General features: G+C 42.1%; 1 protein-coding gene across 1 annotated transcript; it reads right to left on the bottom strand.

Annotated features, from left to right (window-relative positions):
• Positions 1–17,699: 17,699 nt before the first annotated feature.
• Positions 17,700–43,699, bottom strand: drd3 (dopamine receptor D3). Its single transcript, XM_060900870.1, has 7 exons — positions 43,412–43,699; positions 39,576–39,688; positions 34,114–34,250; positions 26,566–26,759; positions 21,785–21,856; positions 20,588–20,942; positions 17,700–17,896 (listed from the first exon to the last, which is right to left on the bottom strand). The coding sequence occupies exons 1-7, from the start codon at positions 43,697–43,699 to the stop codon at positions 17,700–17,702; spliced, it is 1,356 nt and encodes a 451-aa protein (XP_060756853.1).
• Positions 43,700–51,765: the final 8,066 nt, after the last annotated feature.

Raw genomic sequence — 51,765 nt, 5'->3', positions numbered from 1 at the left:
GTAAAGGAACGAAGACTGAAACTTACCCTAGGGAAGAAAGTTCAGCCAAGGATTATTTATTTCTCATATGTCAGAGTAGACTGTTTACTGCAGATTTCTTAGCTTAGAAGAGCTACCCAGGGTGGATGTCGAGGAGTTCCCACCCCAAACAACCATTCGCACACACGTTCACACCTATGGACATTTAGAGTAGCCAGTTAACCCTTGTGTAGTGTTCGTATTTTTGTTATTCAGCCAGTGTTGGTGGGTCTGGTGGACCCGCTGCACTTTGATACTTTAAATTCAACACAATCAAACAATTTTACATTAAATACTTAACAGATGTTTACTTCACCTCAGTTACAAGCAACATAAACAGCATATATGGTTAATATTTGCCCTTTACCTTTGTTAGATTACATTTATTTAAAAAAAAGTGCTACTCGTTTTTTGTTTGTTTTTTAATAAAATATAATTTTAGATTAGATTAGATTCACTTTATTCATCCCACATTGGGGAAATTCACATGTTACAGTAGCAAGAAAATGTCATACAGATAACAAATAAAACTGAAATAAAAATTAGACAAATGAAAAATTAAATACAGAGGGCTATTTGCGTTATCTACCGTGAAAAAGCATAGAAATATTGCCTTATTGAGAGGCTCAGAAAAATTGCACATTACAGGTACAACCCCGATTCCAAAAAAGTTGGGACAAAGTACAAATTGTAAATAAAAACGGAATGCAATAATTTACAAATCTCAAAAACTGATATTGTATTCACAATAAAACATAGACAACATATCAAACATCGAAAGTGAGACATTTTGAAATTTCATGCCAAATATTGGCTCATTTGAAATTTCATGACAGCAACACATCTCAAAAAAGTTGGGACAGGGGCAATAAGAGGCTGGAAAAGTTAAAGGTACAAAAAAGGAACAGCTGGAGGACCAAATTGCAACTCATTAGGTCAATTGGCAATAGGTCATTAACATGACTGGGTATAAAAAGAGCATCTTGGAGTGGCAGCGGCTCTGAGAAGTAAAGCTGGGAAGAGGATCACCAATCCCCCTAATTCTGCGCCCACAAATAGTGGAGCAATATCAGAAAGGAGTTCGACAGTGTAAAATTGCAAAGAGTTTGAACATATCATCATCTACAGTGCATAATATCATCAAAAGATTCAGAGAATCTGGAAGAATCTCTGTCTGTAAGGGTCAAGGCTGGAAAACCATACTGGGTGCCCGTGATCTTCGGGCCCTTAGACGGCACTGCATCACATACATGCATGCTTTTGTATTGGAAATCACAAAATGGGCTCGGGAATATTTCCAGAGAATATTATCTGTGAACACAATTCACCATGCCATCCGCTGTTGCCAGCTAAAACTCTATAGTTCAAAGAAGAAGCCATATCTAAACATGATCCAGAAGCGCAGACGTCTTCTCTGGGCCAAGGCTCATTTAAAATGGACTGTGGCAAAGTGGAAAACTGTTCTGTGGTCAGACGAATCAAAATTTGAAGTTCTTTATGGAAATCAGGGATGCCGTGTCATTCGGACTAAAGAGGAGAAGGACGACCCAAGTTGTTATCAGCGCTCAGTTCAGAAGCCTGCATCTCTGATGGTATGGGGTTGCATTAGTGCGTGTGGCATGGGCAGCTTACACATCTGGAAAGACACCATCAATGCTGAAAGGTATATCCAGGTTCTAGAGCAACATATGCTCCCATCCAGATGACGTCTCTTTCAGGGAAGACCTTGCATTTTCCAACATGACAATGCCAAACCACATACTGCATCAATTATAGCATCATGGCTGCATAGAAGAAGGGTTCGGGTACTGAACTGGCCAGCCTGCAGTCCAGATCTTTCACCCATAGAAAACATTTGGCGCATCATAAAACGGAAGATATGACAAAAAAGACCTAAGACAGTTGAGCAACTAGAATCCTACATTAGACAAGAATGGGTTAACATTCCTATCCCTAAACTTGAGCAACTTGTCTCCTCAGTCCCCAGACGTTTACAGACTGTTGTAAAGAGAAAAGGGGATGTCTCACAGTGGTAAACATGGCCTTGTCCCAACTTTTTTGAGATGTGTTGTTGTCATGAAATTTAAAATCACCTAATTTTTATCTTTAAATGATACATTTTCTCAGTTTAAACATTTGATGTGCCATCTATGTTCTATTCTGAATAAAATATGGAATTTTGAAACTTCCACATCATTGCATTCTGTTTTTATTTACAATTTGTACTTTGTCCCAACTTTTTTGGAATCGGGGTTGTAGACTCTCTCTATCTCACTCTATAAAGCGGCTAGAGATAATGAGATTTTATTTATATATATATATATATATATATATATATATATATATGCGGACATTCTGTCTCATGTCCCAGACCTGGTGAAATGTAACTGAATTGTCTTGGCCAGCCCTAAGGGTCCCATCTGCATCTGCCTGCACTCGCTCTGATCTATAATTCCAACTGTCTCATTGCTGAGGAGTGTGCACCCATCACCCATTCAAGCATCCAGCCAGAGCAGGTCATGATATTTTTTAACCATATTAACATGCCATTGTTGTGTTTTATGTCTGATGTCAGGACTCTCTGCAAGCCTACCACACAGACTTAATACTTGTTATTTTTAGACATTGACACCTGTTGCCTACACTTATTCAGGTGACATTGGGCATACCTAACAACCTGTGTTTTCTCTCCCTCTCCCCCCTAAATCTGTCCCTCTGAGTTACATGTCGGTCCTGGGATCGAGATGCTGACCTCTTCTGCTCCTCGGACCTGCTTGATCCATCCTGGTGCCCTGTGTCTGGTTGGAGTCTCATTGCATCGCTCCTGTGGAGGATGGCCCCATGAGGACAGTTGAAAGTCATACCTGGAGGACGCTCTGGACACTTACAGTAATGCTTTTATGGCTGAGGACTACAGTTGACTTGCTAACTTTAGGACTGCAGTTGTCATGAACAGTTTTGCACTCAAGTTTCCATCAGTGAAGAGTTTATAACATCAACAAAACTGACTTCATGTTAAAACTGTTAATATTATAGTCATGCTGTCTCTTGTTGCCCAAATGAGGATGGGTTCCCTTTTGAGTCTGATTCCTCTCGAGGTTTCTTCCTCATGTCGTCTGAGGGAGGTTTTCCTTGCCACCGTCGCCACAGGCTTGCTCATTGGGGATAGATGAGGGATAAAATTAGCTCATGTTTTAAGTCGTTCAAATTCTGTAAAGCTGCTTTGCGACAATGTTTATTGTTAAAAGCGCTATACAAATAAACTTGACTCTCTCTCTCTCTCTCTCTCTCTCTATATATATATATATATATATATATATATATATATATATATACTTTAAGGCCTATATTATTGCACATAATAATTACATCGATGAGAGATGGCAGAGGTAGTAGTGGTGAAGTACTGTAGTGTAAATATAATGACAAACAGGTTATTGGTGCTACATTACAAGTTGTGGGTGTTATACAGTCTGACAGCAGCAGATATGAATGACCTGCGGTATCTCTCCTTCTTACACCGTGGGTGTAGCAGTCTACTACTAAAAGAGCTGCTTAAAGCCCCCACAGCCTCATGTAGGGGGTGAGAGGGGTTATCCATGATTGATGTCAGCTTGGCTAACATCCTCCTCTCACCTACCTCCTGAATGGAGTCCAGAGGACAGTCCAAGACTGAGCCAGCCCTTCTGACCAGTTTATTAAGTTTCTTCCTGTCCCTCTCTGAACATCCACAGCCCCAGCAGACCACAGCGTAGAAAATTGCTGATGCCACCACAGAGTCATAAAAAGTCCTAAGCAGTGTCCTGCACACACCAAAAGACCTCAGTCTTCTCAACAGGTGGAGACAACTTTGGCCCTTCTTGTACAGGACATCTGTGTTGTTAGTCCAGTCCAGTTTGTTGTTGAGGTGAACACCCAGGTATTTGTACTCCACCACGATCTCAATATCCAAACCTTGGATGTTCACTGGTGCAATTTGAGGAGCCGTCCTTCTGAAATCGATCACCACCTCCTTTGTCTTGCTGGCGTTGATGCACAGGCGGTTCAGTTCACACCAGGCAACAAAGTTGGTGATGACCTCTCTGTACTCCAGATCGTCCCCCTCTGACGCACGTCCAACGATGGCTGTATCATCTGAGAACTTCTGGAGGTGGCAGCTGTCCGTGTTGTAGCTGAAGTCAGATGTGTAAAGTGTAAAGAGGAAAGGAGAGAGCACTGTACCCTGTGGAGTTCCTGTGCTTCAGACTACCAGATCAGACACACAGTCGCGGAGCCTCACATACTGTGGTCTGTTAATGAGGTAGTCGATGATCCATGCAGCCAGGTGGCAGTCGACACCAGCTCCCTCCAGCTTCCCCCTAAGCAGTGATGGCTGGATTGTGTTGAAAGCACTGGAGAAGTCAAAGAACATGACTCTCACAGTGCTCCCAGTGCCCTCCAGGTGTAAAAGTGACCGGTGTAGCAGGTAAATGACAGCGTCATCCACACCAATGCCCGGTCGATATGCGAACTGCAGGGGGTCCAACTCGCTTTTCACCAGGTGTCAGAGGTGAGCGAGAACAATCCTCTCCATGATCTTCATCAGGTGAGACATTAAAGCTACTGGCCTAAAGTGGTTGAGCTCCCTGGGGTGCGCAGTCTTGGGAACTGGAACCACACATGATGTTTTCCACAGAAGTGGAACTCTCTCCAGACTGAGGCTTAGGTTGAAAATGTACAGAAGTATCCCACAGAGCTGATCTGCACAGTCCTTAAGCAGTCTGGAGTTGATACCATCAGGGCCAGCAGCTTTCCTCATCTTGATCCTCCTCAGCTCCTTCAACACCTGATCAGCTGTTATGGAGAGGCGAGGAGTGTAGCCGAGGTGTGACTCCTGTAGAGTGAGGTCGGGGGTGGAGTGTGTGGATTGGTCTGGCAGGGAGTGGAGGGGGGTGATGTGGTGTGAGGAGGGAGCTGTTGGTGTCAGAGGTATTATGAGGGGAAAGGGGTGGTGGTGGAGTGATATCACAGACAGGTCAGGACTATGGTGAGTGGGGGAGGGTGGGGTGGCACAGTCAAATCTGTTGAAAAAGAGATTCAACTCATTTACCCACTCCTGGCCCCCAGATACAGGGCCCCTCCCACTGTCCTTTGTGTGGCCAGAGATGGTTTTCAGGCCTCTCCATACCTCTCCAGTGTTGCTCCCCTTCAGGCGCTCCTCCAGCTTCCTCCTGTAGCTGTTCTTGCCTCTCCTTATCCCCCTCTTCAGCTCCCTCTGCACTCTCCTCATCTCCTCTTTGTTGCCAGATTTAAAAACCCTCTTCTTCTCGTTTAATAAGGCTTTTAGTTCAGAGGTCACGCAGGGTTTATTGTTGGGAAAACACCGTACCTTCTTGACTGGCACAGTGTTTTCAACATAGAAATTAATGTAACCCATGATGCAGGTTGTCAGGCTATCAATGTCATCCCCATGAGGTTCACACAACACATCCCAGTCCGTGGTGTCAAAGCAGTACCTCAGTACTATACTGGTCTCCTCAGACCAGCTCCTTACATACCTCTTGGTGGGTGGTTGTTTATTCACCATAGGTATGTACTAGTGCATCTCAAAAACTTAGAATATTGTGAAAAAGTTCAATATTTTCCATCAGTTATTTAAGAAAGTGAAAATTTTATATATTATAGACTCATTACACATAAACTAAAATGTTTCAAGCATTTTTCTATTTTAATTTTAATCAGTATGGCATACAGTACAAAAACATAAAAAAAAATCTCAAAATATTAGAATATTTCATTTCAAGTTTGAGTAAAACAGTATGAACACAGTGTATCTCTCAGTCTAGTTCAGTACACACAACCACAATCATGGGGAAGACTGCTGACTTAACTGTTGTCTAGAAGATGATCACTGATGCCCTCCACAAGGAGGGTAAGCCACAAAAGGTCATTGCTGAAAAGGGTGGCTGGAAAAGGTGCACAAGCAACAGGGATGGCCGCAGTCTTGAGAGGATTGTCAAGAAAAGTTGATTCAAGAACTTGGGAGAGCTTCACAAGGAGTGGACTGAGGCTGGTGTCAGTGTATCAAGACCCATCACGAGCAGACATCTTCAAGAAAGGGGATACAACTTTCGCATTCCTAATATCAAGCTACTCCTGAGCCAGAGACGATGTCAGAAGTGTCTTATCTGGGCTAAGGAGAGAAAGAAATGGACTGTTGCTCAGTGGTCCAAAGTCCTCTTTTCAGATGAAAGTACATTTTGCATTTAATTTGGAAATCACGGTTCTAGAGTCTGGAGGAAGTGTGGAGAGGCACAGAATCCAAGGTGTTTGAAGCCCAGTGTGAAGTTTCCACAGTCTGTGATGATTTGGGGTGCCATATCATCTGCTGGTGTTGGTCCACTGTATTTTATCAAGTCCAAAGTCAACACAGCCATCTACCAGGAGATTTTAGAGCACTTCATGCTTCCATCTGCTGACGAGCTTTTTGGAGATGCTGATTTCCTTTTCCAGCAGGACTTAGCACCTACCCACAGTGCCAAAACTACTACCAAATGGTTTGCTGACCATGATATTACTGTGTTTGATTGGCCAGCCAACTTGCCTGACCTGAACCCCATAGAGAATCTATGGGGTATTGTCAAGAGGAAGATGAGAAACACCCGACCCAAAAATACAGATACGCTGAAGGCCACTATCAAAACAACCTGGGCTTCAATAACATGTCAGCAGTGCCACAGACTGATCACCTCCATGCCACACTGCATTGATACAGTAATTCATGGTAAAGGAGCCCCAACCAAGTATTGAGTGTATAAATGAATATACTTTTCAGAAGTTGGACATTTCTGTATTGTAAATCCTTTTTTTGATTGATCTTAGGGAATATTCTAATAATTTGAGTTGCTGGATTTCTGATTTTCATGAGCTATAAGCCATAATCATCAAAATTAAAACAAAAAAGGCTTTAAATATTTCACTTTACATGTAATGAATATAGAATATATGAAAGTTTACCTTTTTGAATTAAATTATGAAAAAAGGAACTTTTTCATGGTATTCTAATTTTTTGAGATGCACTCGTATGTCGGGGACAAGTGAACCAGATTGTGGTCAGAACAGCCCAGCAGGGGGGAGGGGTGATGAACTATATGCGTCCTTGGTGTTCACATACATTAAATCCAAAATTCTATTGTCTCTGGTGTGGCATTTCACATACTGAGTGAAGGTTGGGAGAGTGGAGGACAGGGAAGCATGATTGAAGTCACCGGAGATTAGTAGCAGGGACTGGGGGTGCGATGTCTGAAGCTTTGACACTGTAGTGTGTAAGAGCTCACAGGCTGCAGCAGCATCAGCCGCCGGGGGGGGGGGGGGGGGATGTACACAGTTATCGCAATAACGTGCGAGAATTCCCTTGGGAGGTAATATGGCCGGATGCTAATATGAGTTTACAAAAAAAAAATCTATTACAGTCAAAATATGAGTGGAAAAAAAGATGTTTATCTTCAAATTTACAAATGAAGCAAAGTTTTTCATAACAACTGATTTTTATTTATTTGAATTTCATTAGAAATTTAACCCAATCAGTTCAGTTTACACAACACAAGCTGAACACATACAGTAACCATGTCAGTCTATACAACACATCATCCCCATGCTCGTCTTCGTTTTGGGACTGGCTGATGCTCCAGCTCATCCTCTTCTTCAAAGTCACTGTCAGACTCTGAATTTTCAGAAATGTGATCCTCATATTCTGAAACGTCTTCCTCTACATCATCATCAAAAGCTTCTCTCTCTTCCAAAATCATTTGCAAGTCTATCTGAGCAGAGAATCTTTTGGCCATCTTGATCAGTCGTGATAAGGAGCCACACTGGAAAAGCTATATTTATTGTGTCCCGCCCCCAATTTATGGGAACTTCTGTCTTGGTTCCTGCAAGACGGAGGGTAAAATGTGTAGGAATGTGAGAGCAGACAGGTGTCGGTGCTTGAACGGCAGGGACAGAAACACAAAACTCACACACACACACACACACACACACACACTAACAGCAGGCCCAGACAGGAGGAGGACAGAGTGAAGGTACACACTTTTATTAGCCCCGGGTCCAGTGGACCTGAACATCCTGTATGTAATATAAATGTGTGTGTGTGTGTGTGTGTGTGGGGGGGGGGGGGGGGGGGGGGGGGGTACAGTGTGTGGTCATCGAAAATGCATTCTGATATATGTTCTTCACAGAAAATGAGCCAAGGCCAATGAGTCTGAGTTTGAAAAAATAATGAATCGTATCGTTGTTCCTTTGATAAAAAATGAAAACAGGTCTCACAGACCCCAAAACCATACAAGGGTTAACCTAACTGCATGTCTTTGGGAGAAACCAGAGCACCCAGAGGAAACCCTCACAGAGGCAGGGAGAACATGCAAACTCCACACAGAAAGGCCCCTGTCAGTTGTGAGGTTCAAACCCAGAACCTTCTTGCGGTTAGGTGACAGCACTAACCACTGCACCACCATGACACCCTTCAGCCAAGCAGAAAGGAAAGGAGATAAAGAATAAATTGTTGTGTAATTTATGGTCCATCCATCCATTATCAATAACCGCTTATCCTGTGCAGGGTCGCAGACAAGCTGGAGCCTATCCCAGCTGACAAGAGCCAGGGTACACCCTAGACAAGTTGTCAGGTCATCACAGGGCTGACACATATGCCGCTTTTCCACTACCAACGCGGCTGAGTTGGGCTGAGCCATGCCGTGCTGAGTTGGGCTGAGTCGAGCTGAGTGGGGCTGTTGGAGTTGCATTTCGACTACAACCGTGCTGATCCGTGCTGGCTGGAAGTGGGTGGACACATTGGGTGGAGTTAGCGAAAGTGGGTGGACGTCACGTGATGTCGTTAGGCGGCGCAAACAGTGACATCAGTGACCTTTTAAGCGGTAGTCTCACGACCCGGAGAGTAAACAATAAACATGGAGGACATGGAGTCGTTAGTGTTGCTGGTCTTGGTGCTGTGGCTTGTTGTCACTGACAACGCCAACAGATACTGGCAAGAGCGTATAGATGAGGCGAGGTGCATAAGGCTTCAGAAATTCTCGTAATTCGTAATTCTTCTTCCGGGTTTACAGATCCCAGCGTGCTCGCGGGGCATGTGTGGGCATGTGAGGACACTCCTCCTCACCAATCAGTGCACAGGGGAGTGTCTCCTCACGCCCCTAGCCTCACTCGGCTCGGTTTGGCTCGCTTCAGCCCTACTCCAAAACCGTGCGAGTTTTGGGTGCTGAGTAGGGCTGAAGCGAGCTGAGTCGCGCCGCTCTGAGGTAGTCGAAACGCGAGCCATGTTGGGCTGAAGTGAGCTGAAAAAGGGTAGTGGAAAAGGGCCAATAGAGACAAACAACCATTCACACTCACACCTACAGTTAATTTAGAACCACCAATTAGCCTTACCTGCATGTCTTTGGACTGTGGGGGAAACCGGAGCACCCAGAGGAAACCCACGCAAACAACATGCAAACTCCACACAGAAAGGCCTCCGTTGGCCACTGGGCTCAAACCCAGAACCTTCTTGTGAGGCGACAGTGCTAACCACCATGCCACCACTGTAATTTATGGTGTCATCTACTAATGTTTTCTTTATGTTTCAGTGAATCAAAACAGTAAAAAGAGTGTGTGGACATCTATTCATTTTCCTGCAGCAATGTAGTCAAAGTCCTTCCTGTGCCAACACCTGGTATTCCCAAGGCAGTCTCCCATCCAAGTACTAACCAGGTCCTTAAGACACATCGGGTGGCTCCGATCTCTGGATCAATAGCCCTTGGTCTTTCACTTATTACATAGCTAGGGTTACAGTGGGGGGCTGGTCCTCTAGTAACCGCAATAGTTTGACTCGCTACTCACATCTATATTGTGACATGCTTCGCCAGATGGCAGTAGGTACCATTTTTATAATGGTCTTTGGTATGACCCAACTGCAAGTAGAACTCACAATCTCGCTTGTCAAGAGGTGGACACGCTAATCACTAAGCCATGTCGCGCTTACAGTAATGTCAAAATCGAAGAATTTCTTACAACATGCTATGTGTTACCATTGCAATTACCCACCCCAACAGAGTTAAAAATATTTTCTTTGTTTCAAGTGTAGTATGTTGCACTCAGCCACAGGAACATCTTAGGCCCTGTCCACACGGCAACGGATTCAGGTGACTCCGATACAATTGCTTATCGTTTAGGCCTGGCGTCCACACGGCACCGGCGTTTTGGGTGCCCAAAACGCAATCTTTTTGAGAACGGGTTCCAGAGTGGAAAGATCTGGCAACGTTGCCATTGTGAAGTCGTCTGGATGAGTAGAACGGATTTGTTTATGATGACGTCACAACCACATGACTGTGAGTGCTTCACGCCGGGTAGAAGTGTAACGAACTCGATGCGAGTTGTCAACAAATCCTATAACTTGGTTCATGAAACGCGCTTACAAAATATTTTCACTGTGAATATTTATTGTGTAATGGTGCAAAGTGAGAGAGAGATAGAGACTCTGCCCTTAGGGCAGAGTCAATCCTGCCAGCAAAAATAGGGAAAAAAAAAGGAGCGATCTCACCTCTTCAGATGTGGGTTTAAGTCCTACAATACATTCCTCAAAAAGGGCGTAGAAGAAATTAATCCATCAACGTGTATCATTCAATTTATTCCGGACCATTAAAGACGCCGCCTTCCGCGTAGAATCATACGTCATCCTCGTCACCATATTGGATAGGTCAAAGCGGAGAATAAAGATTCATGTGCTGTGTTTAACTGTACCAACAGGTTTACCGTCCAAACGAGATCATATGGGATTACCTTTCACAGGTGAGAAACAACAAATTAATCCATCAACGTGTATCATTCAATTTATTCCGGACCATTAAAGATGCCGCCTTCCGCGTAGAATCATAGGTCATCCTCGCCGCCATTTTGGAGAGGTCAAAGCGGAGAATAAAGATTAGCTGCGTTTAACTGTACCAACAGGTTTGCCGTCCAAACGAGATCACATGGGATTACCTTTCACAGGTGAGACTGGAAAAATACTTTTCATTGTATTTGGTCATTATAATGTAATTTTATGAACAGATTTTCCTGACTTTGTGGCTAATATGAAGTCTCGCGCATAATAGTTTATGCGCATGCGTCCTTACTTCTTCTATTGTTCTGGTGTCTCCGAAGGGGCAGTCTTACAGCGCCCCTAGAGGTGTGGCATGTGTATTGCATCGTTTTCAGCAAGCGTTGCGTTGCCATATGGACCTGATATTTTACTGATTGTTGCCCATTTGGATGCGATATATTTTTAAATAACATCTCGTTGCCGTTGTCGTGTGGATGTAGCCTTAATCTCACTGTCTGTTCCTTTTAGCAACCACTTCCTTTAGTTTGACATTGAACAGGGGGTCCAAAGAAGCACCAAAACACTTTTTCCCAATTAGCACCTATTCCCATGAGTTATTTTAAATGCATTGTTTTGGATTGTCTGCATGTTAGTCACGCACAGCTTCGACCTGCTGCCCTCAACCCCTTATCACACCAAAGCCAGAAGGTTTAAGCCCAGCAGAGAATTAGGAATTGTGCTGAAGTGAACTTGGCACTTAAAAGGAGGTAGTGGGCAATCAAACTTATGTGAGAAATTTCCATAGGTATCAGCTGCTACACCACATCCATATACTGCTGCAGTCAGTAAGTGCTGATTAATGCCAGACGAGTTTGGAGAATTGACCTGCAGGCGGCAGTTTATAGGATTTAGTGTCTCACAGCTCATCATTAAGCATGTCAGTACAAACATGCACACCTTCAGGGTTTATGCTGAATAATGAAGCCACACACTCATTACAGCAGAATCATGCATTTTGAATGACACATGAAACAAGCAACCATGTGTGGAAGTAGTTGAAGCACATTTACGTTTTGTATGTTACTGTAGTGTATGTAAACAGTAAGCATTAACAAGTTGTCAGTACGCTGATACTCAGCACACAAGTTGTCTTGGGGGTCTGCTGCTCTTGACTACATCAAGCATTCATTAAATTATGCAAGCACAAAGGCACAAAGCGCAATTGATCACTGCAGGAATTCACCCTCACACCTCTCTCTCTCTTTTATGAAGTACACTCCTCCATTCTATTGTAGAGTTAAATAAACCCACTACATAATGACTACAATCACTACTTTCATCTTTCTGTCCTTTCCTGTTTCTTATAACTTTAAATATTTCATACTGAATCTTATTTACTTTATTAATAAAGCATCTCCTGCTGTAAGTTATCACTGACCCTGAATCCTTACGGTCCAATTAAGGCACAGGTTTGGAAAAGCACACTTTCTCATGGATCTCTTTATTTATCCAGACTGTTTTGGAGAAATATATATGCCATAAGGAGGTTCATACATTCAATCACAGAATTTTTCCCAGCTACATATGAATGCATAAGTTAGTACAGTGTCTTGCAAAAGTATTCATCCCCCTTGGTGTTTGTCCTGCTTTGTTGCATTAAAAGCTGGAATTAAAATGGATTTTGAGGGGGTTAGCACCATTTGATTTACACAACATGCCTACCACTTTAAAGGTGATAATTGTTGTTTTATTGTGACACAAACAATAATTAAGATGAAAAAACAGAAATCTGGAGTGTGTATAGGTATTTACCCCCTTTCGTATGAAACCCCTAAATAAGAGCTGGTCCAACCAATTCACTTCATAAGTCACATAATTAGTTGATTAAGATCCACCTGTGTGCAATCAAAGTGTCACATAATCTGTCACATGATGTCTGTATAAATCATCCTGCTCTGGAAGGACCCTGACTCTGCAACACTACTAAGCAAGCAACATGAAAACCAAGGAGCACTCCAAACAGGTCAGAGACAAAGTTGTGGAGAAGTATAGCTCAGGGTTGGGTTATAAAAAATATCCCAAACTTTGAATATCCCACGGAGCACCATTAAATCCATTATAGCAAAATGGAAAGAATATGGCACCACTACAAACCTGACAAGAGAAGGCCACCCACCAAAACTCACAGACCGGGCAAGGAGGGCATTAATCACAGATGGAACAAAGACACCAAAGATAAAACTGAAGGAGCTGCAAAGATCCACAGCGGAGAAGGGAGTAATTGTCCATAGGACCACTTTAAGCTGTATGGGGCTTTATGGAAGAGTGGCCAGAAAAAAAAGTAACTGCTGAAGAAAACACGTTTGGAGTTTGCCCAACAGCATGTGGCAGACTCCCCTAACACATGGAAAGAAGATTCTCTGGTCAAATGAGACAAAAATGGAACTTTTTGGCCATCATGGGGAATGCCATGTGTGGCACAAACCCATCATCCTGAGAACACCATTTCTACGGTGTAGCATGGTGTGGAGATGTTTTTCATCTGCAGAGACAGGAAAGCTGATCAGGATTGAAGAAAAGCTGGATGGCACTAAATACAGGGCAATTCTGAAGGAAAACCTGTTTGAGTCAGCCAGAGGTTTGAGACTGGGACAAAGGGTCATGTTACAGCAGGGCAATGACTCTAAACATACTGCTAAAGCTACACTGGGGTGGTTTAAAGGGAAACATTTAAATGTCTTGGAATGGCCTAATCAAAGCCCAGACCTCAATCCAATTGAGAATCTGTGGCATAACTTGAAGATTGCTGGACACCAACACAACCCGTCTAACTTGAAGGAGTTGGAGCAGTTTTGCCTTGAGGAATGGGCAAAATCCCAGTGGCTAGATGTGCTAAGCTAATAGAGATATACCCCAAGAGACTTGCAGCTGTAATTGCAGCAAAAGGTGGCTCTAAAAGTATTGACTTTGGGGGGTGAATACCTATGCACACTGTTTTTTTTCATCTTAATTATTGTTTGTGTCCCAATAAAACAACAATTTTCACTTTTAAAGTTGTAAGCATGTTGTGTAAATCAAATGGTGCTAACCCCCCAAAATCCATTTTAATTCTAGCTTGTAATGCGACAAAACAGGACAAACACCAAGGGGGATGAATACTTTTGGAAGACACTGTATACCCCCCATGGATCCTGGGAATATTGGGATACTGGGTGTGAGGTGTATTACCCTGGATGGGATGTCAGTCCATCCATCGCAATGTACACACTCTTTTACACTTAGGGGCAATTTACTGTCACCAATCCACCTACCAAATGTCTTTGGGAAGTTGGTGGAAACTGGAGAACCTTGGTGAAACCCACACAGAGAAAATGCACAAAATATACAGACAAACAGTAACTGAAGGTCAGAAATCAGACCCAGGACTCTGAAGCTGTGAGTTATCAATGCTGCCCACTCAGGCATGAAGAGCAATAAGGAAATTTATTTTAATCAGTCGTTAATTCTAGTGAAATGAATAAATAAATTTTCATTTGAGCAATAAGAACAGTGTGTGTTATATTTTTAAAAATAAAAAAAATTGACTTTAAAAGTTTGCATCACCCTTGGCCTTTATAACATTATTTGTATTGTCCAAACTGTTTTTACTATTTCATCACTTGCAATATTGCAAACGTTTGTACTAAATTTTATATAAATTTTAGTCTTTAGACAACTCTGGTACAAATACACTTTTATCAAAGTTTGTTTTTGAAAATACTGTATTAGCATTATTCATAATCACACTTATAACTGGTCGTGCATTGGGAAAATTCCCTTAACCATTAAAAAAGGAATGGGAACACTGTTATTACAATAACTTAAATAGGAGTTACTTTGTTAAAGCAAATGCTAACAGTGCTAACACTCCACTGAGCAGTTGGATGCTGAAAATAAATAGCTGAAAAAAAAACATCTTACACGGTGCTGTTTATAGACCCCTTTCACTGACGTCACCCGAAACTGGAAGTAAACAGACCCTGCGCCATTTTGGAAGACCAACAAACTCGTGATAACGGCAGCGGTATGTGAACCCACGAGAATAAAGTGGAGCGGCAAACGACTTAAACAAACAAATCTGAGCTGTTTTATTTATGATTTATTGGCCCAACAGTAGACTTGAAAGAAACTTGTGTGAGACTTGGCAAAAAACTGTGGATATAATGGATAAGTCTGTGCATGATCTGCGGACACTTTGAGGTAAGCAAACGCAAGAAATTCAGATTTAAAACATGCTAAATTGGCCTCAAGTTGATAACTGTATGAGGAGCAAGCCTCCCAGGCTTCTACAATTTTTAATAATAATAACTATGTGTAGGTTATTCTTAATAACAGCTGTAATATCACGAACCAAGCCACTAACAACATAATTGTAAGCCTGTAGCCCTTTGTAGGCTTTCAAGTCATCAGCAGTGTAGGCACTGGGTGTAAACAACAAATAGTTTACAATGTCTGGGTAGCAAACAGATGGCAGAATTGGTGTCCGGTCCTCCTTATGTATCTGACACGGAGAAATAATATAAATCGTGCTGCCTACCAGATTACAGTCGTCTGTTTTATTGTATCAGTACTAGTATCACTTACTATACTCATCAGTCATAGATTAGTCCAGTACAACATGACCAGCTTGCTTTTTTTCCATTTGACTGTCACAAGTTTTTTCAGGCTGGTACAGTCAAAAATTGAAAAAAGTTTTGGCCTACTAAACTAGTCATCGATTCTACTAGTGTATTAATTGGAGTCGACATGAAAACGTTAGGTAAAAACTTTAAACCAGTACAATCTCTTCTTCAAGGTTTCACCAAATGGTTTTATTTATGCAATTTAAAGCTCATAATACTGTATAACTTTGGTCGAGTAAAAGCACGGAGCAAAAACATGGCTGAATCCTGAATGACTCCTATTTGTTTAAATAGGGGACTACATAGGCGGCAAAATGTAGTTTCTTTTTCCCTGCCATGGAAGCGCACTTGTATACCGAGGAGGAAAGCAATTTGCATTACAGCTGTGAGGCGGCTCGGCTCGGTTTTCCCTTTCGGGCGCTCTCGTTTTCTGTTAGAATTTGGTAAAGAAAAAAAAAATATATTATTTACCAGCTTACCGGGTCCATTAACATAAATCTGACAGCTGACAAGGTCGGGATATAAACGAACTTTTGCGTTAAACTGTGTGCTTGGATTCACATAATTTTTCTGAGTCTTATCATATGGGTCAAACCCATCAATCACAGCCAGTTTCTCCACATACCGTGCCCTTTCTGCAATTGGTAATGTACTCACATAACCCGAATTATCATCCATCATGTCACTTTACTCTCGCTCGTACTTTGTTTTATATTGTGAGTGCATGTACTTGGTCTTCCAATATGGCGCCTAACAAAATCTCGTGGCGCGGTGACGTCATGTGAAAGGGGTCTATACATTTGTGCTGTGTAAAGGCTCATCTGCTTTCAAAGCCACCAGGGAATGGATGTGCACACACACACACACTCTCTCTCTCTCTCTCTCTCTCTCTCTCTCTCCTATAGAGAAATGCTTACAGGAAGTCATAAGCCGCTCTGACAGGACTTCACTGAGTACAAAAGCTTAACAGAAACTAGCATCTGGAGAGGTTAATCTGAAATTCAGATGAAGAACGACACATGGCTGAAGAAGAATCAAAACAAATTCATTAGCTATTTTCATTCATTAGCTGTGAATTGCTAATTAAACAGATATAGAGACAGCTGCCATCACTCACATTGTCATTCCTATGAGAAGTATGTGCATACCGTGTACACCAAGGTTTCTTGAATACATCCACATAAAGCAGGCTTTTAGGGCTAAATACATGTGAGTGTGGTGTCCATTTCCTCTCTCTTTATCTCTCTTCTTCTATCTTCATCCATCTCTGGAGCAGGCTACCAGCTGGTTTCCTCAATAAAGGCCTTTTGAAAATGAACCCACTCTGATTTCATTCTCTTTAATGTACTTCCTCGCTTCCTTCATCTATCCTTCACTTCACGTTTCAGCCTTTTATCCAATGTCCTTACTCATGCTTTGGCTCAAGGTCGTTCTACCTCATTGTTTCTATTCTGGATTCATCTGAACAAAGCTCATGGATTTATTTTATTTATTTAATTTTTGCTTTAATTTACAGTAATATAAACATTTTGCAAATGTAATGGCCTCCAGCATAGTTTTCACAAATCTTAGGTGTCACTCAGACCTTAAAGCATCCATCCCATTTAAAGAAGTGAGTACAAGACATGTTCAATACATGACAATACTTCACTTCCTCAAAACACTGGCTGGATGCTTTCTTGAACATTTCTATCCAAAAGAGCAGAGACAGACTTTAGAGACACATGCAAATACAATACAGATGAAGCACCGGACCGGAAACTGGAAAAACAGCTTCTTTGAACGTTCAAGGAACAGAACCAAGTCTGCTTACATCCATGATCTGTACAGGCTCAGATGCTGATGGAACCCTTGAGATCTTTTGATATGTGAGATCATTTAGGTCATATTACATAGAGTAGATTCTCAAGTGAAATGTAAGTAGGTCCACAAGTTTTTAGTCCTAAAAGTCCTAAAACCACTTGACCTTTAATAGTCCTCAGTTCAAGCATCCAAGGATCAAGAAGGTTGGCACTATCCTTCATTTCATTACTGAATCCCATGGCCTCTTACATGTCCAGTTCACTGAAGCTCTCTATTGGAAGCATGAAGCAATATAGAACAAATTCAGACTACAACCAGCTTTCAAAGGTTTTAAACATTTTGGTACTCAGTGTGCAGCAAGAAAAGTTTGAACAATTGCACAGTTAAGATCAGCAGGTCAGGATTTTGATGAAGGCTCGCCGAAACTCGATGTTGAAAGTGGTGTAAATGACCGGATTGAGGGCGCTGTTGACGTAGCCAAGCCAGGTAAAGGCGCTGTACAGCTCAGGTGGCACGTGGCACTTCCGACAGTGAGTGTTCAAGATGTGAGTCACAAAGAAGGGCAACCAGCAGATGAGAAAGACGCCTGGAGGATAGCATAATAGCACACAGTGGTAAAGAAACTAGGTATGAACTCTTAATTAAATCATCAAACAAACATGGTGTGCTTATAGATTAATGCTGTTAAAGGTTAGACCTCTCACAGCTACTCTTTCTAAGATCCACCAGTGAACTTGAAGCGGTTTTCTGAGAAAATAAATAAATAAAAAGGAGCAGTCAGACTTAGGACTTAGCAAACCATCAAGCTCATTTTATAGATCCTGACTTCATTTGGATGGCTGAATGACACTCATCAGTGTTCCCCAGATGATTTTGCTCCAGGCTGGCAACTAAGACAGCCCGTGCAGAGAATGATGTCCGAACTGTGATCCTGTTGCTTTTAAATTCTGGGGTGTATAAAGGTAACAACGAGATGGGTTAGTGAATCAATAACTATCATCCCTCACCACCTTTTCTTCAAAAAAATTAAACAGGTGGTGAGCCAGAATGACATTCCAATAAAGGTTTATCAGTGAGATACAGTTCATGAGAGCTTTGGTGTCTATCTGGCTTGCAGCCAGATTCCTAGGAGCAGGTGTGCATTATCTTTCTTCAGCAGATGAAGAGTTGGAGCTTGTGCCAGGTGCGCAGCAGGAAAGCGAGATAGCAGGTAAATGACTGCATCAGCTAAGAACTAATCTGCATCGACTGATTTTTTTTTTCCATCAGCAGCTCTTCATTGATTCATGCAAATAAACTTGCTGAAAGTTCTATACCAATGCAGTTATTTTGTCAGGTTCACTAGTTATATACACTCACTGTCCACTTTATTAAGAACACTTGTACATCTACGTATCCATGCAGTTATCTAGTCAGACAATCATGTGGCAGCAGCATAACATCATGCAGATACAGGTGAAGAGCTTCACATAATGCTCACATTACATTAATGGCATTTAGCAGATGCTCTTATCCAGAGGGATGTACAACAAACCCAGAACAACCTGGCAAGCAGTTAGATGCCTTGCTCAAGGGCAGTTCAGCCATTCCTGCTAGTCCAGGGAATCAAAGCAGCAATCTTTTAGCTCCAAAGCTGCTTCTCTAACCATTAAGCCCTGGCTTCCACTTCAAACACATCAAACACCAGAATGGGGAAAAACGTGATCTCTGTGACTTTAACCATGGCTTGGTTGTTGGTACCAGTTTGACTATTTGAGAAAGTGCTGACAAGGTTTTATTTGCCCCATCCTGTGCAAACTCTATAAACTATTCTGTGTGAAATTCCCAAAAGATTAGCAGTTTCTCAAATACAATCTTAGAAAATAAAGTACATTATTGTACCCTTGGGGTACAACAGCTTGTCTCTGGAGCAGTACCTTCTAAAGTACTTATTTGTACCTTTTATGTACTTTTTGGGAACATCTATGTACATTTTTGGCCCTAAAAAGGTACACATAGTTACCTTGAAGTCCAATAATGAGCCTTAGGGGGTACATTAGTGTAGACTGGACCTTGGGGGACAGAAATAGACTCCAACTGTACCCCTATTTCTGACAGTGTCAAATTGGCTTATCTGCTACCAACATCCATGCCACGATTAAAGTCACAGAGATCACACTTTATTCATTCTGATATTTGATGAGAACATTATCTGAAACTATTGACCTGTATCTGCATGATATTTTTGCTTTTTTTTGTTGTTGTTGCAAACTGGATGTAAGTGTACATAGGTATACAATTACTTGTTTTGTATAATTTTGTCAGACACCCTTAATCCCGGGCGGCACGGTGGTGTAGTGGTTAGTGCTGTTGCCTCACAACAAGAAGGTCCGGGTTCGAGCCCCGGGGCCGGCGAGGGCCTTTCTGTGCGGAGTTTGCATGTTCTCCCCGTGTCTGCGTGGGTTTCCTCCGGGTGCTCCGGTTTCCCCCACAGTCCAAAGACATGCAGGTTAGGTTAACTGGTGACTCTAAATTGACCGTGAGTGTGAATGGGTGTCTATGTGTCAGCCCTGTGATGACCTGGCGACTTGTCCAGGGTGTACCCCGCCTTTCGCCCATAGTCAGCTGGGATAGGCTCCAACTTGCCTGCGACCCTGTAGAAGGATAAAGCAGCTAGAGATAATGACATGAGACTCTTAATCCTGGCAATCAATAGAAAGGGATGACCATAGGCCCACCACTGAACAAATATTATTTAAGCGGTGGATCATCAGCACAGAACTGATACTGCACTGGTACCAGTGTAATAACAGGTACAGCAGTGTTGTTAGGCTTCAAATAATTTAGTACACACTCCTGCCTTGTTGGTCTTTTTTTGTTGGCATACAGCTGGAAGCTAAAGTTCTTCTTTTTTTCATGTACAGCATGTGTGAATTTTCCTTTCGGCTTTATCAAGGTTAGTTAGCTGGGACTTAAAGCTTAATCCAACAATGGTGTCAGTGATGTTCCTCCAGGAAAGTGCGATCTTTCCTGGATCTTGTGCATAAATGCACAAGCTCAAAGAGTCACATGATTGGTTAGTGTCACTTTGACTAACAGGAGAAAAAGTAATACCATCCCTCCCACCCAGAGATTATGGCTTTTTTTAGTTTTATTCTCTTGGAGTCTTGGGCACAGATGGTTTCAGCAATATTGGAATTCAAACTGTCCATTATGTGACCACAGGACTGGTGTTGGCGAGAAATATTTGCTTGATGTCAAGGATGTTTGTACAGTTCATGCCTGCAGCAGTACTCACCCAGTACAATAGCCAGCATCTGTGTGGCTTTCTTCTCTCTGGACTGTCGGTTCCTGTAGCGGCTGTGGTTGTTGCTCCGTGAGACTCGAACAGGCTGAACTGTAGTGCGAGGGCGTCCGTTAGATAGCTCCTTCACCTCACTACTCCTTGTAATCGCTTGCTCTTCTTCTTGTCCCGCTTCTTTCTCACGTTTGGGCTCGCGTTCAGTACATGCGAAGGAGGCCTTGCTGATGCTGCAATAGTTTGGCGTGTCCACCGGGGGAAGGAGAGAGTTATCAACAGGGACGGTCTTCGATCGTTTACGCCGTAGACATCCTGAGAGCAGCCTGGGACGAACTACCTTCTCTGTAGTGTCCTGGAAAGATCACAATTCCAATAACAACATATATGAGACTATTTGTCTGAGTCATCCGTTAGATATTACAAATTGTCAGTAGAGAGGATACAGAGCAATACTCAAAACCAGAACAGTATTCCAACAACTTCTAGAAATTAAAGGTGCAGTGTGTAATATATAACAGTGTTTATAACCCTTTAATAAGTATAAAAAACATGATTCACAATACAGTATATTGTTAATTTCTTCATTTCAGAGTTTTTTTCCTCTGAGTCTAAGATTAGTGCCGCCCTTAGTTTAACCGCTATAAGAAATACAACACGGTAATTTTCTTTTATAAATCACCTGCTGGTGATATAGTTTTATTCACTTATCAGTCTAAACTAATGATATCCTATTTGGTAAGAAAGTACTAAATGAATCTATACAGCATATCAAAACAAGACCTCTCTGCATCTCCTGCTTCATTCTCATCTCATTTGGTCTGCAACCTGAGTGTTCTCAGTGCCATATTAACCACCCTGTTCACTGTTAAGGTTATCTGTTGGGATGAAAATTGGTGTGAAAAATTGGTATGACTGTGCAGCATTAAGAGCCTGAGAGAGGAACGGAGCACCCAGTGTGACAGCGTGACATGCTGTAAGAACATCCGCTTCAGGATTGCAAATTTTCAGCTCGCATCTCACCTCCCCAGGGGTAATAATACAGCATGACAAAATGGACTCACTGAGCTAAATAAAGAGCATCCTCGACTGCCATTCATTACAGGCAGGAATCACTGGGCGCGCACACACCTATTTCAGTAGTGTATAAATTTATACCAAGTGTCAAAAGTTTTAACACACACAAGATATACACACATTTACCACGTTGATCCTGATTGGAGACAGGTCGCGTCTGTCTTTTCGAGCGTCCTCTTGCAAACAGGTCTCCTTAGGGAGAGAGTCAGAAAGAAAAGTAGAGGGAATAAGTGTGAGAGGAGGAGAAAGAAAAGACAGAAAAGGCAGAGAAGGTTTAAGAGCAAGCTGGGAAAGAGAGTGGGAAGAGAAAAAAAGGGAAAGAAGAACAATCTTTCACCTATTACACATGACTAGATGACTTGCACACCTATAGTTTATGAAGCTTCGACCTGCTGGCGATATCTCTACTTAATAAAAATAGTGTGTGTCTTTAAAGCTAGACAGCCTTTCAATTTCATAAAATCAGTGAAATTTAGTTCCCTCTGAAATTTAGTCATTGTGATATATGTTTATTTCTGCAATATCTAAAAAAACAGGCCATTCTGTGGCTGGGAAATTATTTAATTTGAGGGGATTCCTGAGCAAATAATATGCATGAAATCACTTTCTTCGTGCAGTCAAGCAGACAGAGGAAGTCCGTGTGCGCATGCGCAGGTTTACCTTCATCTTTTGGGTTTTACAGCAGCTAGCATCCACAGTGTTGCATTACTGCCATCTACAGGTTTACCTTTGACCGTGCACTGACAGTTCCATCATTCTGTCGCTAAACGAACAGCTGATCACACCGAGGTGCTCGCTGACCACCGATATTTATTAGTTTGGTCCTGCGTTTCCTTTCCTTCGCAACATCACATGTTTTCTTCTCACTTTCTATTACTGTAGTCGGTCTTTCATGTTTCATTCACACACTCACATCCTCCATTTTTCTCTCCCGTTTCAAATTTGTATCTCACAATGCCTTGCACGAAAGGGGAAAGCCCACCATGTGATGCATGACATAGTATCTTGAATTGGGTCATGGTGAAGCAGGAAAAAATAGCAGAGAATTTAGGGCCACATGGCCCTAAATTCATTAATTGTTCTATTTTTAAAAAATTAATAAAATTGGAAGTCTGTGATTCGAATTCAGTAGGTTTCGGTCCACTAAACAAAAATAATTGGGTGTTGGGAAAATTCTTTTAATGACCTACACTTGAAAAATCTGAAGGGCAGTCTACCTTTAACATTTAGTAACAAGATCCTAATGCTTAGCCGCAGCTTAGTAAGAAGGCGTCGGAATGGGATAATTAAGTTTTGTGTTAAGTAAGTTGTGTTGTGCCCGTTTACAGATGTGTGTGTGCATGTTTGTGTATACAAACATTTTATGGTAACCATCAGGCGCTCATCTGTTTTAGCTAAGATGAAGAACAGACTAAGTAACGATTAGATTAGATTAGATTAGATTAGATTAGATTAGATTAGATTAGATTAGATTAGATTAGATTAGATTAGATTAGATTAGAACTTTACTGATCCCTTTGGGAGGGTTCCCTCAGAGAAATTAAAATTCCAGCAGCATCATTACAGGATAAACAGAGAATAGAAAATAGAGAAAACTTCTAGATAAATTAAGTATTTACATATACAAATATAAAAAAGAATAAGATATGGGAAAAGAAGAAAGAAAAAGAAGGAAAAAAGTCCAGCAGGAGAGGTATTGAACATTATATTGCACATTATATTGCACATTTATATTGCACATTGTCCAGTATTGCTTTTTGTCAGGCTAGGCTAGGCTACTGCTCCTTCCCGTCCTCTGTCCTCCTGTTACCCTTCTTCCCCCCCAGAGAGTGGGGAGGAGGAAGTGCACATACTGTATACATGCAGCATATAACATTTGCTTTGCATAAGCAATATTTTTTTTATGCAAAAAGTGTACAAAATAAACAAAAAACAAATATCTCACTTTTAAGTAGGGATGTCACCAGCAAGGTTCCATAATCCACCTTTTCATGTGTACACAGATTATTAGGCAATAAATAAATCAGCATCTTTAGAATTTAACACATATTAACTTTAATGTTTTTGAACAGCTGTGAATAAACTTCAACCAACCGACATAAAAAGTCTCATTCACATTTAAGCAAAAGTATATGCCCCCTTTTACTTACAAACACAAATGTGGGCTTACAGTCACAGTTTCAAATCTCCTATTGGCTTCTTTTGAGCTTTTAAATGGCTTATATAAAAGTCATTTATAAAGCTTATAAATATAGTGTATAATTCATAAAAACATCATATAAGCCTTGTTAGAGGACACAAGATTAATTAAAGCCACTGTCCAAAGGGTTTTAAATGTTTCAAAAATTACACTAAAGATCTGTTATGTTATAAGCATTTGTCAGAGGCAGATTTAAGAAATAAATAAAATATATACTTTTTAATTACTGCTACATTTTACAAAAACACGTGAACTATGTGCGTGTGTGTGTGTGTGTGTGAGAGAGAGAGAGAGAGAGAGAGAGAGAGAGAATCAGCAAGATGTGTAAGCAATAGGAGAGCTGGCTGAAAAAAGATTGAGTTTTCATATAAGCCAAAACATTGCATAGTAAAAAAAAAAAAGTATACATCTAGGTGCATGGTGATCGTGACATCTCTACTGCAGCTATCACTGACACTCTACAGTTACTACCAGCCAATTATCCACTACTAGATCTAGACATGTCAATACACTGTTGAAGATGTCTCGTATCTCGTATAGAAGTCACTCTGCTAGCTCCTTTTCCTTTCACAACTTAAAAAAATGCAAATTAAAAATACTCACCATGAACATGCATTCTACATGTATTCTACTGCTATAAACTATTATTCTAAAAATGGGTGCCAAAATAAATAAATAATTGTTAGCTAGAGGCAAATTCTCTCACAGTTGCTCATGGGGAAAAAAGTCTAGTTTATTTGGTGGATTAAAGCAGGTAGATGCTGGAAACATCTAGCTCATTCTGATTCGTACATAGGGTTAGCCAAAATAAAAAGCCTCCAGTTTTACACTAATGGCATTTAGCAGACACTCTTATCCAGAGTGACATACAACATACCCAGAGCAGCTTGGTGAGCAGCTGAGGGTTAGGTGCCTTGCTCAAGGACACTTCAGCCATTCCTGCTGGTCCAGGGAATCAAACCAGCAACCTTTTAGTCCCAAAGCTGCTTCTCTAGCCATTAGGCCATGGCTTCCCATGTGCCAAGGGTTAGTCCCATTCACTTCCAATAAATGTGAATTTTCAGAAAACTGATTTACTACAGCTAATTTAGAAACTAAATTGAAGTGCATTATATAATAAGTTGAAAAAATTCCAGTCAACCTGTGCTGTGGTCAGATCTAATAGCAGTGTAAAAATTCTCCCTGGAGGATGAGGGATAGCAAATAGCACTGAAATGGTCATGTTGGAACAGTTCCAAGGTCTCAGCTCAATTTCAAAGGAACGACAAGGAAACCATGTTGATGTTGAGAAGGGATTTGGTTTAGATTGATCTGCTTCAGTGATAGATGATGCTTTCTGACATGCTTTGCTGGGCAAAACGGGTCTGAAATGGAGAAATATAATACAAATTTGAGATGTGATCCAAAACTGACATGCTATGCTGGAACACAAACACTTTATGCATAAGTGATTCTTCGATTATTATCTTATGGCCTCTTGTACGTTTTCACAATATCTGAACACACTGATATGGTCTGGAATTAATTTCAGGTTGGGGCCATGATCTGTGTGATCTTATTTTAATAACATTGACATAAATTACCTATATAACAGTTCCAAGATGCAAGAATGTTATTTTTCCCCATTTCATCCCTAATTTGGTCAGCTGCCACCCACCATCCAGCTCTCTCCTGTAACTTGACAGCTACCAACCAGGGAGGGTGAAAGCTAAAACATGTTTCCTTCAAGACCTTCGACTTGCTGCTTATGCTGTGCCTCAGGGCAGAGTAACAAACTCAGAGGAAAGTACTATTTAGCCTCTTCCTCATACATGAACTCACAGACACCCGTGTTTGGTTAGAGTTACCATCCCTTCTACCCAGACTCCATGACCAATTTTGATGTCTTGGTTCCCATGGCATCATTGGGATTTGAAATTGTGTTTGAATAGTATGAATACCACTTGGGATCCTGGGAAAGTTGCTTTTAATCTTATAAATCCCTCCTTTTTTCCTTCTCATGCATTAGAGCTCCAGCACTTCACCTATGGTCACTTCAATATCCCTGACCTAAGAGTGTCGCTAGCTGACTAGACGCTTCCTTCACCTTTTATGAACATTAATATAGTGCAGCTACTGAGCAAAATATCTCATCTCATCTCATCTCATCTCATCTCATCTCATTATCTCTAGCCGCTTTATCCTGTTCTACAGGGTCGCAGGCAAGCTGGAGCCTATCCCAGCTGACTACGGGCGAAAGGCGGGGTACACCCTGGACAAGTCGCCAGGTCATCACAGGGCTGACACATAGACACAGACAACCATTCGCACTCACATTCACACCTACGGTCAATTTAGAGTCACCAGTTAACCTAACCTGCATGTCTTTGGACTGTGGGGGAAACCGGAGCACCCGGAGGAAACCCACGCGGACACGGGGAGAACATGCAAACTCCGCACAGAAAGGCCCTCGCCAGCCACGGGGCTCGAACCCGGACCTTCTTGCTGTGCGGCGACAGCGCTAACCACTACACCACCGTGCCACCCTGAGCAAAACATTATTATTATTATTATTATTATTGATTTGAAACATCTAAAATCATCTGCATTGTTTGTGTGTTATGCTAACTCTCCATATTTTTCAAATATTTTAAACCTGAAGTCCCTTTCAAAGACACCCCCCGTCTTGCTACACCTCGGCATGAACGTGTGTTATTCTTACTGCAGATGGCAGCGTGGCTCCGAGCGGAGCTTCACTGCTGGTTTGCCGGAAAGTTATCCTCTTCCTCCTCCTCCTGAGGAAGATGTAGATGCGCACGTAAACGAGCAACGTCACCACAAATGGAAGATAGAACGACACTACAGACGAGTAGATGACAAAATCAGGGTTCGATATGGAGCACACCAGTGGATCGTCTGCAAACACAAATATAAAAATAAAAATACATTTTATAGTACTTGTGGTACCAATAGAAAGTGCATATAAGATCTTAAACTGACTCATCATAACTATGTCATTAGAAGTTGGAGATAAACTAATGGAACCATCCTTATTGTGTCTTTACTATCTACTAGTAATTGACATGATTAGTAATTACAGTACCGTCCACCAAAATGAGCTCATTTTCAGTTGTGCGCTAGACATTAAAGCCATGACGTGATCCCATTTGGGGGTAATGGAGTCAGCTTGGTCTTATCATGTAATTAATACACTGTACAAATCTTTGGACTGCACAGCTGAATGATCTTGTTTCTATGGTGACATAATCAAACATCTAATGCCTAATCAGACAAGACCGAGCAGAGAAGAGGTAATCTATTGTGAACTAATGTGAGAAAGCTGCTGTTTTAATCCTAAAAGGCTTCTTTGTATATCATCCATTTGATCTCAGCCAGAGACTAATTAACTGATCACACCGATTAAGTGACTGCAGTATTTGCTCTGCATATTCCATTGAAAATCCTGTTCTGAATCAGACTGAAAGGTCTCAATGGTATTGGCCATGAAAAAACAGCTCAGCTCTGAATGGTATTTACTGTTGACTTTTGATCTAATATTCAGAGTTACGAAGCAGTGAATCCCAGCTTTGATTCCAGTCAATCAGCACACACTGTCATTCAAGTCTGATTCCATTATCATGAGCTGTTCTCACTTATAGCACAATGCTGTTCAACTGTTGATTCGGACTAGTCAGAAGGTGTTCATTAATTTTTTTTTAAAAATAACAGCAGTTCTGATAATACTGAAGGCTGTAATTTACAGGTTTGTCTCGCAGGTTTATATTAATGTACTTATTCTAATATGTGATCATTTCCATAGTAGTGGGTAATTCATGACGACTTGCATTGTACATAATCGAAGTCTAATACTAAGCAAAGTAAAAAACATGTTTTTACTTAACAAAGAAAATGTAGAATGGTTGATATTGTGTTATTCTGTAAGGAAACATTTATTTAACTTTTATGGAACAAGTCTCAGGTGGCATGGTGGTGTAGTGGTGAGCACTGTTGCCTCACAGCAAGTAGGTCCTGGGGTTGATCCCAGTGGCCAACAAGGACCTTTCTGTGTGGAGTTTGCATGTTCTCCCCATGTCTGTGTGGGTTTCCCCCACAGTCCAAAGACATGCAAGTTAGGCTAATTGGTGGCTCTAAATTGAGTGTGAATGGTTGTCTGTGTCTATGTATCAGCCCTGTGATGACCTGGTGACTTGCCCAGGGTGTACTCTGCCTCTCACCCATAGTCAGCTGGGATAGGCTCCAGCTTGCCTGTGACCCTGTACAGGATAAGTGGCGACAGATAATGGATGGAGTGAGTCTCCAGTGTCATTGTTTTGTAACAGGTTTTTTTAAAGCAACAAACAGCTTTTCTTTGTCTGATTAACTTCAATAGAAAATATGGGAGTAACTCGTTATAGCTGCTATAACATAAGTGCCAGAGTGCAGGTGAGGCACAAACTGCAGCTGAAGCCAAATTGGTTTTTTTTTTTTAGAATTTTTTTGGGCTTTTTTCACCTTTTTATTGGATAGGACAGTGTAGAGACAGGAAATTAGCAGGAGAGAGACAGGGAGGGATCAGGAAATGACCTCAGGTCAGAATCAAACCCAGGTCCCCAGATTTATGGCATGGTGCCTTATCCAACTGAGCCACGATTAGGTTAGGGGACCATGGATAGCAGGTTTGAGATATGAGACGTGGAATGTTAGTGCCATCTTGCTGTGAGGAGAAGCTCGAGCCTGTGCGAGACCTTGTTGATTCTGCGTAATATCTTGAATGAATCTGGCTTGAATCTGCTTTGCAACTTCTTACAGGAGTTGGGTAATCTGAGGTTCTTTGTGGAAACCCATACTTTATCACCTGGGGCATACTTGGGAGTGGCGCTTCTGTGCTTGCCAGAGCAGCATTTGTACTTGACATTGATGTCCTCTTGATGTACCTCCTCCCATATCTGTTGGCTCCTCTGGAACCAATGGCTGGAATATGCATAAGGGTGTCATCCCAAGGAAAAAATGGAGGTTGATATCCGAGTACACACTGGAACGGGGTTAGCTGAGTGGCTGAATGTTTGAGAGAGTTTTGTGCATACTTGGCCCATGGAAGGAATCATGCCCAATCCTTCTGGTTTCTCATGCAATATATATGGAGGAAGCAGCCCACTTCTTGGTTAGCTCATTTTACTTGGCCATTGGGTGATATCCACAGGTGAGACTAACTGATACTCCCAGCTTATCCATGAATTGTGACCATAACCTTGAGATGAACTGGGGGCCCTGGTCACTTACTATGTCTTTGGGGATACCATAGTAATGGAAGATGTGAGTGAATAGCAATTCAGCTGTTTCAAGTGCAGTGGGTCGACCCGGTAGTGGGATGAGTCTGAGTGTCTTTGAGAACCTATCAATGATGACCAGGATGACAGTGTTGCCTTGTGACTGGGGTAGGTCAGTAATGAAATCAAGGGCAATGTGTGACCAGGGCTGCTGGGGTACTGGGAGAGGACATAGTTTGCCAGCAGGAGGAGCTCTGGGAACCTTGGCTTGGGCACAGACGGAGCATGAGGAGACGTAAGGATGAATGTCAGAAATCATGTTCTCCCACCAATACTTGTTTTGGAGGAGCTGGTAGATGTGATGGGTGCTGGGGTGTCCAGTGGCAGGAGAGGAGTGTGCCCAGGTGATGAGTTTGCCTCTATGTCTGGGTGGAACATGCAAAAGTCCTGGTGGGCAATTTTCAGGAGGATTTGTGTGCCAGTCTGATCTCTCTGTCTATATCCCAGGTTATTGCTTGCAGGAAGCATTCAAGAGGCAAGATGGTGGTAGGTTGTGTGTAGGTTCTGATGAGTGTGGTGAGGATGAGTGGATTTGGGAGAGAGCATCAGCCATGGTATTTCGAGAACCGGGATGATAGAAGATGTTAAATTGAAATCATGTAAAGAACAGGGCCCATCTGGCCTGACAGGGGTTCAGATGTTTTGCTGTTTTCAAGTACTCGAGGTTCTTGTGATCTGTCAGGATTGTGAATGGGTGTGCTGTGCGTTCCAACCAGTGCCTCCACTCTTTTAGAGCCAACTTAACTGCCAAGAGCTCTCAATTACGGATGTCGTAGTTTCTTTTGGTGGGGGTGAGCTTCTTTGAGCAGAATGGTATGGGGTGCAATTTGGGTCACTCACCAAGGCACTGGGACAGAACTCCCCCAATCCTATTTCAGACACATTCACCTCCACGATGAAGGGTTTGGAAGGGTCTGGGTGCTGCAGTATGGGAGCTGTGGTGAAAGTGGTCTTTAACTTGTTGAAAGCTTGATTGGCTGAAGGATTCCAGTGGCGGCATCAAGGTCCATTCTTCAGTAGAGTGGTGAGAGGAGCTGCGATGGTGCTGAAACCATGGATGAATTGGCAGTAGAAATTGGCAAACCCCAGAAAGCATTGCAACTCCTTAAATGACATAGGAGTGGACCACGATGTCACGGCAGTGACCTTGGCTTGGTCCATGTTCACCCCCTCCAAACTTATAATGTAGCCCAGGAACAAGACTGGGCGAACATGAAACTCACACTTCTCTGCTTTAATGTATAGGTGGTTCTGGAGCAGGCGAGAAAGCACTGACGTGCTCAGGGTGGGTGTTCTCATCTGGGGAGTAAATCAGAATGTCGATGTAGGTGATAACAAACTTCCCCAACATGTCCCTGAACATGTAATTGATGAGGCACTGAAAGACACTGGGAGCGTGGGTCGTCAGATGGTACTTTTGAACTATCGCAGTGTTTATAAAGTTTCCCTCCGCCCCTGAGTCTATGAAAGCAGAGAGCACATGGGTCGACCCTGGTAGCTTTAATACTACTGGCACTTGGAATGACTGAGTTATAAGATGCGTCAGAACTCACTGGGTTAGTTGAGCTGGCGGTCCTGCTTGGCTGGTGGTCTCGTGGGGGTCAAGTAGGGCACTGGGAGATCAGGTGGCCAGCTTCTCCACAGTAAAAGTAGAGGCCCTCTCACCTTCTCTCTCTTTCGGATCATTTAAGTCGAGTGCGGGAGACTTCCATCGGGGTCACAGAGTTAGTGTTAGGAGGAGTAGGAGGTAGTTGGAGTGAGGATCATTTGTGGAGGAGATGACCCAAATGTATGGCCAGGTCGATAAGCGAGTCAAGAGAAAGATGTTTGTCATAGCATGCCAGTTCGCTGAGTACCTCTGGACGCAAACCTTGGCAAAATGTGGCTTTCAGGGTTGGCTTGTTCCAGCCGCTGCCAGCGGCTAAAGTGTGGAAGTCCAGTGCATACTCTGCTACACTCCTTTCTCCTTGATGGATAGTTAACAGGCTCTCTCTCCAACTTTGATCCCCTCTGGCTCATGGTCGAACACTCTGGTAAAAAGCTCCAGAAAATGTTCATATGATGTGATGTGTTCGCCCCCATGCTTCCACACTGCGCTTGCCCACTGGAGAGCTTTACTGGTGAGAAGACTGATAAACTGGGAGATCTCCTCATCTGTTGCCCCTGGGGAGAGAAGAAAAATACAAGGAACACTGAAAAAGAAATCCTTTACAATGGGACGCTTCCCCAGAAAACTTTTCCAGCAGAAGAATACTTCGGGTCGTGCCGGAAGGAAAGGAGGGGCGTGTGAGGATGGCCTGTGACACCACAGCAGTGAGTTGTGTCATCCTGGTGTTGAGATCACTTATCATCTGCTGGTGCTCTCCTAACAGTTGCCCCTGCGGATGGATTGCAGTCTGCTTAGCCTCCTCTGCTGCATCCATGATGGTGAAGTATCCTATCAGAGTGCAGGCACTTACAGGTGCATGTGCAGGGGAGAGCAGGTGTGGCGCAAACTGCAACTGAAGCCAAATCGTGAGGCAGAAATCGTAGTCAGGACAGGTGGAGGTTGATCGATCAGTAAACAGGGTAATGCGGGAGTGTGGGAGAGACGAGGAAACGAGGTCAAGAAGAAACGAGAACAGTGGTCTTTATCAGGAAGTCAGTCAGGAAACCAAATGTCTCAGTATAGTCAGGTATGGGATACAGAACGATACTTCATGATGTGTGTTTGTGACTGCTGAGCTTATGTAGGGAAGGTGATTGCAGGATAATTGGAGACGGGTGATGTAGTTAGAACTCTGGTGACCGGGGGGGGAGGGGAGGAGTGTAGTTCAGGGAAGTGTAGTTCAGAGCAGCCATGTTTGGAGGTTGCGCCAAACTCAGGTTTTCAGTGCTGTTACCATAAGCGATAACTGGAACTAACTTGTTTTGTGGACATTCCACAATATTAAAATGTACCACTGGTATATGAATGAATTTTTAAAAATATGATGTGTTCTTCAATAAATAAAAATTGTAATTGTTGGCAAACTGCTGTGATGTAAGATAAATAGTAAAGAGGAATAAAGCAATTTGTGACATGCTGTTACAGGAAAATAATCAACTGTGCTAACAGTCCACTTAATAAATTCTGAAAAACTAATACAACTTTGTTTTGTAAAGCAGTAAAATCGAATACTGTATTAGAAAGGTCAGTTTCAGTTAATAATCATTAAAGCATAACAACAGCACTGTGTTAGGAAGGTGCATATTAAGATTAAAATAAATTGTGGTCACACAAATGGGAATCCCAAAGTACAGTGGTGCTTGAAAGTTTGTGAACCCTTTAGAATTTTCTATATTTCTGCATAAATATGACCTAAAACATCATCAGATTTTCACACAAGTCCTAAAAGTAGATAAAGAGAACCCAGTTAAACAAATGAGACAAAAATATGATACTTGGTCATTTATTTATTGAGGAAAATGATCCAATATTACATATCTGTGAGTGGCAAAAGTATGTGACCCTCTAGGATTAGCAGTTAATTTGAAGGTGAAATTAGAATCAGGTGTTTTCAATTAATGGGATGAAAATCAGGTGTGAGTGGGCACCCTGTTTTATTTAAAGAACAGGGATCTATCAAAGCCTGATCTTCACAACACATGTTTGTGGAAGTGTATCATAGCACAAACAAAGGAGATTTCTGAGGACCTCAGAAAAAGCGTTGTTGATGCTCATCAGGCTGGAAAAGGTTACAAAACCATCTCTAAAGAGTTTGGACTCCACCAATTCACAGTCAGACAGATTGTGTACAAATGGAGGAAATTCAAGACCATTGTTACCCTCCCCAGGAGTGGTCGACCAACAAAGATCACTCAAAGAGCAAGGCGTGTAATAGTCGGCAAGGTCACAAAGGACCTCAGGATAACTTTTAAGCAACTGAAGGCCTCTCTCACATTGGCTAATGTTAATGTTCATGAGTCCACCATCAGGAGAACACTGAACAACAATAGTGTGCATAGCAGAGCTGCAAGGAGAAAACCACTGCTCTCCAAAAAGAATATTGCTGCTCGTCTGCAGTTTGCGAAAGATCACGTGGACAAGCCAGAAGGCTATTGGAAAAATGTTTTGTGGATGGATGAGACCAAAATAGAACTTTTCGGTTTAAATGAGAAGCATTATGTTTGAAGAAAGGAAAACACTGCATTCCAGCATAAGAACCTTATCCCATCTGTGAAACGTGGTGGTAGTAGTATCAAGGTTTGGGTCTGTTTTGCTGCATCTGGGCCAGGACAGCTTGCCATCATTGATGGAACAATGAATTCTGACTTATATTGGTGAATTCTAAAGGAAAATGTCAGGACATCTGTCCATGAACTGAATCTCAAGAGAAGGTGGGTCATGCAGTAAGACAACAACCCTAAGCACACAAGTCGTTCTACCAAAGAATGGTTAAAGAAGAATAAAGTTAATGTTTTGGAATGGCCAAGAGTCAAAGTCCTGACCTTAATCCAATCGAAATGTTGTGGAAGGACCTGAAGCGAGCAATTCATGTGAAGAAACCCACCAACATCCCAGAGTTGAAGCTGTTCTGTATGGAGGAATGGGCTAAAATTCCTCCAAGCCAGTGTGCAGGACTGATCAACAGTTACTGGAAATGTTTAGTTGCAGTTATTGCTGCACAAGGGGGTCACACCAGATATTGAAAGCCAAGGTTCACATACTTTTGCCACTCACAGATATGTAATATTGGATCATTTTCCTCAATAAATAAATGAGCAAGTACAATATTTTTGTCTCATTTGTTTAACTGGGTTCTCTTTATCTACTTTTAGGACTTGTGTGAAAATCTGATGATGTTTTAGGTCATATTTATGCAGAAATATGGAAAATTCTAAAGGGTTCACAAACTTTCAAGCACCACTGTATCTTTGGAATTCTATGAGTGATACAGGACTATAAACATCTGCATCTTTACCTGTGGTGTTGAACCCAAATAGTAAAGGGCAGGAGACAGCGAAGGCCAGGATCCACACTGTGGCTATCATAACTGACACTCTTTTACGTGAACTGTCAGTTGTGTTGTAGAGTACAGGCATCACCACGGCTGTGTACCTGCATAGAAACAGACAGACTGTTCAGAAAGGTGATAAAGGAAAACAAAGGAAAACATTAGGTATTTTAAGGAATGGATATATACCAACGTTAAATGCCATCCTCACAGAAATTGAACAATCAAATATATGTCAATCAATTAAAAAAATGTATATAGTAGTATGATTATAATAAAGGTGTGTTGAGAGCAGCAGTCAAAAAAGAATGCAAAGCAAAACTTAATATGGCAGCTGAGTACTACCACTTCTCAAATATAAATGTTAATATTTTAATACAAAATGTCCCTGTCAAAAAAAAAATAAAATAAATAAATAAATATATATATATATATATATATATATATATATACTGTATGTCTCATCTCATTATCTCTAGCCACTTTATCCTGTTCTACAGGGTCGCAGGCAAGCTGGAGCCTATCCCAGCTGACTACGGGCGAAAGGCGGGGTACACCCTGGACAAGTCGCCAGGTCATCACAGGTCTGACACATAGACACAGACAACCATTCACACTCACATTCACACCTACGGTCAATTTAGAGTCACCAGTTAACCTAACCTGCATGTCTTTGGACTGTGGGGGAAACCGGAGCACCCGGAGGAAACCCACGCGGACATGGGGAGAACATGCAAACTCCACACAGAAAGGCCCTCGCTGGCCACAGGGCTCGAACCCGGACCTTCTTGCTGTGAGGCGACAGCACTAGGCAACAGCGCTAACCACTACACCACAGTGCCGCATACAGAGATGTTTTGTATTAAAATATTAACATTTTCTTACTCACCTGGTATTTGTGCCATCTATTCTACTGCCCCAGGGGTTTTCATTATTCAACACGCTTGCTCAAAATGAAGAGCTATTTATTTATTTCCTCTTAAAATATGATTATTATAGCAGAGAGATTTGTGTGATTTTGCTTACTTGCTCTCAGCAGGTTTGAGGCTTTCTTAGTAATGGTGTATTGCTATTAATAATAAATTACAGACAAGTCCAGGGCAGGTGTGTTATTAGCACTTTCACCCAGCAGGCTGCGTCAGGCTTCAGGTTTAAAGTGCTTTGATGACAGGGTATGGAGTAAAAAGAGTAATGTAGACAGGTAAGCTAGATACTGGAATGGATTAGAAAGAAAGGTTAAAAAACAGAAAGACACACGCAGGATGTGTGAATATGGGTTCTAATCAAGCTAGCTTTCTCTTTCTAAGCAGAATTAATATTAATGTCCTCATTTTGTAATCTCACCCATTTCCCGCCGTGCAAACAGACCTTTTATTTTCCTTGGTTTAGCCTATACCTCTCTGTGTCTACTGACTGCATTTGGAATTGTCGCTGAAATAATTCATATGATAATGGCAATGATGATAAAGGTTCAAACCGCACCATTCACCTCAGAGTGTAATTAAAATCCCCTCAGATCCACGAACACCCTCACTATTTGCAAATTAATTAACTTTGAAAGTTAATTAAAAGTGTCCATTTTATTGTGATAAATTGTGGCCCGTTTCTCAGAAAATCCATCCATTATCTGTAGCCGCTTATCCTGTCCTACAGGGTCGCAGGCAAGCTGGAGCCTATCTCAGCTGACTATGGGCGAGAGGCAGGGTACACCCTGGACAAGTCACCAGGTCATTGGAGGGCTGACAGACACAGACAACCATTCACGCTCACACCTACAGTCAATTTAGAGCCACCAATTAGCCTAACCTGCACGCCTTTGGGGGAAACCGGAGCACCCAGAGGAAAGCATGCAAACTCCACACAGAAAGGCCCTTGCCAGCCGCTGGGCTCGAACCCAGCACATTCTTGCTGTGAGGCGACAGTGCTAACCACTACACCACCGTGCCGCCCCTTCTAAGAAAGTCAGCAAATCAATAATTAAAATGAAAGTAAATTTATAAACTATACCAACTCCTGATGGGCTGTATTGCGGTTATCATAAAATGCATAATGGAAAAACAAATCTGTTTTCTATTTAATGATTAACATTAATGTATAAAAGCCTTACTGTCTGAGTTATGCTTTTTATGAGCAGACTATGAGCTTTGAATGAGAGTCAAATCAGATCTGCCCTTGAACTATGCTCCTTTTTATCAATTAATCATCACATTCACACACATCACATTATCTCTAGCCGCTTTATCCTTCTACAGGGTCGCAGGCAAGCTGGAGCCTATCCCAGCTGACTACGGGCGAAAGGCGGGGTACACCCTGGACAAGTCGCCAGGTCATCACAGGGCTGACACATAGACACAGACAACCATTCACACTCACATTCACACCTACGGTCAATTTAGAGTCACCAGTTAACCTAACCTGCATGTCTTTGGACTGTGGGGGAAACCGGAGCACCCGGAGGAAACCCACGTGGACACGGGGAGAACATGCAAACTCCGCACAGAAAGGCCCTCGCCGGCCCCGGGGCTCGAACCCGGACCTTCTTGCTGTGAGGCGACAGCGCTAACCACTACACCACCGTGCCGCCTCAATTAATCATAAAACAATACATTTAATACAAATGATTCTTAATTTGGGCAGCATAGTGGTTAGCACTGCTGTCTCACAGCAAGAAGATTCTGGGTTTGAGCCCAGCAGCCGATGGGGGCATTTCTGTGTGGAGTTTGCATGTTCTCCCCGTGTCCGCGTGGGTTTCTTCCGGGTGCTCCGGTTTCCCCACAGTCCAAAGACATGCAGGTTAGGTTAACTGGTGACTCTAAACTGACCATAGGTATGAATGTGAGTGTGAATGGTTGTCTGTGTCTATGTGTCAGCCCTGCGATGACCTGGCGGCTTGTCCAGGGTGTACCTCGCCTCTCGCCCATAGTCAGCTGGGATAGGCTCCAGCTTGCCCACGACCCTTCACAGGAGAAGCAGCTATAGATAATAATAATTAGATAATCAGATCTGGCCTTGAACTATACTCCTTTTTTATCAATTAATCATAAAGCAATAAATTTAACACAAATGATTCTTAGCTTGGGCAGCATGGTGGTGTAGTGGTTAGCACTGTTGCCTCACAGCAAGAAGGTTCTGGGTTTGAGCTCAGCAGCAGATGGAGGCCTTTCTGTGTGGAGTTTGCATGTTCTCCCCATGTCTGCGTGGGTGTGCTCCAGTTTCCCCCACAGTCCAAAGACATGCGGTTCCACAGTTCAAAGACGTCCCCTACAGTTCAAATTCCATGATTGTGTTGCCTTATGAATAATTTTGTAATTGTTTTTCAGCATTGACTCTTATGGCCTTTATACACTGGATACAACATGAAAATGTGATGTGAAAATTTCAAAATCAATATGCAAAGTTTTCACACACAGAGTATGCACACCAAGTCCAATGCAAAATTTTTAATATTTCATGTTCTAGTTTCTGCCTGCTTCATGCTGCTTTTGTGCTGTGACTGTCAGTAGTGACACCTTTTTGCTTTAGCCAGCATTAACTTTTTCAGCAGTTTGTGCTACAGTAGCGCTTCTGTGGGACTGGACCATATGGGCTAGCCTTCGTGCCTCATGTGAATCACTCAGCCTTCGGCACCCATGACCCTGTCGCCAGTTCACCGGTTGTCCTCCCTTGGACCACTTTTGTTCGGTACTAACCACTGCATACCAGGAACACCCCACAAGATGTGCCATTTTGGAGATGCTCAGACCCAGTCATCTAGCCATCACAATTTGGCCCTTGTCAAAGTAGCTCAGATCCTTACGCTTGCACATTTTTCCTGCTTCCAGCACATCAGCTTCAAGAACTGAATGTTCTCTTGCTGCCTAATATATCCCACCCTTTGACAGGTGCCATTGTCTCATCTCATCTCATTATCTCTAGCCGCTTTATCCTTCTACAGGGTCGCAGGCAAGCTGGAGCCTATCCCAGCTGACTACGGGCGAAAGGCGGGGTACACCCTGGACAAGTCGCCAGGTCATCACAGGGCTGACACATAGACACAGACAACCATTCACACTCACATTCACACCTACGCTCAATTTAGAGTCACCGGTTAACCTAACCTGCATGTCTTTGGACTGTGGGGGAAACCGGAGCACCCGGAGGAAACCCACGCGGACACGGGGAGAACATGCAAACTCCACACAGAAAGGCCCTCGCCGGCCCCGGGGCTCGAACCCAGGACCTTCTTGCTGTGAGGCGACAGCGCTAACCACTACACCACCGTGCCGCCCAGGTGCCATTGTAATGAGATAATGTTATTCACTTCACCTGTCAATTATTTTTTTTATTTTTTTTAAAATGGCTGATCGGTATATGTGTTAGGCAACAAAATCTCATTTTTACAAAGTTTCTTTGCTGACAACTTCAGGCTTGAAAGTAAAAGCATTTTTTCACAAAGACGTAGCCAATACACAAAACGTGGTCCATGCTAATCCATGAGCATCAATGCTAATGTCCTGGCACGAGGACATTAAGGGCATTCTAATGATTTGCTTGTATTTAAAATGTATTTTTTAAATTAATAATTTAGTTTCAATCTATAATTTGGCTAACAGGCTTGTACTTGGGTGGCACGGTGGTGTAGTGGTTAGCGCTGTCACCTCACAGCAAGAAGGTCCGGGTTCGAGCCCCGTGGCTGGCGAGGGCCTTTCTGTGCGGAGTTTGCATGTTCTCCCCGTGTCCGCGTGGGTTTCCTCCGGGTGCTCCGGTTTCCCCCACAGTCCAAAGACATGCAGGTTAGGTTAACTGATGACTCTAAATTGACCGTAGGTGTGAGTGTGAATGGTTGTCTGTGTCTATGTGTCAGCCCTGTGATGACCTGGCGACTTGTCCAGGGTGTACCCTGCCTTTCGCCCGTAGTCAGCTGGGATAGGCTCCAGCTTGCCTGCGACCCTGTAGAAGGATAAAGCGGCTAGAGATAATGAGATGAGATGAGGCTTGTACTTTCAAAGTGACCCTGTCAATCAATATCACCAATAAAACATCACTGAAAATGAAGACAATAGGAATGAAAGAATTTAATTTTCTTATTTTCAGAAAATTCCTGAAGGCTTATACATAACATGAATGTGAACTAAAACATACACTTTATGACTTATAATGGCTGAATCATGAAAAAGGATGTTTCAAGCTATTGGACTCACACTTTAATGTACCAATTATATTACTTTTTACACATTAATGTAACAATAGTATGACTTTTTTTAAATTCAAACTTAGTTTACAGTCGACTGGTTTGTTGTATGGCCTGTCAGATTACATTGCAAGTCACAGTAGCTACTCAATAATAATCAATTTGAAACTCTCTTGGAGCAACTGCAGTCTTCCATATACAGTATCATGTTAAATTCTTCATTACAGCGAGCCCCAAGAATAATTAATGGTGATGTTACCTGTCGATGCTGATGGCACACAGGTTGAGGATGCTGGCTGTACACATCATCACGTCCAACGTCACAAATATATTGCAGTACAAACGGCTAAAGAGCCAAGAGCCACCAACCACCTGCAAATGAAGCAGTTTTACATGCATTCTCAAACTCTCAGCAACATACTGGAATGGATCCTGACTAGACAAATACTGTCTCTTTCAACATCATTACAAAGTAGCAAGATGAGTGCAATTTTGTACATTTGGATAGCTCTTATCTCCCATATGAGGCAATGCACAAGCAGATACACAGACACATCTCATTTTCTATAACCCTTTGTGAAATGCAGTGGTCATGGATGGTTGAGTTGTATCTAATAAAGCCCTGGTAGAGATGCTTCAGCACTGCATCACATATTCTGCTTTCACCAACAACTGCATAATTTTGTTCTCTATTGCAAATAGTGCTATTTCTGTGACGCGCTCAAATGAACCAAGAGATTTAGTGTTAACAGATTTGCTCCTCTGAAGTATTACAGAAGCCTCCCGTTTACTTCAGGTTTATACCATGGCGCTGTTGAATTGTTAAGTGTATTGCTGGTGAGGTTAAGACTCTGTTTATAGCTGCTATAATGTTTACCCTAACTAGAACTAACTTGCTTCTCAGATGTTCCACAACTTTAAATGTAACTACAAAAGGTAAGGTGGCAAGAAGGTTCTGGGCTTGAGCCCCACGGTCGGCGAGGGCCTTTCTGTGTGGAGTTCAAATGTTCTCCCCTTGTCTGCGTGGGTTTCCTCCGGGTGCTCCGGTTTCTCCCAAAGATATTCAAGTTAGGCTAATTGGTGGCTCTAAATTGTCCATAGGTGTGAGTGTGAATGGTTGAGAGGAGAAAACCTCTATAATAATCCAGTAGAAGGCAAAGGGGACATACGTAGGTCTAACATTACTACTGTAATGTTCCCTAATCCCTAGACACTTTTACCCTGTCCACACTAGGGATTTTATACCGATACGAAACTACTTTCGTACCGCAACACCTGTCCACGCTAGCAACTATACCGGTACTGTAGCGGTATAACTGTATTGGTACGAAACCCACAAATGTATGGGTTTCGTACCAGTACAGTATCGGTACTGTAGCGCTTCGCTGTAGTGTGGACAGATGAAGCGGCTCTGTATTGACACAAATATAATGTGCATGCGCAATGAACCATTCCTACTTCTTCCGGCAATACGCACGTGCTTTCCAGCTGTAAATAAAACGTCAAAATGGCTCAAAACGACTGTGGAGCTACATGGAGCAAAGAAAGGGGGAAAAAGGAGGGAGGAAGAAAGGAGGAAGGGGGAAAAGGGAGAGAAAGGGAGATTCGTTTTCTTTGTTTCTTTCTCAACTGCCTCACGTGTTTTATATGATTCGACTGAATAAATGACCACCAGAAATACAGACTGTACATTGACAACAAAAAGCACACACACGTTGTTTCATCCGCCATATTCTCAGAAGGAAGTTACTCGGTAACCACGGAAACATTTCGCGCACGCGCATTTCAACTACCGTGAAAGAAAACCGCAAACATTTCTCGCTAGTGTGGACAGATGCACTAAACTGTACCGGTATACTTTGTATCGATACAGTTATACCACTTTCGTACCGGTATAAGTGTGAACACAGCATTTGATGACTGAAGCCGTCAGAGCAGCCATGTCACTGTAGTGATATGCCAAAATGGATGGTTAAAAGGTAATAAATTAAAGTTTGTAATTTTTGGCAAATTGCTGTGGTATAAGTAGAACAACACTCTTCATGACATGCTGTTTTTGGAAAATAATCCACATGCTCATAACAACATGCCTCTAATGGTTTTATTCCTTAAGTTTTACCATCTACAGTAGATATAAAAAGTGCACACACCCCATTAAAATGATAGGCTTTTTTGATGTAAAAAAATGAGACCACAATAAATAATTTCAAAACTTTTCCCAGCTTTAATGTGACCTATAACCTGTACAATTCAGTTGAAAAACAAACAAATCTTTTCGGGGGAAAAACATAAAAAATAAAAAACATACAATAAGCTGGTTGCATAAGTGTGCACACCCTTAAACTAATACTTTGTTGAAGCACATTTTGATTTAATCACAGCATTAGTCTTTTTCGGTCGGAGTCTATCAGCCTGCCACATCTAGACTTGGCAATATTTGCCCACTCTTCCTTGCAAAAGTGCTCTAAATCTATCAGATTGCGAGGGCATCTCTTGTGCACAGCCCTCTTCAGGTCACCCCACAGATTTTCAATCAGATTTAGGTCTGGGCTCTGGCTGGGCCATTCCAAAACTTTAATTTTCTTCTGGTGAAGCCATTCTTTTGTTGATTTCGATGTATGCTTTGGGTCAGTGTCGTGCTGAAAGATGAAATTCCTCTTCATCTTCAGCTTTCTAGCAGACACCTGAAGGTTTTGGGCCAAAATTGACTGGTATTTAGAACTGTTCATAATTCCCTCCACCTTGACTAAAGCCCCTGTTCCAGCTGAAGAAAAACAACTATCATGGGCTCATTTTTTTTTACATCAGAAAAACCTATCATTTTAACGGGGCACGTACTCTTTTTATATCCACTGTATATTCTTTACTCTTACCCGACCACCAGCCCCCTAATTATTGATGCCACTTGTTAGTCTGAATTATGTTCATTGTGTCATTTTTCCATTATCTCTAGCCGCTTTATCCTGTTCTACAGGGTCGCAGGCAAGCTGGAGCCTATCCCAGCTGACTACGGGTGAAAGGCAGGGTACACCCTGGACAAGTCGCCAGGTCATCGCAGGGCTGACACATAGACACAGACAACCATTCACACTCACAGTCAATTTAGAGCCACCAGTTAACCTAACCTGCATGTCTTTGGACTGTGGGGGAAACCGGAGCACCCAGAGGAAACCCACACGGACAACATGCAAACTCCACACAGAAAGGCCCTCACCGGCCACGGGGCTCGAACCCAGACCTTCTTGCTGTGAGGCGACAGCGCCAACCACTACACCACCGTGCCGCCCCTCATTGTGTCATAATTATATACCCTATTGTTACTGTGAGTTGGCCTAGTGGTTAATGTGTCTGCCTCTTGACCAGGAGATCACGAGTTCTACTTGTGGTCAGGTCATACCAAAGACCATTATAAAAAATGGCACCTCCTGCTACCTGGCAAGGCATGCTGCAATACAGATGTGAGTGGAGAGTCAAACTCCTGCAGTTACCAGAGGAACCCCCCCCCCAATTTGTAACCCTAGCTGTGTAACAGGTGAGAGGCTGAGGGCTATAGAAATGGAGATTGGCACTGCCCAATGTGCTTTAAGGGCCTGGTTTGTACAAAGACAGGAGACTGTCTGGGAAGACCAAGTCCTGGCATGTGAGGGACTTTGATACCCCATTGTCTGCCTTTGTGTTTTACAAAGTTTCTCACCTCCATGAAGCTTTACTTTCCAGTACTTTGTCCAAATTGCTTTGGGAGCTGTCTTCTAGTTTGGCTTTTGCCCATTTTGTACAGAGTGATTATGTATTTGCCTGTGAATCCTGTCATTTCTTTGAAAACCTTGCCCATGGTCATGGGCTCAGATTGCAAATTTTGCTGTTGCATCCTATTACCTCAGACACCAAACCAGATGGAGTGACTGGGACACAACAACAACATCCATCAATCAATTCGGTACTAAAATGAAATATAGCCACGCTCGCTCTCACTCACTCACTCACTCACTCACTCACTCACTCACTCACTCACTCACTCACTTCAGTAACCACTTTATCTTGGTCAGGGTCAGTGCATCTACATGATAAATTTGGTTGTAGTTTCTCTGTGCTCACCTCTAAATAGACAACCCAAGGCATGACCAGCGAAGCCACCAGCAGATCAGCCACAGCCAGACTAACCACAAGGTAATTGGTTGTGGTTTGAAGCGACTTCTCTCGGACCACTGCCAAGCACACCAGCACATTCCCGAATACAATTGCCAGGATAAGTAGTGAATAGAGCATGGCATAGTAGTTGCGCACCCCGTCCTCCACAGCTGGCCCCAGGCTGGTGTTCAACATTACACTGGCAGATCGCTCCGAGTCATTCCACCACCATTCACTGCTGTGTAACATTGCCATGGACAGTAAAACCTGATAAATAAATAGGATTAAGTAATCAGAGAGGAGAATATCTTCAAAATATTAATAAAATTCCAGTGAGTCCTATCAGTTCTGGGCAATTCCATGTAAATGTCAACCTCACCATGCAAAAATAAAGCAACATGTAATACATCAAAACCACTCCCAGAGATCTCACCTAGGCCTGTATTTTACAGATGTGAATAAGTTGAACCAATTTGTAACCAACCTAATATGTCACTGTCAGTCTTTCTTTCTTATAATGTAAAACCCAAGCTAAAATCAACTTTGATCATGTACAATTCTATATTATTGCCACAAGCCACAGAAATGTATGCTAAAATCCACAAAACAGCAAAACAATAGCCATCCTAAATATTATTTAAGAACTTTGATAGTTTTAGCTGATATTTAGAGAGTTTTTCAAAGGGTTATGGTGGTTAAATTGCTGATTTTCTAAACATATGCCATGTCTATTTCAGATGCGTCACATCCATAACGGAATTATGTCACATCCATAACGCTGATTTTTTCTTCCTAGATTCTGCTTGAAATAGAAAATATTTTAAACAAAGGCTTTTTTTATTTTCAGCTAAGACTCCTTTATTAAATGCATGCCTGCATTTGGATATTATGTTTGCAATTTCACAGAGTTTGATGAATATGTGTAGTCATCCGGGAAATGGGGTATTTTTTCCGTCACATCCATAACGCATGTCTTTTTTGGCATTTTCTAGAGTTCTAAATGTACTATGGGAATTCTTTTTTTCCCATGACTTCTCCAATATGAGAGGTCTTAAAAATATACAACAAATTTTAAAATACTGGAAAGGAATAAAAATTAGCTAGGTCAGTTGTTGCCATTTTGAGTCCAAATGTCACATCCATAACGCTGGAATTGCTCTTCTACAGATTTAAAGATGCAGACTAATAGCAAAGCTAAGACAGATCAGTTCTGACCAACTCAGAATAAAATACATGAAACATGAGAGAGAGAGTATGGACATGAAGAAGGCCTACAGCAGAATCTGGACTAACAGTTTCCTGTGAACAGGGCCTACAGCAGAGCATGGGCCTGCTTTCCCTTTCTGAACACCTGGACCTACTGTCTCCACAGAACAGAGGATACAGAAAATTCTGGATGTTACAGCAAAGCCTGGATCTTCTGTATCCAACTGAACAATGACTACAGCAGAGCACAAACCTTGAACAGACTCTTAAACAGAGCCTGAACCTGTTGTTCCTCATTATGCAGGTCTTACACTAGTGCCTAATTATGTTATGCCCTTGTACATTGGATGTGGGAACCAGGGACATGGGAAGGCACTGGGTGTGATGGAACTGTAAGTGGCATACATTCTATCTATCTATCTATCTATCTATCTATCTATCTATCTATCTATCTATCTATCTATCTATCTATCTATCTATCTAATTGTTCTTTTAAGAGTTGAGGTTAAAAGAGTTAACTTCCATGTCCAGTTGTTTGTCTCTAAGGCTACATCCACACGGCAATGAGATTTTATTTAAAAAAATATCGCGTCCACATGGGCAACGGATCAGTAAAATATCAGGTACATATGGCAACGCAACGGTTGCTGAAAACGATGCAATACACATGCCACACCTGTACGTGCGCTGTAAGACAGTCCCATCGGAGACACCAGAACAATAGAAGAAGTAGAACGCATGCACATAAACCCCTTCTTCTACCCGGCATGAAGCACTCACAGGAACAAGCACACAACAACAAGAAGAAGACGGCTGCGACTACGCGAGGAAATCGTGCCTTCTGTGTGTACAAATTAGTTTTATTAGTGTGCATAGTTTTATATAACTTAATTTTCTTATTGTGTGTGAACATTTTGAAAAGCATTTTTATATAATTTATATAACTTTTTATATTGTGTGTGAACATTTTGAAAAGCAGTCTTATCCAATAAAAAAAGAAATAAGAAATGGTTCAGTTACTTGTTTATTTAAAAGAAAAGCTGTATACAAAAGTGAATGCAATGCAGTGGTTCATACAAAACAGCGAGAGTGCTGCTTGTTCTAGTCATGTGGTTGTGACGTCATCGTAAACAAATCCGTTCTACTCATCCAGACGACTTCGCAATGGCGCCGTTGCCAGATTTTTCCACTTTGGAACCCGTTCTCAAAAAATATTGTTTTGGGGCACCCAAAACGCCGGTGCCGTGTGGACGCCAGGCCGAAACGATAAACAATTTTATCAGATTCACCTGAATCCGTTGCTGTGTGGACAGGACCTAAGTGTCAGCCTTGCAATGATCTGACCACTTGTCCAGGGTGTACCCCGCCTCTCACCCACAGTCAGCTGGGATGCCTAGAGCTGCTATTCCCCACTGAATATGGCCTACACCAGAGCCTGGACTTGCTGTCTCCTACTACAGAAGATTCTGCATCTGCTCTTTCACAGTGTACAGGACCTGCAACAAAGCCTGGATCTGCTAACTCCTAATTAAAGGTCTCAAAGGGTCTTCAGCAGAAACTGAATGCCGTATAGCAGAGTTATGACCTGTTGTTTTTCAATGGACAAGACCTACAGAAAATCAGAGACTTGACGATACCCAGTGTGTCACTGCCTGTTTGAGCTGTTTGAGCCAGCATTTACATAATTCCATCCATCCGTCCATCCATCCATTATCTGTAACTGCTTAACCTGTGCAGGGTCGTGGGCAAGCTGGAGCCTATCCCAGCTAACTATGGGCGAGAGGTGGGGTACACCCCGGACAAGTTGTCAGATCACCACAAGGCTGACACATGGAGACAAACAACCATTCACACTCAAATTCACACCTACGGTCAATTTATAGCCTCCAATTAGCATAACCTGCATGTCTTTGGACTGTGGGGGAAACCGGAGTACCTGGAGGAAACCCATGCAGACACAGGGAGAACATGCAAACTCCACACAGAAAGGCCCATGTCGGCCACTGGGCTCGAACCCAGAACCTTCTTGCTGTGAGGCGATAGTGCTAACCACTACACCACCGTGCCGTCCGCATGTAAAATAAAAACATTAAAGCATTAAAAATATGACAAATGCAATAAACCTATCATATGCTCTTGGAAAACTTTCGGGTCTTTTCTCTATTATAGAGTTCGATGTTGAACCTTCAGAGGGGATATACCATACATTCAATAAAAAAAAACCTCACACACTTTACAAAGGCATCTTAGAAAATAATATATAATAATTGAAAAGTGTATGGCATGTACCCATTAAGGATTCCCCTAAAGGAAAAATACACAAAGTTCTAAATTTGATATTTCTTCTATAAAAGTGAAAAGTCATGGTATGCAGAGTTCTATAAGGTGTGTTGGTATGCCACAAAAAGAGCTTACAAGGCAGTAACATCCATTCATAGTAGCCTACCAATGTGAAAAGGGCAAATCCTGGAACCACCTAAATAACTGTAATCCCCAATCATATTGTAAACCTCTGCAATACCACAAACTCAGCGAATACCGCAATCTTCTTACTCAACTGGCCCTGTGTCATTCTTTACGCTCAGTGGGGGCAGGGATAGAAAGAAAACCTATGTGATAAACTGACTTAACAGGTCATAGGTTCAGGAGCACAATAAGACAACAACAACAACAACAACAAATCAGTTTGCTATATAGCATAAGCCAGAAAACAGAAAACTAAATGCTTTGGTTTTTGGTCTTTAAAAATACTGGCAGATACTGGGAACCGTGCAGAGACAGATTTTAGAAACACAAACTATCATGGCTGACTAAAGAGACGAGGTTCTTGCACTCCCCATTCTATATCCCTATTTTATTCAAAATAAAATGGAGTTCAACAGAACCTGATTGGTTCTCTGGGTGGAGGGATGAAATTTCTTGATCCCATGACAGTGACACTAACCAGTTGCAGGTGTTTATAAAGTCATGTGTAAGCACAAGTGGAGTTAGTGTCTCCTCTGAGCGTGTTCAGCTGGCCTGTGATGCTGCATAAGTAATGTTTTGGAGCAGGCACATGTTCATTAGCATTTGCTCTCCCAGATTTTTTCGCTTTACTATTTAGCAATGGCTAAACTGGGAGAAAAATCCTGACTAAGAAAATGTAATTCATCCTGAATTGAACAAACTTGTAAATATTTAGTTCTATTTAATTTAATTATTTTGTTAGGGAGCATAGCTCATCGTATGTCCTCGTGTGTCGCCATCAGAGGAACATGTAAATGACCTTGTCACAACCAAACATCCAGTAGCAGTCAAAAGTTTGTACACCCCTACTCTATTCATTCATAGTTTTTTCTGTATTTTGACTGTTTTCTACTTTGTAGAACAATACTGAAGACATCAAAACTATGAAATAACATATGGAACATATATGGAATTATGTGGTAAACAAAAAAGTGTTAAAAAATATAAAATGTGTTTCACATTTTAGATTCTTTAAAGCAGCCAGCGTTTACCTTGATGACACTTCGTACACTATTGGCATTATCTTAACCAGTTTCATGAGGTAGTCACCTGAAATGCTTTTCAGTTAACAGGTGTGCCTCATCAAAAGTTAATTAATGGATGAGTTTCTTGCCTTCATAACACGTTTGAGATCAAATAGTAAATAGTAAATAATAAAAATACATAAATAGCCCTATTCCATAACTGTAGTAATCCATATTATGTCAAGAACTGCTCAACTAAGTAAAGAGAAACGACATCCATCATTACTTTAAGGCATGAAGTGTCCATCCATTCATTACTTGTAGCCGCTTATCCTGTGCAGGGTCGTGGGCAAGCTGGAGCCTATCCCAGCTGACTACGGGCGAAAGGCGGGGTACACCCTGAGCAAGTCGCCAGGTCATCGCAGGGCTGACACATAGAGACAAACAACCATTCACACTCACATTCACACCTACAGTCAATTTACAGCCTCCAATTAGCCTAACCTGCATCTCTTTGGACTGCGGGGGAAACCAGAGCACCCAGAGGAAACCCACACAGACACAGGGACAACATGCAAACTCCACACAGAAAGGCCCTCATTGGCTGCTGGGCTCAAACCCAGGACCTTCTTGCTGTGAGGTGACAGATGCTAACCACTACACCACCATGCAACCCTCCATTGTTGTTATGAATTATATCACTACTTTAAAATGTTCCATTTCGAAGCTTTGACAACACAAATGTACCATTTTCACGTCAATAAATTATCCTGAATGGAATTGGATTGAGATGAGGCTGAGGGAGAGAGTAAGAAAGAATGCCACCACGTACAGCTGTAAGTGTACATCAGTTTAAATTGGGTTTAATTTTGGCTGCAGCATTAATATTAACAGTAGTGTGGGTCATTCCTCATTTGACCTCTGTTTTCTCTGTTTTGAAGCTGCTATTTCAATTAGCCTAGCGGCAGCATTAGGGAAAAGACTAGCCTATTGTTTTCTCATTAATCCCTGGAAATTTAACAAAACATCCAAGCTTCATTGTGTGCAGGTGTGCAGAAAGGGTCACTCTCTTATTAATGTAGAGAGTAAGTGGATTTTAATGGGTTTTGTAAAATTAACAAATGTGATTTTAAACAGAAATGTTAGACAGACTGAATCCCAAATTTGAATAAAGCTCATCAAATACAAATTTCAGAATGAAATTGTCACACGTAATAATAGGATTGTTTCTGAGAGATTCTGAATAGTGACCAAAGGCAATGAGTGTCCTAAAATCCTTTAAGCAAATGTTTTTTGTTTGTTTGTTTGTTTGTTTGTTTGTTTGTTTGTTTGTTTTTAAGTAAAATTCACATGGAATTCCCATTGGAAGTCATATAGGAGATTAGTTTTCTATGTTAAAATTCCCTATGACATGCTGTGACAAGTCATTAAATTCCCTTCAGGGTTCCTCACATGTTTTTGGGTAGTGCGTGTGTGTGTGTGTGTGGGGGGGGGGGGGGGGGGGGGGGGGGGCTTCTGATACTCTTTTAAGAAGTGAAGACTCATTGCCTAGCTGAAGAATAGAAACAGTTTTTCATTACTGTTTTTAATACCGTTGATGAAACTCCAACCAGTATAAACCATTACACTCAGATTAATGGTTAAACCTTGTCCATAATATTGAAAAATGGAAAGTCTCCTGCAGAATTTGATCTAGAGAATAGTAATTATTTGCATGAGTGTTGAGTGGGGGGCGGCACGGTGGTGTAGTGGTTAGCGCTGTCGCCTCACAGCAAGAAGGTCTGGGTTCGAGCCCCGTGGCCAGCGAGGGCCTTTCTGTGCGGAGTTTGCATGTTCTCCCCGTGTCCACGTGGGTTTCCTCCAGGTGCTCCGGTTTCCCCCACAGTCCAAATACATGCAGGTTAGGTTAACTGGTGACTCTAAATTGACCGTAGGTGTGAATGTGAGTGTGAATGGTTGTCTGTGTCTATGTGTCAGCCCTGTGATGACCTGGCGACTTGTCCAGGATGTACCCCGCCTTTCGCCCATGGTCAGCTGGGATAGGCTCCAGCTTGCCTGCGACCCTGTAGAACAGGATAAAGCGGCTAGAGATAATGAGATGAGATGAGTGTTGAGTGTCGAAGCTTATATGAGTGCTATATGTACATACAGGGTTAATATCATTCAGACAGGTAGTTCATTCAAAGAACACATTGGGATATAGCTATTGTAGCCTATTACTAGATTATTTGAGAAAGTGAAGAACAAATCACATTAACAGGTATAATATTGGATTCTTGTCTGTCTCTGGATGATTTTTCTGTAAAAAAAAATTGTTTTTTTTGGCTGAAAAGGTAAAATTTGGACATGTAGAATGTTTTTGGACTGACTCGATAATGCAGAAGTCATGAAATAAAGATCTATAATATATTTTTTGCACACTATACATCAGTCAAGTCTGTTATTTGGTTATGCCCATTCACACATGGTTATCTCACAAGCATGCACTCATCAATAAATGTCATCTAAAATATCCATGCTGATGTTATTACCTGTGTTGCTTGTTCAGCTCGGGAAAGCACTTGCTCCTGTGCGCTCAAACTTCTCCCAACACCTCACCTGTCCTCTTCTCATTTTCCCTATGTCTTCTTCTTCAGGATAGAGAGCATGTACAGCTTCTCAGCAATTAACAGTGCTGCACATCGGATTCGAAAGACACCCACTGATCTTTCCTGCATCCGTTTATTCCACTGAAATCCAGGAGTTGTGGACGAGCGCGTGCCGCTGGGACGCATCTCCATCCCCGTGTGGTTCCTGTGGAAAGCGCGCGCCTTTTCCTGTGTGCACGAGCCGAGTGCTTTTCACCAGACAAAACATCCCGCACTGGCTCTGTTCACACAAAGTCACAGAGATGGATGTGAGATTTGTCTATTAGCCAAGAAGTCCTTAAAGCAGCATTTGAAATGATAAATGAGGAGTGATGGTCCTCCTCCACCTCCACGCTGCTACTGGGCGACTGAATCCAGCCTGGACACTGAATCTCAAACCGTCTCATTAACACATACTACTGCTTATGACTATTTAGTGCTGTATGCTTTGCCTTGGTTTTGTTTTTACTTGATTTGCTGTGTGGAAATACAGAGAAAAAACCCATGAACACTTCATACCATTGAAAAGCAGAAGAAAAAAACGGAGGGGGGAGGGTTAGAAAGAAATCCTAAAGTAACGATGGAAACCTATAGGAAGATCAATCTAACTGTATGTCCATCCATCCATCCATCCATCCATCATCCTTCTACATACACAGGCTATATCTGTTTATCTATCTGTGTGTACAGTATGTCTACATGTCTCTGTTTGTCTATCTATCTATCTATCTATCTATCTATCTATCTATCTATCTATCTATCTATCTATCTATCTATCTATCTATCTATCTATCTGACTGTAGGTCCTTCTGCCTATTCATTTTTCATCCTCTTGTCCAACTGTCATTCTGTCTGTTCTTCCATCCATCCATCCATCCATCCATCCATCCATCCATCCATCCATCCATCCATCTACATACACAGATTACATCTATCTATCTATCTATCTATCTATCTATCTATCTATCTATCTATCTATCTATCTATCTATCTATCTATCTGTCTGTCTTTCTGTCTA

Source organism: Neoarius graeffei, chromosome 19 (genome assembly GCF_027579695.1).
Source record: "Neoarius graeffei isolate fNeoGra1 chromosome 19, fNeoGra1.pri, whole genome shotgun sequence".
NCBI lineage: Eukaryota > Metazoa > Chordata > Actinopteri > Siluriformes > Ariidae > Neoarius > Neoarius graeffei.
This window is presented reverse-complemented; position numbering and strand designations above follow the sequence as displayed.

What these genes read in the sequence shown, in the direction of transcription:
- drd3 (XM_060900870.1), bottom strand. Translation starts at nt 43,699, where the DNA reads ATGGCAATGTTACACAGCAGTGAATGGTGGTGGAATGACTCGGAGCGA. An exon ending in GAGCCACGCTGCCATCTGCA is followed by an intron (nt 21,857 to 26,565) that starts GTAAGAATAACA and finishes TCTCTCCCTAAG; the next exon opens with GAGACCTGTTTGCAAGAGGA. An exon ending in TCAGGATCAACGTGGTAAAT is followed by an intron (nt 20,943 to 21,784) that starts GTGTGTATATCT and finishes TGATCTTTCCAG; the next exon opens with GACACTACAGAGAAGGTAGT.